The sequence below is a fragment of the Sander vitreus genome, chromosome 8, assembly GCF_031162955.1.
Source record: "Sander vitreus isolate 19-12246 chromosome 8, sanVit1, whole genome shotgun sequence".
In the NCBI taxonomy this organism is placed as follows: domain Eukaryota; kingdom Metazoa; phylum Chordata; class Actinopteri; order Perciformes; family Percidae; genus Sander; species Sander vitreus.
The window spans coordinates 11,170,951-11,243,039 of NC_135862.1; the positions used below are offsets into that span (position 1 = coordinate 11,170,951).

At 41.1% G+C, this 72,089-nt stretch overlaps 3 protein-coding genes across 5 annotated transcripts; 1 reads left to right on the forward strand and 2 right to left on the reverse strand.

Annotated features, from left to right (window-relative positions):
* Positions 1-326: 326 nt before the first annotated feature.
* On the reverse strand, positions 327-29,414 carry LOC144522025 (serine/threonine-protein kinase WNK1-like). Of its 3 annotated transcripts, none has more exons than XM_078256774.1 (28): positions 29,200-29,414; positions 26,240-27,478; positions 17,913-18,085; positions 17,331-17,551; positions 15,564-15,721; positions 14,219-14,307; positions 13,917-14,136; positions 13,641-13,742; positions 13,129-13,510; positions 12,839-13,002; positions 12,506-12,589; positions 12,079-12,114; positions 11,510-11,644; positions 9,753-9,829; positions 9,473-9,635; positions 9,265-9,381; positions 7,640-7,753; positions 7,491-7,539; positions 7,251-7,388; positions 5,899-6,911; positions 5,727-5,801; positions 5,494-5,613; positions 5,046-5,385; positions 4,638-4,815; positions 4,332-4,525; positions 3,996-4,169; positions 3,670-3,896; positions 327-3,536 (listed from the first exon to the last, which is right to left on the reverse strand). In XM_078256774.1, exons 2-28 carry the CDS (start codon positions 27,029-27,031, stop codon positions 3,150-3,152), a joined length of 5,922 nt encoding a protein of 1,973 aa, XP_078112900.1. In that variant the 5' UTR covers positions 27,032-27,478; positions 29,200-29,414; the 3' UTR covers positions 327-3,149. The 3 variants fall into 3 exon arrangements, with proteins under 3 accessions (XP_078112900.1, XP_078112902.1, XP_078112901.1); XM_078256776.1 differs by lacking the exon at positions 29,200-29,414 and adding an exon at positions 28,918-29,135; XM_078256775.1 differs by lacking the exon at positions 29,200-29,414 and adding an exon at positions 28,749-28,880.
* Positions 29,415-30,685: 1,271 nt separating this feature from the next.
* LOC144522026 (ELKS/Rab6-interacting/CAST family member 1-like) lies at positions 30,686-49,479 on the forward strand. Its single transcript, XM_078256778.1, has 20 exons — positions 30,686-30,860; positions 32,366-33,137; positions 33,266-33,454; positions 35,964-36,255; positions 37,842-37,969; positions 38,109-38,183; positions 38,273-38,428; positions 38,637-38,804; positions 39,544-39,711; positions 39,836-39,973; positions 40,126-40,266; positions 40,649-40,789; positions 40,960-41,153; positions 42,591-42,726; positions 42,845-42,976; positions 43,936-44,096; positions 44,298-44,445; positions 45,906-46,001; positions 47,367-47,552; positions 48,302-49,479. The coding sequence occupies exons 2-20, from the start codon at positions 32,592-32,594 to the stop codon at positions 48,437-48,439; spliced, it is 3,333 nt and encodes a 1,110-aa protein (XP_078112904.1). The 5' UTR covers positions 30,686-30,860; positions 32,366-32,591; the 3' UTR covers positions 48,440-49,479.
* Positions 49,480-51,942: 2,463 nt separating this feature from the next.
* Positions 51,943-54,612, reverse strand: LOC144522027 (F-box/LRR-repeat protein 14-like). Its single transcript, XM_078256779.1, has one exon. It carries the CDS (start codon positions 53,994-53,996, stop codon positions 52,785-52,787), a length of 1,212 nt encoding a protein of 403 aa, XP_078112905.1. The 5' UTR covers positions 53,997-54,612; the 3' UTR covers positions 51,943-52,784.
* Between the last annotated feature and the right edge of the window lie 17,477 nt (positions 54,613-72,089).

Sequence of the window (72,089 nt, forward strand, 5' to 3'; positions counted from 1 at the left end):
CACTGTAACAGCACTTTCTACATATTATAGTTGTGACATCACAACCGTTCTGACTGCTTATTTAAAGGCACAGTTATTGAATACGGGCTGTGAGCATTTCTCTGTGGATTGTGTGTTTTTGAAACCTTCAGTGTTTATATAGCACCTCGACCTGCTTTATAATAAATGGATGGAAATCTCACCTTTTACAATATGGGACCTTTATGTATTTATATAAAAAAAAAAAAAAAAACACCCCAGAGAAGCATTAGTGACAAATTTGTAAAATAAAATAGCACAATGTGGTCATAACTATTTTATTATAAAATTATTCCAATAAGCAAACAAATGGTTTAATTTATATTTTTATTTGTTTTTACAATTTGTACAATGTGAAAAACATACACAAAACAGACACCGAATCACAGGTCAGTAAGGAGGGATAAAAAAAAAAAAAGAGCTCAACAGATATCACTGCATGTCAGAAGCCTCAAACAGTGCTGTGAGGTCTGTGATAATTACTGGTAATAGCATCGGAGCATATGGACCTTAGAAGCTTTGTTGTGACCTTGTGCTGTACAGTAGCCAGTTTTGAGTTAGTTGTCATTTGTAAGATTAAACACTAGTGAAGCCGGCATGCAGAAATCATGTTGATGGTTTGATATTGAAGCTTTGCCTGCAATATTGGTGAATGGCAATCAAACTGATTTGTGATCACTCTTTGTGAATACTCTCAGGAAGGCAAAGAATAATAAAAAAACATTGAAGTCTGTAACAACCCTCATCAGCATGCAAATGTTTCCATTACCCCACAGTCCCTTTACAACTTTAAACATTGCATATTCTGCATTGCAGTAACTTATTTTTTCTCTAGAGAAGTTTAACTATTCATCCAATCTACGAGCAGGCGAAAGAGTCACAATGACAGCATGGCACTCGTGTGAGGCGGTGGTGAGACAAAAGTTGAGCCAGCATGACAACCTTTAAACCTTTATACAGCTCACTTGCTGCCTGAACAAGTGCATCTATGAAACGGTTTAATGATAAATCCGCAAAAACAAATGTCAGCCAAATCCATGTACGCTTGAGCCAAATATAAATACACAGCTGATTACACAACCAACACAAATGGAATTGTAGAGAGAACCGAAACGCTTCTACATTACTCAGTGTGCTCTTTGTTCTGCAGTCCTGTGTGGTGTCTCATCTAATGTTTCAGAGTATTATATCCTCTGGCAGTTATGGTGCCACCTGTTGTGTTTACGTCATGTACAGGTTTAGTTTTCTGCAGTGAAGTCACAGCTACAGGACTAGATGAATCTGGAACTTGTCATTAGTGAAGATGCAAGGCACTAAAGCGTTCCTCATGTTTACAGTTCAGAGTGCATGTAGAGTGGATCACCACAAGCATACTCTAGTGACGGAGCATTATGTGAAAGCGTTTACCTCACATTAACATAAATACAATAAAATAGAAAAGGGGGGGAGCAGGGCAGTCATAGAGAAGAGCTTAATAAACCACAGGATTACTCCTGCGTAATGAGTAGGATACCAACAACAACCACCCTGCAATTGCACTTTTTTTTATATTCCTTTAAACTACATGTTGTTTAACAACCTCTAATAACAATTACAGTGAAACATCAAAATCTGATGGCTGATACAGGTCCATAAAGAACATTTGTTTTATTAAATATATGCATACAAAAACTGACCACAGAAAGAGAGAACCCCAGACACTTGTGATTTGAGAGGTGACGGCTAAATGTTATTTAATGTGTTGACTTCATTAACAACCTGTTCATCTGTGTACTGTGCACCATATGTGTAAACAACTGGTAGAAGTCGGGAGGCTGCATCCCCTCAGAGACTGAAACCTTCAACAAATACTACAGCAATGAACCAAAATTATTTCTTGTTCTATGATAAGCATATTTTGAACTGCTTATATCAGCACTAAGTTATTTCATGTGTCAACTTGGGATCCCCTATTTCATTTTTGTGTAAAAAAAAACAAAACAAAAAACCCTACCTGCAAACACCCTCAACCAGATTGTGATTTTACAGCAGCATCACCTCTTAAGTTTCACACTGCGAATGGTGGTCAACACCAGGACAATGTTTTTTTTTTTTTATGTGGCAGATCCACTGGCTTACACATCAGACGAATAAGAAGAATAAATCTGTATAATAAATCTGTATGGATGGACAACTCAAATCACAACGTCACCAGACTCACAGGGACATAAATATGCTTAACATAGAATCATAACCCAGTGAAGAAATATCTATGTACAAAGTCAATGTTTAAATGTGTTTGGGGATTAAGGCCACAGTTACAAGGGACAATTTATCTACTCTTTGCCATTATTGCATTTTACTTAATAGGTAGCCATTGGGATGTATTCATACCGACACCCTATCCATTACACTCCTGCCTAACTTACTATTCTTTCTGCTCCCAACTCAACCAGTCACACTTTGCTATTCCATCTGGGACAAACCAACTGTCCCACTCTTATCTCCCACTTTCTGTACACTCCATCCATCGCTCTCTGAGACAACTTAACCTACCATCCCAAGTCACTCAACCAGGCTAATGTTTAGTCAGGTGTGTGTGTGTGTGTGTGTGTGTGTGTGTGTGTGTGTGTGTGTGTGTGTGTGTGTGTGCACACACTTGTGTCTATACGTGTGTCTATGTGGTGTATTAGTTCAACCGTTTTCAGTCCCAGCTCAGCTTCAAGTCAGGACCAGTAAAGATGTGAACGGTAGGATTCCTACTACCTTCTCCTCTTCAAAGGAATAGACATCTTTGGCTGCTGTTGGTTACGCCCTTGGGTCATTACATTACCAGACACAACCAACCAACTCATCACAGCTCAATTTCCACAGCTGATAGCAGGCTAGGTGCACAACTCTTGTGCTGTGGATGTGTATTGCACTCTCCCTCCAATTGCCAGACAGATTGAATTCTGCCTGAGAGGACTCGAACCACACAGGTCAACTCTATTACAGGAAAAACACATAATAATAAAAGTTGAAATAAAAATAAAAAGCACAATATCCAGCCAGCTAACCGGCCAACTGTAAATAGAGCTATTGGTTCTCGTTTGACGACTGTCTGCCCTGTGTGGCCCTCCGTCTCAGCCTGGACCAGGGCTACAACTGGGCTACGTAGGCCTTAGGTTGGACCCTCCAGGGCTGACTGCATTCTGGGGGGCTGGTGTGGTTCCCATGTGGTAGCCTTGGTGCAGGGACACTGAGGCCGTCGTAGGCGGCTGGTACTGCGTTAGTGGCTGTGTGGGGTTAAGGATGCTGACCTGGCATGTGCCTGTGGGTCCTGCCCACTGAGGAGCACTGTATGGGGCTGAGGTGTATCCAAACCCTGGCACAGCTGGTCCCAGAGAGCCTTTACGAGGCCCCAAAGGGACAGAGGGATTGGCTGGGTTGGGGAGGTGAGTGGACGTGGTGGACGTGGTGGTGGAAGGCGTGGGAAGTGTTGGACAGAGGTAGCCTGGGGCTGAGAATTTACGGCCCATGTTGGCTGGAGGGATAATCTGTAATAGTAAAAAAAAAGTTAAGTGTTATGCAGGGTTATTACATGACAGCAATGAAAACATAAGTATCACATAAGGCCATAAAATGCTCCAATGACAGTTTTTACATTTAAAGAAAGTACTGAATGCTTACATCAAGTCCCAGAGGTGCTGGAGCTCCAGTTTTAGGACCTTTCTTGCACTGGGAAAGGCTGATGTCCCTGGCCCAGTTATCCACCAGTTGGTGCAGGTCATCAGTGAAGGTACCCTTGCCCTTCTGGGTGTGAGAGGAAGGAGGACTGGGTCCAGTCGCCTGGCTCAGAGGAGTAGAGTGGTTCTGGCTGTGGCCTGAACCATTAGTGGAGCTGGTCCCACTTGATCCTGGTAAACAAGAATAGAGGTGAGATGTAAACTTGAAAATACAAAAAGGGAAATTAATTCATGTAGCTCACTGTGACTAAATGAAGTGCTTGCACATACCTGTGGAGCAACTACTGAGGCTGGGCATGGATGGAGAGGATCTAAGCTGCTTTATTGATGACCTGTTACTTTGTGATGCCTCTGTTGCCGTTTCTGAGGCCTCTGATGTTGAGGGTGAACTTTGCTTTGGAGGAGACTCTGAACAATGAAGACTCTGAGCTGACGCAAGGGATCCTGAACATACGATCACAAGACACAACAGCGTGTAAACATTTACCCAGGAACATACCGTTTCAACACATTTCAACAGCTTCAGTGATTGATCGTAGTACTGACATTAAAAATGAGTATTACATTGGACGTAAAAACCAAAACAAGCCAGTTCACTGTCCTTACCTAAGTGTGTGGGGCTGGGCTTTCCACTACTGCGAGCAGATTTGTAGGTTTTGCTTTTGAGCCTTCGTCGACCTCCAGCCATTGCCACAGCAGGGGAGAAGACAGAAGGAGGCGGAGGTTTTCCCATCCGCTTGAACAGGGCCTCTATCTCCTCTTTCTGACGAGTCTGCAATATCTGGATCTCCATCATATGTCTGTGAGCAGGACAAGACATAGTCACGTTGAAATATTTCTATTAACCTGTGAAGTTACACTCAGAGGAAAGAAATAGGTAGTGTGAAGTAGGATCGTGAACATATGACATACTTTTCCCTGAGACGGCTAATTTCTTTTTGCAAAGCTTCGTCCTCAGTCTCAGAGTCGTCGTTATTGTCACTACTGTAATGGGTGTGTGCGTTATGAGGATCAGATGTTGAGGATGAGGGCCCATTCTGCATACTGGAACCATGTGATGGACTGGAGCCTGCTGCTGGAGCTGGGGTCACTGAGGGAAATTAAACACATGAGGTGTTACAGATAGAGTAGGGTAATAAAGATTGTGCTACATTGGGGGGTTAAATAACAACGTCACACCAATTGGCCATTTAAGTGACCCACCACCACACAACTCTGCAGCGAATCGCGGGATCGCTTCTTCTAGTCTAAACCTGCCCTTACACTATCAAACATTATTCAAGTTATGCAAATTTGCTGAACCTTGAATCTGGTACATACCTGTGACGGAAAAACGTCCCACTTTAGAGCCAGTGCTTGGCCCTGATGTGGCATTTGTGCTCGTGGAGACTTGGAAGCGCCCAATAGTGGTGGGCTGACTGGCAGGACCAGCAGAGAGGGAAGAAGCTTCATTTATTGCGTCAGTTTCACAAACTCCTTTGGCCAGAGAGGATGACCGGTGGAGGGTATTTTCTGGACTTGAGGAGGAGGAGGAGGAGGAAGAGGAAGAAGAAGAAGAAGAGGAAGAAGAGGAGGTAGAGGATGACGCAAGGGAAGAAGAGGAAACAATGCTTGAGGGATCTGGAATGCTGCTGGTCACACCATCGGTAGCAACAGACACCTGGGAAAGAGAGGAGGAATTTTAATGAACTAAGCACGAGGTTTAAGAGGTTAAGCTGTTTTTTGACTCAATTAACCAGACACATTTTTAGCTGTGACTTAAACTTACTTGGAAACGTCCCAGAGTGAAACCAGCTGCTGGAGGCTGGACTCCGTTACCTCCCTGAACAGTCTCAGGGCTCAGAGCTCTCCTCAACTGGGCATCCAAATTACCCAGGGGTTTCTGTGACTGTGGAGTCACACAAACAGGACATCTAAATAGTACTTATTGTTCATTTACACTAGTTGTTAAAAACTTAAAAAGTAGAGCAGGTAGTATTACAGAAACCTAGTAGACCTCACCTGATTTGGTCCAGGAAAAGGAGGTGCAAGTTCAGATGGAGGTGTAGCAGCTTGATCAAAACCAGTAGGTAAAGTCTAAAAAGTACAGCAAAGAGGGAAGACAAGTCAAAATATTATTATAGCAATAAACAGCATTTTGGATTCATGCTTGGATGCTGCAGTTTTCACTAACCTGTGCCCTGGGCTTAGTTGGAGGCGTCTGTCCTGTTGAGGTAATACCCTGTCCTGGGGTGGTTGTGGGACCCAGGACCCCCTGCACCCCAGAGGTGAGGGGAAGGTTAGATGGGGGCACCAGGGCGGCTCCAGGTGGAGGAGAAGAAGTCCCAGTGGGAGGAGAGGAGGTGCCTGTGTTCTGATCCACTGACGCAGAGCTCTGATCTTTAAAGAGGGACCGTAGCTTCTTATCTAGAGCCTGGATATCATCTCTGCCAGCGGTCTTGTTCTGGAGCTCAGCCCCCTCGGACTCCACTGGCTGTGGCTGGACCTGGCTCTGACTGGGTAATGCGGTGGGAGGAAGGGGCTGAGCAGAAATGGGGACAGGCTGAGCCTGGGAGGTTGTGTGCTGTGGTGCAAGGGTGGACGAATTCACAGGCTGAGAGGACGAAACAGCACTATTATTAAAAGGCTGCTGCTCTGTAACAGGGGCAGTGCCAGTACTACTGGATGTAGCACTAGCAACAGGAGAGACAGAGACAGAACTACTGCTCAGTTGAGGCCCAGGTACTGCGGGGACGGAGGTCTGCACTGATGGAGGACAAACGGTGGAAGATGTAGGTGGGATGTTGGCAGCTGGTGGAAGCTGCGACGGGGCTGGTTCATGGCATGACTGAGGAGGTGGACTGGGATCACTGATGATAGGAACTGGAGTTTGGGACTGAGTGGATATAGGTGGAGGGGAAACTCTCCCAGTTGAGGGAGGTGGTGAGGATGTTGCAGTAGATGTGAGAGGCACGCCAGGAAAAGTAGTACTAGCAGTGGAAGCTACAGCTTCTGGAGGAGCCAGGATATTTTTAGAGTTTGGGCCGAGTCCAGCCTCAGTGGCCAGGGCAGTGCCTGCTTCTAGCTCAGCAGCAGGGGGATCAAGGGTGCTGCATCTCTCTACACGGGCCTGCTTCATTTTACTGAATGCCTGCTGGAGAGTCCCAGATGGAGCAGACAGAGAAAGACCCAATGGCACAGAGGGAGCTAGAAAAAAAATTTAAAAGAGGAATCATTTTATGAAAATTATTTCAGAAATTGAAAAAAATAAGCTTATGTGAACAGGTTATGTGAACTGTTGTGTAATACTACATAACCAGCAAAAACCTTGGAGTTTTTATTTTTCATTACACTTTGTTTTGTGCCTTGCCAAGGTTCAACTTCATTTGGTTCTCCCCCTTGACGATTTTCTGTACCTTTATTTGTTCTGTGTTTATTTTTAAAATGTTAAAGCTTATTTTCATGCAGTGTCAAATATATCACGTTGAGAAACCAAACAGTGGACCGGTTTAATCTCACAGGGAATAAAACAAACTTTTCTCTCACCAGGTTCATCGCCAAAGGAGGTATTGGCAGAAGGAGTGCCAAAGAACTGTTCTTTAAGACGAGACTCCGGCACTGGGCTGACTATAAACCTCCGTCCTGCCGAATGCACCACCTGAGATGTAGTGCTGGGGGAAATGCCTGAGAGAAAGGTCAAAAACAAAAAGGTAAGATGCGGAGGTGGACTTCATAAAAATCAATAACTGGACTGGAGCACTGTATTTCTGGCTAAAGTATGTTCACCTGGCAGCATGGGAACAGACAGCACAGGCTGTTGTTGGTGATCACTCATCTGCAAAGAGACAAAATAGATGTGGTTATGTCCTCAAGTTCAGCAGGTGAGGTTTAAAATGGCATTATGCCCAATAGGAGGACGTGTAGTAAAGAAATACCTGAGGAAAGCCTTCCTTCATGCCCTCTCCTTTCTCATCAGCCATTTCTATGACTTCACGGATCTGCTCGATGAAGGACTCCCGCTCATTCTCCAAGATGAATACACTCTCAACCTGAAACAGAAAGAAAAGAAGTTCAACTACTGTATCTATCTATCTCTGTGAGAACGTTCCACAGAATGGTCTAGAATGTGACTGTCATTGGTTGATGCAGCAGATATTAAAAAGGACAGCGGCATTAGCACTTTGTTTTCTGTTCAGTTACAGTGGATTGTCATTGTCAATTGCCAAACAATGGGAGTCTTGTGAATGGCAGCCATGCAAAAGTATATACCGTATGAATACATGGCATGAATTATACATGTCAGTATGTCCAAAACTGTTGTTTTTCAGGAAATGAAAAAAGGCTAATTCGAAAACATTTTATTGAGGTATTTACCTCAGATGAAGTCAGATTTAATTACTTTGTTTCTGTTGAAATAATTGTAAAAGATATAATATTTTTATATATAAAAAAAAAAAATTAAAAAAAAATGTAAATTATGAATTATGGGGGTGCCTGGGTAGCTCACCTGGTAGTGCGGGCGCCCATATATACACACACACATATACATATATATATATATATATATATATATATATATACATACATATATATATATATATATATATATATATACATATATATATACATATATATATCACACACACACACATATATATATATATATATATATATACATATATACACACACACACACACACATATATATATATATACACATATATACACACATATATATACACACATATATATACACACATATATATATACATACACATATATACATATATATACACACACATATATACATATATATACACACACATATATACATATATATACACACACATATATACATATATATACACACACATATACATATATATACACACATATATACATATATATATATACACACATACATATATATACACACACATATATATACACACATACATATACACACATACATATACACACACACATATATACATATATATACATACACACATATATATATATATATATCACACACATATATATATATATCACACATATATATATATACACACATATATATATATACACACTATATATATATATATACACACACATATATATATATATACATATATACACACATATATATATATATATACACACTATATATATATATATACACACTATATATATATATATATATATATATATATATATATATATATATATATATATATATATATATATATATATATATATACACACACACACATATATATATATATATACACACACACACACACACACACATATATACACACACACACCTCGATGCAGCCTTTGCTGCATGTCATTTCCCTTCTCTCGCCCCTTTCAAGTCTAAGCTGTCCTTTAAAAATAAAGGACAAAAAGTGCCCCCAAAAAATAATCTTTAAATGACGAATTATGGAGATAGAAGGTTTCTGCCCCACAAAAATGATATCTTTATTGTAACAAACAACCATAAGACATCTAACATTTCCTACATGTTTAGGGGCAAAAGCTACAGAACCAGTACTACCATGATCTGTGCAATCTCCTCCGGATTATCACCATCAAGGTCAAACTTGAAGGTCACCATCTTCCTGTTGTGTGTTTCCAGCTGGCACTCCGCTACTCGGTCTCCCACGTTAGAGATCTGCCAAACATTTGTTCAGGTTAAAACCGTTTCATGGCAAAGAGCTAAAAACTATAGGAATATGAGCAAACTCATCAGTTCAAATACGTACACTGAGAACATTTAGCTTGGCCTTTGCAGTTTTGTCATGGCGGGAGCGGCTGCGTACAGATCGCCGCTGGTGACGTTTCAGTGAGCGTCCCTCATGGCGACCTCCTGATGTAGAACTTCCATCATTGCCGTCACTAAGACCTGAAGCTGCATCTGACAGACAGCTGAAAGAGAAACGGGGCCCATGAGAGAGAGAGAGAGAGAGAGAGAGAGAGAGATCGGACACAAGTGTGGTGCTGGTGTTTTTTTAATATTAATTTGTTAAATAACTTCCTTCTCACCTGTCTACAGATGGTGGCACCACAGGAGAGGATCCTGGCTGCTCTGCTGGTGCTGACTGAGGAATACTCGCAGGGGCCTGAAAAACAGAAAACGTTGATAAATCAAGCACATCATGTCAAACGTTAATCACAAAATGTTCTATTGTTTGTACATTACTCTTTTGAAATGGTTTAGGGACTTACACAGTAAACCGATGATCATCTGCATGCCATTCACATTCGTTCATTCAATTTTATTTTGGTAATTCATGTTGACCAACTACTGTATTTACAGGAAAGGAATGACTTAAACCAGACCATCCACCAGATGGAGTTGTTTAGCCAGGTAAAAGTGATATATCTTGGTACAAACATGGATGTATTAAGAGAACGGGTACAACAAGCGCAATTCAGCTCTCATGCAGAATGTAAATATTGCTTGGTAACGGAGTTACCATTTCATTTCCTTCCGAATGTGGCCATTTTTCCTCTGCTGTGCATATGGATATTAAGGGGGGGGGGGGGCATCGATACAGCATAGTATCGTAATATTTTCCGTGGCAATACTGTATCGATACACAGACGCCAAGTATCGATCTATTATTATATATGTGTTGGTCAGTTTGTCTGTTCGACAATCCCATTTTGTAGCAATGAAATTGAAGTGAGGTGAACAAACAGAGAAATGTATCTTTTTAGATAAAACGGATGTTGATAAAATTTCCTTTTGGGGACATCATTTGAAATTGGGAAAAATTTGAAGTTGTAAAAAAGGTAATAAAGTGCAATATATCGCAGAATATTGCAATATGTTTAAAATCACAAAAATATCGTATCGTGACACAAGTATCGTGATGATATTGTATCGTGAGACCTTTGGTGATTCCCACCCCTAATGGATATCAGTCACAATTATACAGGGTACTGCTGTTCTACCAATTTCTAGTTCCAGCCCCGTGGGTAGTTACAAAACTGTGACTTTGACAAAATGTCTTATATTCATTACATGCACACAGATCTATTGGGGGTACTGTTTTCATGGAATATTTTAAGCTCCAAATAAAACACAAAAGCCATTTTAAGAACAGAAGGATAAGAAACTGTTACGATTGCTTTTTGATCAAAATGTAACAGTCCTGAAAAGAAACACCGTTCAATGTTCTTAGATATTTTGGTCTGAGGTCGGGTAAATGTGGGTGAACAAAAACAACAACACTCTTGCAGCTTGATAAGAACTGCTCTTGATATGTTCATTGGTGCTCTATAATACAATTTAGATAAACAATGCGTTTGATTAAATATAAATCCTCTAAAATAATATTTAAAATGTGACCTAAAAACATTTTGAATGATGAATGAACACACTTCAAGAAACAGGAAGTGTAAGGTGTGAACCAAATGCTTCACACCTGCCCTATATACACAATCTTGTTTTGTGATCTAGAGAGTACCTGCAGAATAGAGAAGCATGAGGCCTGATAGAGGAAGAATAGGTGCTCTGCGTTGAGTGGAGGTGACAGGATAGGAGGACTTGAATCATTGGCCCAAGACTAAGAGTCATGCAGAAATGAGTAGCATGCAGAGAGCAAGAGTGGAAGAAAAAAATGGGAGAGCCATGGTAACGAGAGTTATGTGTCCAGAGGGGGGGAATTTAGAAAAACGCAAAACATAAAAATGGACAGCATGAAATCCATACTATAGTAAGGTGAAGAGATATGTCTTAAAGCAAAATCAAATAAATGTGCATGTTAAGTACAAGCAGGGGTTGTGCGTGTCACCTGTAGCTGCTGAACTCCAGTCTGTGCCTGCGGTAGAGTGGAGCTCTGAAGAGTAGTGCTGCTCTCTGACTGTTGCTGCTGTTGGGAGGGAGAGGACTGAGAGGATGGAGGTATCATCACTTGCTGGGTGGGAATCTGTAAAAATAAAAAAGGGATAAAGAGGGAGAGGCAGAAACAAGAATAAAATCAGAGAGTTCTGAGGGCGAGATAAAAGCTGGCACACGTTCATAGTAGCATCTTGCTGAAAATATTTAAGAGATTTACTTTGGCTCTTTTACAAACCTACATGCACTTACCTGTTGGATAACATGGCTGTATAACTATGAGCATTTATCCATTTGACAGCAGTCAAGTTATTCATCAGTCAACAATGTCCTCTCTACAGTTTATTTTATAGATTAATTATTTCTTTCTGGATACCATAAGTTCCAATTTTTTAAAAGCCTACTATAATTAGGTAACACATTTCCAACATCTGTGAAAATGCAGACAATATGTTTATTTTGTTTCCCAGAAAGGCAGTGGGTGTATTGACAAGTGGTAACAGTAAAATGGGACATTTCATCTACCTGAGGGGGAAGCGATGGTTGGTAGTAAACTCCGTACTATAAGAAACAAAACATAACACAAGGTAAGAGTAGGAATCTTGAGAATAAAAAGAAAACTAAGGAAGATATAACAGAAGAGACTGGAAAATGGGATTCAGAAAACTGAGCTGCTTTCAAAGCAGCCGTCTGAAGCAGAGAATATAAGCGTTATAAAGTTGACTTAACACCCTATAAAAATTGTGTATTTGCTGACCTTGAGTGGTTGAAGTTCACATTTGCTGCAGTGATATAGAAGTGTACTCAGGGTGTCTTCAGTACAACCTGACATTACTATTAGGTTAGTTGTTAGGTGCAACAGATTTGAAACTTAACTAGGGGTCAGTAAAAGCTTTTCAATTGGTGTGAAGTTACTCTTTAAAGACATTTGGACATGCAGTCCAATGTATACCTGTGGGGGTGTCACTGGAGCAGACTGGCTGCTTGGCGCAACAGGAACAACTTCAGGCTGGACACCTTGCATCTGGGGTTGAACCTTAAGCACCACAGAGAGAAAACACATGTGGCGAAATAATGCTTCAAAGAAATTAAACAGATAGAGGATCAAATTCTAAGACCACAGAAATATAGCTCAAGGGGCACATGTATAGCACACACACATCAATAAAAATGTAGTCTCTAATTTTAAAAACTTGAGTTAAATATATACTTTATTCTGAGGCGCACCACAATCCAATCATCTGATTCAGATTCAATATTATGTCCTTTTTTCAACATCACTCACCACTGACAACTGCTGTTTTTGCGTGTGGTCATTTTGTGTCTGTGGGAGTGACACCTGGGGCTGAAGGTGATGACTGGGAGGAGAGCTGTAGGATATTCCAGACTGAGGAGGCTGGACCTCAGGAGGGATGGTGGAACCAGGTAGTCGGTCTCCCATGTGACTGGCTGTAAGAGGTGCACAAGAAGGTTCATTTATGAAAATACTCCAAATACACCTTCAGAAACCAAACCATTTCATTATCATAAAATGGCTGTAGGTGTATTCGACTATAAATCATCTTTGATACACACCTCCTCTAGTGTGCTGTAGTTGTTGGTGTTGGTCAGTCTCAGGCTCCTCGGACTCTAGCTGGATGGTGGCCACACTCTGACCCTGAACTGGGACTTGCCCAGTTGACTGGGGGATATAAGGGACACCCTGTGCCATGCTGGTCAGTTGCGTTGATTGAGGAGTGTTATAGTTAGAACTCTGAAGGCTCTGCTGTGATGCAGGTTGTGCAGACATCTGTGTGCTGTGTTGGTTTGGTTGTGGAGGGACATAAGCAGCAGGCTGTGGCACTGGCTGTACCTGAGGCACCTCGGTGCTTGACTGTTGGCCTGGTTGCTGTGCTGGAGGTAACTGACTCTGCTGTTGTTCTTCTTCTAGCCTTCTCTTCTCCTGATTTTCTCTGACCTTTAAAACAGTCAGCAGCAAATGTATTAAAATCCCTCAAGAGCACTGACTGACAGCATCTAAACATCACAGCACATGCAAATAAAAATCATGATTAACATTAGATGCACTATGGTGAGCATGTAAATACCTGCTGTCGCTGTGCTCTCTTGCGACTGATTAGCGACACCCTGTCCTTTATGGCCTTCGCAATGGTCTTGTGGTCACCTTCGCATACATAACCAGACTCGACCTACAGCACAAAGACATGACGTACAATTCAGCAATGATCATTTCAAAAGTCTGCAATTAAAAACAACCTTTAAAACAATTTTTTTAATTTGTCATGCAGTCTTTAATTATGACAGTGTTATTGAAGTGTTGCATTTTTAAAAAGACTGATTAAACTATTAAAAGTTAAATTCACCATTTCCTGAGCCACATCCTCTGGAACGTCTTTGTTGAGGTCAAAAGAAAACTCAATAGCTTCATTGTCTTTGTATTTTCCCTTGAGTTTCTTCACATCCTCAATTCTCAGCCACAGCTTAATATACTCCATCTCTCCATCATCTTCTTCCGCCAACTCCACACGCACCCCTGTGTCCTCCTGGAAGAAGGCATGGTTCAGAAGGTCCTTGATCGAGTACCTAAATAGAGGGAGACAAGCAGTTAGCAAATATGTGAGCTTTACTACCCTAAACTGGTTAAATGTGCTCTTAAGTTCAAGACCTCTCATCCTTGTTCTGGCGAATGCATCCCTCGATGATCTCCTTCACTTCAGGAATGGCCACCTTGTCAAAGCTGCCCGGCTTCACCCCCTACAGGAAACACAGAATCCTGAATAAGAATGGTTCTTCTTCTCATCTGACCTTTTCTTATTACCTTGTTGTCTTTTTCAGCTCAGAGGCTCTACATTCGTACCACAAAGCAACATCTTACATCCAAGATGACAGGGAACTTTACGCTAACTTCCTCTTTCAAATTGTGTATTGGAATGAATCTCAAAAAAGCCACTGGAAGGGGTTGCCTCTAAAAAAAAACTAAAAAAACACTATGTTTAAGAATGTTCAAAGATGGCATGCTTTCTACCGGGTGGCATTTAAAAATTGAAGAATGTCAAGTGATAGGAAAAAGAGGGCATAAGTCAGTAGAGGACCGCTGACAGGAGATGATTAATTTAGTTAATGGCAATGGAAAACTGCATGGTGCTACATGAAAATGGAGGACTGGCTTAACAGCTGAGCTGAATGACAAAACAGGAAGAACAGCCCATATCCCCAAGGAACAATTCAGTAAAACCAGAAACCATGTGATACTAACTAAATGTAGGCTCAACCCCACAATAGCACTTCATTTCTCAATTGAGTCAACTGCTGCAGTCTAAGCTGTTTGTAGCCCATAAAGAGAGCTAAAAAACTCAATACCTAGCAAATAGAAAAGTCCTCTGTTAAGTCATGTGGCAAAACATCAGTATTTATACTTTTCAGTTAATGATACACTAAGAGTTTAGGTATAAATTCCAAGGCCCTCTCAATTCAGGTTTAACCTCTTTATCTATGAGACTCTTATAATTGCAAGAGTATGACTCACATCAGTGACTATGTATGAATATACTAAAATATGTGGGTGTTTTCTTCCTATGACAGCCTGTCAGTCGTCATCACAAGACTGAACCATTATCCGTCAGGAAAATAGCACGCCTCTTATCAATCATCCACACCTCAGGTCTGGGTGTTTAACCAACATATACCATAATTCAAACGGAAAGACAAAAGAAAAAAAACAGTATGAGGTGACGCAAAGAGGCTTGTTCAACAACATGTTTCTCTTGGAGGTTTTCCAAGTGTGTGGGTTCTTCAAACAGGGCAATAGGGAATAATCTAGAACATACAGGAATACACTGAATTTAAGAGGTGAAATATAATAGAAGATATAAATGTAATGTAAGCTTGATAAAGAGGTGACAGCAGAAATATAAAATCATTCCAGAATGGGACACTAGCCTTCTTAGCACATAGGAAGAGGTGAAGGCAGGGCAGAGGGGTGACATGGAGGGTTGATAAAAAAGACTTACGCTGGTAACTCTGCGGTAGATCTGTGCAGCGTTCTGGCACTCTGAGTAAGGATACTCTGAGGTGGCCATCTCCAGCATGCACATTCCAAAGGCATACACATCCACTGACTCGTCGTACTTCTCTTCATACATCTCAGGCGCCATGAACTCAGGGGTACCTTAAATCAAAACAACTATTCAGAACTCTCGAACTCCCTTACTGATTGAGTGGGCTTCTCACAACCCATTGACCCTCTGCTCCTCTAACCCGTGACGGGTTGAGGAAGAGGAGGATGAGAGGAGTGACCAGCCTGCTGACATCTCCTGGAGTAGAACCTGTGAGGTGAAAGTTGGAAGAGAGAGAGAAAAAAAAGAAAAGGGGGAGGAAAGCAAAAAAGAGACAGAAAACAAAAAAGGAGGGAGAAGCTGGGCTCAGTTAGACTGTAGAGAAGAAAGCACGTGTTTGTCTGTGTAAGACCCTAACATGTTATGAGGATATAAGAATGTGACTGAGGTAGCCAATGTGCAGAACACACTTAGGCAAAATGAATGTTATTTGCAATGTTCAAAAGAATAATAGTCAGGCCAGAATACAGTGTAATTTGTCTAAAGGGACGTCAATGATCTCTGCAAGAGAATAAGGACTAGCTATGGAAAAAACTTTTGTCAAGACCTTACCTTACAACCACATTGTCTTCCATAGTACACTCACCTTTCGAAGTCTGACTTACCATCTCACCTTGACCTGCAGGAGGAAACCGTTATGGGCAAGGCTGAGAGAAGCAGATCCCATAGCTAGTTACTGTGCTTAGTAGTGTGTCTTTGCACATTGGCCTCGTTCTAATAATTGATCATTTCACATTTAATCTCAGGTCTTACACAGAAAAACTGGTTATTTGAATGTAATTGCTTTTTATATTGATGTGTGTTACAGCACACTGTCACACTTACCAGGCCCATAAAAGTTCATACTTACTCAATGACCAGCAGTACCCTATTCATTCCAAACAGCAGAATGGGGCACAGCTGAGGCTAGAGCCTACATTTTAAAAACATACCCAAGAATGTGAAAGTAAAAATAATAACAAAATAAAAAACAATGGCAAAAGGCTGACAGAGAGAAAGTGGGGAGAGTTCCCTGGACACAGAGATGGATCAAAAAGATTCTGCAGCCCTGCAATATTTATAAAAGACAGTAAGAGACAAACTACAAAAAAAAAAAAAAAAACCTGTTGAGGCAAACCCATAGAAAGAGATGTTAAATATTATAGGTATAACTGGCAAACAGACCACATATTTCCAAACCACAGAACAAAGACCAGTCTAAGACAGAAGCAAAGGCCATACCTTTAGCCATGGCCAGGTTAGCCTGCAAGAAGGCATGACAACTATTAAAATAATCATATTAAATATTTAATAGTATGAGAAACGTTAGGCGCTACTTACATTCAGTAGATGCCTGGGAAAAAAAAAAACTCTCTTTTTTTGGAGAAACACAGAAATATTCTGTACAATGACCAACTTGATAGAGTCACTGTGCAAGTGTAAAGAGAGAAAGCCTTGTGGTTATCTGCCTAAGATTACCACAGTATTTGGCCTCCTTTTGAGCTGTGGTTTGAGAGACAGCTGAAACGCTGTGGTCTGTTTTTAAACCACATTGTCAGTAAAACAAGCCAAAGGAAAATACCCTCTTTAAATACCATCATTTCAATTCAAACATAAGCAACAAAAGGTACTGCCCCACAGCAGGACAGGGATCAGAAGGTAGAAATTACTTTGGAGTCGTACCTATAACACTCTTGGCAAATGATGCACGCTTGAGTGTGGCCAGTCCCAAGTCTCCAATCTTGACAGATCCTGTTGGGCCTGTGATGAAAATATTGTCGCACTTAAGGTCCCTGTGGATGATGGGGGGAGCCCGAGTATGAAGGAAGTGGAGCCCCTTGAGGATTTGTCTACACCAGCTCCGCAGCACTTTAATTTTCATCACCTTGAACCGCTTCAGATATCTACAAGAGAATAAATCATAATTTTTACACACACAGAACTAATAAAGCTAGCAAATGTAGCATTTGTAATTTAAATGTAGTTATTCAAATTTTCTGTACACTTTTTAATAAAAGCAACAAGAGCAAATGCACTTGAATTTTATTTTAATTGTACTAAGAAATGAACATTTTATAAAATGTTGACAAATTACATTAGCAGATTATACAACGTTCAACAACTCTTGTTTTCTAAGGATGAGACAAATGTTCAGAATATTTATAATCAATTGTCAAGATGATTGTTTTTATCAAAATGGCACAGCCTTAATGTATGAGGTATGTATGAGTTCTGCATTAATGTGTGTGTTAGTTCGAGACTCACGTTTTGAGTGTTCCAGAAGTCATGAGTTCAGTGACCAATACAATGCACTTCCTGCCTTTGGAGGGTCCTTCCCAGGAGTCGTAAAAGCGGACAATGTTGGGATGCTGTAGTCCCTTTAACATTCCTGCTTCCTCCTTAAAGCGCTGCCTCTCTGTCTTTGAAAGCTTACGATCCTGCAGGAGACAAAAAGAAAATACTTAAAGATTTCATACATCATAAAAGGCCAGCAGTATTAGATATACAGATTAATTTGGACTGATGAACATTTTTTTGGACTTGATCAACAATGCATTAATGACCAACACAGTAATGTGAACATATCTGCCATGATGAAGACTATCAATACAAACACCAAGTAAAGATTTATTTTATTTCTAACCCTAACCCATGAATGTGCCCATGATCCATAAGATTTTTTTTTTTAAATCTATCGTCAACTTGATATTCAAGGTTTGAACAGTGGATAAACCTAAATAGGAATTAAACTGAATAAAATGCCTTTGAAAGTTTAACAGTAAGGTGGTGCAATTTACATTTCCGTCTACACACACAAAATTGCACATATACTCTGGCAAGTACAAATAAATCCAGTTGGGGGCAGAGGGATGTGGCCCTTTTTTCTCTGGCAAACTACTCTGAACCAAATTAAATGTGTCTAGCTTTGTCCTAGATACCAAGAAAACCAAAATGGCCAAAGCATGACTCGCATGGCCTCACTCAGATGAGGACATAGTGGACTATAATCTCAAACAAATAAATCAGGCTTGTTACACCAAATCAAATCTGTCCTCTTTGCAAACCTTTTTACTATACAATACAAGCTTAAATCCTCTCAACAGACACACATTACTCTAGCAGGTTTAAGTAGGTTTGTGGGAAAAATAAATAATCAATCACCATAACCAGAAGACAATTTCAATTGACCCTTCGCTAAGCCCCACCCTCCTTAGTTACTGTTGCTACGCCTGACAAGCTTTCGTGCCTGGCACGTCTATTACAGTACGTATGCACCGGTGTCAAGACATTCCCAAGGAGACAATTAGTAATTGGCAAACAGGTGAAATATCTGAGAGAGCAAGACAATAAGGGACTGCAGTATGCATTCGAGGGATAGATCCACGACATAATATGCAACTGATTAGAGAATAATTTCATCAAAATTGAAGCTAAAGCCTATAGGTCCCAGCACAAGCAGCAGCCGCCTCATACGCTGACCATTCAAATGGTAAACACACAAAATGAGGAACAGCTATATTCATGCACAGCAGGGTAAGTGAAATTTGAAAATAATCTAATAATTATAAATCAAACTTATCCATAAATCTTGTGGAATAAACACACGACATTAGCCTGACCACTTTGCAATGATAGCATTCTCCTGCTTATATTTTTAGCAATTAATAAAATATAAAATATATATTAAAAGTATGTCAGTGAGCCTCCGTCTTTAAAATCATCTTATTTTACGTTCAAATATATGCATTATGAACAAAGAACTGTCATTATTTCCAAGCAATGCTGTGCTGAGTTAGCTAGCTCGCTAACATTAGCGTGTTCTTGCCTTGGAGCAAACGTAGTTTTTGTTAATCCTGTCGACATTTAGTTGTGAATGGGGCTCCCACACTGCTTGATCCACGCCCGGCATTTCTCCCCTTGGGTTTTAGGTTTCGGGAAGGGAAAATTCCACTACCCCATCCAAACTTTTAGGATACTGGGTATCAGATTCGCAAAATCCATACGCACAACGCATGGGCATGTTTCCCTTGCTCGAAAGCTTGACAGAACTCCCGTGCCTAGTTACGGTTGCTAAGCCACGATTGGCCTGTGGTGGTTTTCGGGCGTGGCTTAGCGAAGGGTCAATTCAATATACATTATATCACGTTCAGTGTTAACATGTGGAAAACCACCGGTTTTGGTGTTTCAGTAAATGTTTATCACAACATTATAATGTATGTAAATTGATTATTTATTTGGAGAGTAATTCTGGATTGGTTTTTGTTAATTTAGACAAAACTGTGTATCATTATTTACAACAGAATGATAGACTATAATTAATATTATCATTGACATATTGCCCAGCCCCTTGGATATCAACTGTATCTGCTATGAGTCTAATTTTGTGTTCGGCATTGCCTGTATTCTAAACAAAGCTACAGATGAGTCAACAAATGTCTGGCAGCTGATGGGTTTGTCAATGAATCATAGCAAATTGTATGCAAAGCTGATAGCGTTGTTTGCCCAATGGGATTTAAAGGTTTTTATTTGTATTAAGGACTGGCAATAAAGCATTTTGTAGGGTCTGAGTAATAACGAACATTTTTGGAATTTGTAGAACCGCCCTTCTCAAGTTCCATTAGTAATTCCTGGTATGACCTACATTTACAGCATGCATGACTATAGATTAGCAAGCCCATGCAAGTTAGACAAGCCCAGTGAAACCCTGCAAGCAAAGACCTCCCTTAAAAGCCTGAGGGACCCCTGGCCATGGGCCAGGCAATTCAGCCCATTTGTGATTGGGGAGTAAGGATTTGACTTTGTGTTAGCAAGAGATAGAAAACCTTCCAGTGACTGACATCAAGAAAAAAACATTTGTGGGGGGGTATTTTGAAGGTTTAAGGTTGAATGTTTTCAATGTCTAGGGGCAACATAGGGCAGACAAAATGAGAAGAGAGAAACATATGTTAACAATTAGAGAGCAATGTCAGGAAACCGAATGTGAGGAAAAATGGGCGAGTAATGGAGGCTCTACTGTGCACTTGAATCAACTGACCTACTTTCCAGTTCCAGTATCTAGTTTCTATGTAGTATTCAGTATTTATCTATTGGGGCAGTGGTTCGCCTCTCTTTCTGCGTCATGCAAAAAGATCCATGGCAGCATAAACCTAAAAGTTCCTAGCTTAGGGTCTACGGCACACCAACCCCCACAAATACCTAAACTACTGTATTTGTGATAGCATTTCCACTGTAGGCACATTGCCACATTGGTAACTCATCTAAAAACAAAAATACAAGTCCAAACTAGTTGAAAAACAGCCTTCCCTGTAAGACACTCACACAAGAAACCCTACCCTTTTAACTTTTTGTCATGATTACTCAGCGTTAAGGACAAACCAATAACATAAAACTCTTACCATTTTAAGTATGCACCCAGTGACTGTAAAAATCCTGCAGGAATTTACGATCTTACAATCAGACAAACATCACACTCCCTTTGACTGACACTTGAAAGTGTTCTTTGGCCTGTGCCATGTCCTGCTGTTAATAACACTTGGAACAGTGCATGGTAGTCACCGGTAAGGTGTTTACATGTCGTTTGAGAAATCGGGGTATTGCCTTAACCCGAATATAATCGTTTTTTTAAACTGCATGTAAACGCACTGACTGTGAATCACATCTAATGCCAGTTAACGACAGTATTACCAAAGCTGAACAAAAAATACTGCTTCTAGGCAAAGGCCATCATAAATTACCCAACAATCCTAAAAATAGACTGGTTATAGGTCTGTGATTATGCCAAGGGATGGCTCTGTCAGGTCCCTGCCCTGAGGCCTGCTCTGAGGTTGACAGAGGGCTCGATGAAGCCCTCTGGGTAAAATTTGTTGAGATCTGGGAATTGGCGGATGGGCCTGAAAGCCAAGAAGTCATGTTAAACAGTTCCACCCTTAATGTTACTTTGCATTAAGTGCAGCATGCCACTGCTGAAAGAGGTTTTTGGTGTTCTTATGACACTGTGACACATGCCTATTAGGTCAAAGATCACCATGACTGTCCGTTAAACTGTCAGCAGAAGACAACATGATACATCCATTTCATAGTATGCCAGCATGACTATTCATCTAACTTTAATGTGGTAGAAAACTAGGTATCCGGTTCAAATACAATAAAAAAAATAAAATTAAAAAATTAAATAAGGGTCCAAAAATCCACAAAGAGAACCACCATAATAATAAACGGTGAAGGCACATTGCTTAAAATCTGCATTGTTAGATGACAGCCACTAAATGTTCATCTTTTGTTCTGTGTGATTTTGTTGATTTGTGTGAATCAGAGGCTTCAATAAATACATGATTTCCTTTTTCAAGCAAGAAGCTTCCAACTGTCTATCTGAAAAAAGTCTACACACACACACACAGTATATGTAGACATACATATAGTGCATTACACCACTATAGTCTATATAATTTTGCGCCACTTCTTATGGTTAATAAAAAACATCTAAGCTTATTGGCTGATGAAGCCCTAAAGCCGGGCTTAGACTACGAGAGTTTGATAAGGTTTTATAATGTATTGCAGCGCTGATTATTTTTCCCAACATAAGAAAACACTTGCTTGACAGTAAGAGGTTAGCTACTGCTCAATTATTTACTGGTTTCATTGAGAAATGCTGGAAATGAAATTAGTAATTTCACTTTACAAAATGTGATGTTTCTTGCTAAATTTGTTGTAACAGAAATAAGCAATACATATTTAAAATGTTATGGTAAACATAAAGACTACCAATCATGAAGACGAGTCACTATGTTTAACTATTTCTGTAAAGCGTGTCACTCCCAGCGGATGCCATCAGCCAGCTGGACATATCTTCTAAAGGATGCCTGGGGCTTTCAATGTTTGGCTTCAGCCAGTACTGGAGAGGAAGGACATGGGGAGGCAGTGAGTGAAAGATGAAATATTAGAAGATGGATGAGTGAGCAAGAAAGGGAAGGCTCCTAACTGCATTCCTTTTCTTTCCCTCGACTTCCTCTCTGTGGTGACCTACTTATTGTTCAGACATGCCTGCAACGTGAGATCCGAAACAAATGTGTGGATTCATGAGTGGGTAAAAATGGTGGGACGCCTAGAAATTCTTAGACGATTATGGACAGATGGCCTTCCAGACTGAATAAGCCAGGGCCATTTTATTTAAACTTTACACACTAAAGTGTCTAGCCTTGATTGAGGCACAGCTTGAGGAAAGCTAAAGCGAATTGGTTGGTCCATCAGTCAAGAGTGAAATATCTCTGAAGAACTTGTCATGACATTTGGTACCAAATTTCCACTTGTGTAACACTTCAGGGTATGACAGCACACCTCTAAAAACAACCCTCAGGTTGAACTTTAAGATTAAAGAGTAATTTCAGTTTAAAATAAAAAAGTCATCAAATATGCAGGTCGCACATGCGCAAATAGTTAAAAACATACAATTAGCAAGGCTGATTACTTCCTGCATCACTGATTCTGACATCAACAGGAAACAAAACGTTAATTAACTGGATGAGCCCTTACTCCTTTCTCAAAACAGTGCAATCATAACATTTGTTCTGAAAGAATTTGCTTTTTAGGAGGATAATTGCATTTTGCATGCAATCAAAGTAGAAAAGGGTCAATATACTTCTACTCCTGTCAAAAGCACCTAAGAGGAAATGCCTGTAATTATATGAATGTTTATAAAGGCACTGAACAATTCAAACTAAACTGAAGGAGCATACAGAAAATAATGTATTTTAACATTATATTCCACTAAAAATGCCCTTGAGGTGTATGGGGAACGTAACACTAACACTTAAGTGATCATGGGACAGCTTTAACAACCATGTGAGGGGGGATTTCAGCTTCTCATGTGTAGCTGAACCATTTCTAGCACTGCAACTCTTGCGTTGACAGAGGAATGAAGGGGAATGAGAGTATCAGGTTGCATGTTCATATTTCAGAACTGACCACCTGCATAAAAGCAAAGCCGTTTTCTCATTCAACTGTAAAATATTTCTATAAAAATCACCTCTTTGCACTGAAACAGTCTCCCAATAGTGTTAACCGGCAAAGACCTGGCTAGATTCTACACCAAGTTTAGGCGATTCTCAAAAGAGAGACAGTTAGCCTACAACTTGTCAATATGGGTGAATCGTTTCCTACAAACCACACAAACAAGACGGGTATATTTTGGTTTCACCGGAAGTCACAGGAGACCACAGAAACCTTTTTTTTGTCCTATAACATACAGATAAGACCCCCAATGTTTCACCAATTAATTACTCAATCAACAGAAATCCATTTTTCTCTTTAGTAACCTGGCTCTCGTAATGTGTTCATTTATCATTAGTTGTCGCCCTAATTCTAAATCAATAGCATCAAGGTGCAGCGTTAATCTCATATCTACCTTACATATCACAATATAGCATCTTGCCATAGATGAAGTCAAACGTATAATAAAGTAAAGAAACTATGTGCAATGTAAAATATCACATAGCTTTCTATGCCTCTACAATATTTCGCAAAGAAGATGATATTGTAGAATAAAGTTTAGACAAAATAAGTTCAAGTATACCGACATAGTATAATCTTAACAAATAGAGATAGGAAGGCATAGTTATATTTGAGTTTTAATGGGATTAAAAAAACAGAAATTTGGGAAAATGTAAGAAAGTTAAGAAGGCGGAGGTTGGACTGATAGTTTAGAAGCAGGCCTTGGCAGGCCAGCCTTCTGCTATTCACACAGGAGATTCCTCTGTTAGGAATGTGACCCATTTTACATTGACACAAGCATTCAGAGAAGGAAAGCACAGAGCATGTGCATGATTCGGTCTGTGTGAGGGGGGAGGGGCATGTGTCTGCAATCTTCACATTGTTCTGAAACCAGTGTGCATGTGTATTTATGGTTGTATATGCTGCCGTGTGAGGCCTATCCCTCTCATGACAGGGTGAAAGCGTGACAATAAAAGCAAATGTTCATGTGGTGAATGAGGTCAAACTTTGCTTTGGGCCATGTTGCTGCTTTAACTGGACACACGGCAGAACTACAATTTTTTCACAAGCATTTTTAAGAAAATCACTAACTAGTGGTCAGAAGCTAATTGAAAGTAAAATGGATTATTTAATACAGGAAAACTGTATTAGATAATAACATGTTGAATAATTAACTTAAGTATATAAAGGCTTAAAAAAAAAACCTGGTCGTGTTTTTATGAAGTGCAAGTCAATTATTACTACTGTGGCCGCATTTGGCCCTGGAAATTGCAAGAATTAAATAATTACCAATGGCATTTTACCGTAATGGAGTTTTACTTTGATGGCAGTTTAGATATGCTACATCTTCAAAAGGTGTTATACTAACCTAAATAATAGATCTCACCTTTTGCTGACGAGAATTTGCTCAGTTATAACTTTTAATGTATTGTTATAATTCTGCACATCTGGAGGACGGTCCTCAGAATTTATTTTTAAATGGTATATAATGACCTCTGCCAGTGTAAAAACTAATAAGGAAAATCATTATCATAATATCAATTCTGCAAACTACGTGTGCAATGAAACAAAGTCTAACCCTGAATTAGGGCTGGGCGAAATTTAAATATCACTATATTTTTGAGCAAATACCTCGATATCGACACCGCAACGATATTGTAGTGTTGACTATTGGTGCTTTCACAAAATATTTACACAATGAGATTTTTGATAAATAATCATCAGTAATGTGGATATTATGACTAAGTGGGTAAGAGAAAATGGAACAGTTACAACAGTCTGGTAAGTTCAGAAAATGACATCACTTTACTGTAATGCAGCCTTTAAAACCAGGAAAAGACAACACTTATGCCATATTACGATATCCAAAATCTAAGACGATATCTTGTCTCATATCACGATATCGATATAATATCAATATATTGCCCAGCTCTACCCTGAATATAGTCAAAGGCAATGTCCTGTGTCTGAAGTGTTGCGTATCCACTAGTCATCGTGCTAAAAACATTTATTGTACAAGCCTTGCTAAGTTCTGGTAATTTGCCAATGTCTTGTGGTGAAGTAGACACTTTTCCTTAAGACATTCAGTCTTAAAAATATATTTTGCCGATTTAATTCCAGCTCTGTGTCATAGCAGTATGGGAAGTCATCGGGTGGATCTTGGCAGACGTCCACTGCTCCGGTCTTTGGGGAGTGACTAGCGCCATGGAGGGAAGCCAAACACAGTTCATCAAGACACCGCGCCAACACAAAGATGACACAGAGCTGATTTAAAATTGGCAAAGTATCTCTTTAAGTGCGGTTATGCCAACCTGTATGGACTGCTGCGCACAAAAAAAAAAAAAAAAAAGTCAAACGCTGACAAATGCAATGCAAGACGATCAAGAGGGAAATGCTAGCCATGTTTCTCTGCTTTAACTCTACTCCACCATGCTTAGGCTCAATAAAAGCAAACAGCCTGAACAAAAGGAGAAGATGACACCTGCAGTAGGAATGAAACCATAAAAGTGACTCAATTAAAAGAACATTTATGACTGACAGCGAGTGATAGCAATAGCAACGATGGAAGGTAAGTAATAAGAATAATGGTTATACAAATTTCATACCTGCAGCTCACACCAAGCTACCTCCACTGTGGTCTCCGTGTCCAAGCCCTTGTACACAGTCTTGAAGGAGCCACGTCCAATTTCTATATCAAACTTTAGGAAACGCCCATCTGGTGATGTTCCCACTGCTTTGGTCTCTGCCTCTTCGATGTCGTCCTGCACTTTTTTCTCAGCTTCTCTCTGCTCTGCCTCTGCTCGTGCCTTGGCAGAGTCCTTATCTTCTTCCTCCTCCTCCTCTTCTTCTTCTTCTTCATGATGATGAACTTTCACCTCAGAGGTGCTTTCAGGTTCTGTTTGAATTGGCAATTCTGTTCCTAAGCCTGGTGCGGAGCGGGCTACTAACACCACCTCTCCATCACAGGTATCTTGTAAAATGGCAGGCTCCTTTTCTGAAGGCACTACATCCACCTTGGCTATTCCTTTTCCTTCTACTCCTCCTCCACTATCAGTAGACTCCGCATTTTGAGCTAAAATTGGTTCAGCCCGCTGCAGATGACCAGTAGCCAGTTGCTGCTCGGGGGCGGCTTCTCGTAGGTGAACCCGTTGAGGTGCGGGGATGGGGATCTTGCTGGGTAAAGGGAGGGCCAATGCAGTAGCATTGGAATCACTAATGACACTGCGGCGCAAGAAACGGTGTTCAGGGTTACATCGATCCCGCTCCATGGTGTGATGCCGGCGTCTCACCTCTGTTGGCCGGCACTCACTCACCATCGAATCTGAACTGGGTCCATTTCCACTCTTTTGAGGGGGAGCCAGGAACTTCACCATTTTGTTGTCTGGCTTTTCCGACATCCCACCACCCACACTAAGAGTAAGGGTGTACAATAACTAATTAAAATAAGTATGCTTCCATGTCCGTCATATAGGCTTATGTAAGCAGTATCGATCTGTGTTTGAAAAGAAAAAAAGTAACAACTTCTACCTTCAGCTCTCTTTTTTACTGCTCAAAGACAGTCTTTATATATATATAGTGCAGCGATTGGAGGTGTAGAATGGGAGGTGTTCTCTTGTAAATGGTAAAAGATTGAACACCACAGCAGAACACAGAGTGCTGATGTTGATACACAAGTCTCTTTAAGTCCACACCATCCATCCTGCAAGACACAGGGTGCAGCTTCTATCAAGCATAAGGAATCACTGATGAGAAAAAAAATGCCCACAGCCCACAACAGTCAAACGTCCTACTGTAGGCAAAGGCAGGAAGGCCAGACACTTGGAATATGCTCCAGTCAAGGTTCACTGCAAGAGAGAGAAAAAAAAAAAGAAAAGCTGCCTGAGATGTTTCAAAAAGAAACCAACATTGTCAAATGTCAACAAGATCTGTAAGAGACAAGCCTAAGTGTTCCCAAGTAGAATTTACAGTATGCATACATTTTGATAGCACTGCTTTCATAATTTTGTGATTCACTTTTGATGTGAAGTAGAAAGTCTTTAAGGTAACCCCCTTTGATAAAATGTGCTGTCTTGCCAAAATATATATGAAATAAGGCACATGCATGCATTTACAGAGGCTTATTTGAAGGTCATATTTTCAAAATGTAACTGTATTTCAAAGCTGTGCCCAATTGGTATAACATGCAACTAATTTGTTTAGTAAGCATTAAGTGTTTATATTTAAGTATATAATACATAAGTATTTATAAGCATGTAATGTGACACAAATCCCAAATGCATTCCACAGCCCTTCAGAATGACACACTAAAGTCTCATTATTCTCAAGTTCGTTTGAGATCATAAGTAACTAATTGAACACAGGAAATCACAAACACCTATCTATACTCATGTTAGTGATATTGTCTGAATAACTAGTAATAAGTCAATTGTTAAAACCGCTTCTGTCCAAAGTTAAAGCCACACAAAGATATAACCCTGCCAAGAAATATCGATAACTGTAGATGCAAAGACTGGTGCAACGCGCATGACTATTTTTGCAATGTATTTATATAGCAAGTCTTAAATACCCAGGCTTGCAATGACAATCGTATTGCTTTTTAGTCATCTAACGTTATAAAGTGCTATGGTTGCAGCCATTACCAGCGTAGGCTACCACAATGTCAAAACAAAATCCGGTCATGTTAGCAGCAATAACATCCCGATACATTTGAAAAACAACGATGCGACCTAATTCAATTAGTAGCTATATTAATTAACGTAAGCCTTGCCTTACGTTAATTAATCTCTACCGCCTTATAAGTGACACCACTGCCATTTGAAATGGCAACATCGACCATACAAAGCAAGGAGGAGCAACGGCTCTTTGTTAGCTTGCTAACAAGCATAGCTAGCACAGAGCTAGTTAGCTGGCAAAAGCTAATCTTTAACCAGTAAAACGTTAACCGACGATGAATGATTTCCACGTCACGTCGTCTTAAAATATAGTCCGCCTCGTAGTTAGCAATTCAGTTTAACGTTTAAGGTAACTTCACATAGCTAGCTATTGTTGCCATGTTAAGGTATCTGTAAGCGTTAGCAATTAACACTAGCGTGTACTCCATATGGACAACTTTACCGTATCCAGGGCCAGTCCCCATCCCGGAGTGATTAACATTACAAGCCGTGCTATAATACACCGGATACGTATGACGCCGGTTGGAAATCGACCAGCCTTTTCCACTGCTACCTAGCTAGCTAACGTCAGCTAGCCTGGCCTTTCTGATGGCCTAAAAAGCTAGACCCACCTCCTGGCTGTGCCAATTTAAAGCAATGGCATCTGACGCGTTAATAACGCTAACAGTTCGTTTGTTGTTATTACGCACTTTAAAAATGAGATTCTCACTAGCTAGCTGGTTCACAGCGACTTTTCGTAGCCGAGTGGTAAACACATTTAAATGACGCTTGTTTCGGTTTAATAACGTTGTGCTAGCTGCTGTTCGTTGAGTTGGCGATTCTGGCTTCATGTCTGGCTTTGCTAGCTAACAGTTAGCAACATTTAAGCGGTGCCGGGTGGCAGATAGACCTACCTCTATATCGTAACGTTATCCACAATACAGCTGACAAGCATCGGCGTTTAAATTGTCCTTACAGCGTTAATCCGTCTTCGCATTTATAAAGGGGAATACGTGTACACTATCCTTAAGTGTCAGGCAGACACGTCATCTAATTAATGAACATCAAAGTTGCGATTTGTGGGCTCAAACAAGCGGCGCTGTGGCTACAGACGAAGAAAACGGGTTTTTCCGGAAAGCGCCTGCGCCAATGAAGAATGATCTCATAACCATAACACACATACATAAATCACTTTGAAGCGCCATTGTTGTATCGATTTTGTATCTGATTTCCTTATGACAATTGAGTATACGTAAATCAAAAGCCATGTGAATTCAAACCATTTATAGGTCACATATCACTAATTACAAATGATATGATAAGCATATTCTAAATTAATTAATATTAATGAAGAAAAATCCTTTTGGGATACGTTAATGTAAGCTAATTGGGATAAAATTATCATATTATCATAAATTATGCATACGCCTCTAAAAGGGTTTGATATGTTTAAAATCTTGCATAATTTGGTCCGAGTTTAGGTGTCAACACAAGTTAGAGCTGTCAAAAATATGTAACAATATTTTTTGAATATAAAGACCCTTATGATTTTTTTTTAAATTCACAAATGCCTTTTCTTCTGAAAAAAAAAATGTATACGTTAAATAATATACAATTAAATGTTATCATATCATTCCATTTATACGGTTTAACACTTCTGTTGTGAAAATTGAAAACTTTTTTTTAATTGATACATGTTTGGACAAAATGTATTACTTTGATACTTTATTAGCTGAAGCCTTGTTAACAAATGATAAGATTTTTATCAAAATACAGGATGTTGTTGGTAAGCCTTGAGGTCTGCTTCTTTCTAGTCTCGCTTTGCCAGACCCTCCTCCCAAAGCGCGCTGAAGGAGCTTCTTTTAGACTGCAAAAGGAAAAAAAGACATTTATTCTGTCATGAGTGTTAAATATACTATCTCGGCATACTGTTATACATACATGTAACTCAATTTTGTTATTGCATTTTGTGGAAAAAAAGAAAGCAATCAGACAAACCATTATATTTTTTGTAGCAACCATTCTGGAGATACAAATTGTCCAAGTAAGCACTGCCCCCTGCTGGTATTTGTTAACTAAACATTCCATTTGTATCTCCTTTCATATTATTTTACACAAAATGAAAAGTCACCTCATTCACAATGTCTAATTAATATTTTATTGGTAATATCCGAGATAGTTACTCAAATTTTGGCAAACTACATTTGGATCGGTGCCTGCTTACTGAATGCACTCCAGAGTTTACCACAATCTTTACTTATATCACCATATTTATTCAAAGCTATGTATTTCTGTCTGTTTTCTGTTGTTGTCTTCATTTACCACCATAAAGCTCGTGACCGCGCATTTAAAATTCAAGCGTGGCGAGGAAGACTGTCGTGAACGCGCATAAGAGGCTTGACGTCACTGAGGCGCCCTGGCTCTCCTGAGCCGCTGGTACTGCTGGCAAAAGATGGGAAAAAAGATAGATATCTATCGAGTAAGCAACATAAAATGACGGGTTTTGCAGCCGTAGTCCGATTGACAGAGGATTCAGTATTGACACTGATTTGAACTCTACCAGACAACAAGAAAGGTAACGTTAGCTTGTTTGAAGAGGTTTTCACCACTGGTGTTAGCGAGAGAGAAAAAAAAAATAGAGGTTTTGGTTGACCACATAGATTGGATGGACTAGCCTCCGTATGTCACGGCGAGCTAGCGTTAAACGTATGTCTGTGCATTTGATAGTTTAGCTCTTTTCTTGAAATTTACTAGACTCACAGCTCTGAAGAAGAAAATCGTAGCTTAAAATGAAGCCGTTCAGTAGAGGTGAAGGAAATGGATATGGTTTGATGTGGGTGTCTCCAAAGCAGACCCTGTAACGTTACCGTGTCGTTAGGATTGCGCAAAATGCTTTAATTGTGGCTTAATGTATCACATTTAACATCGCTTCTAATGAGCTATCACGCCAGGTATCTAGCTATATCTGTTTGACCGAATATTATTTCTGTTTGCATTCAGTTTTACGAGCAGGACGATTTTTCTTACAAATGTCCACCATGGACAATCCCCTTTTCCCTCCCTTGCTGGTTTTAATCCATAGCGTCAGCACATTGGAAAAAATACTCGGAGCTTCAAGCTTCATTCCGCAGACAACATTTAACGAACCAATTTACACATGTCAAGCAAACTACAACAATAACGGGATAACGCGTAAGTTAAAGGTAGAAATATCAGCATGTACTGTTAGCCGGTATGTTAACGTAACGTTAGCTGCTAGCAAGGCCACGCAGACTAATGTTAACCCAGTTAAATGGCTGTGGTGGAAATTCAGTTGAAAACTAAAAATATGAAAGTGAGCACAAACCAGCATACATTTCCGTACACAAATCCGCTTAAAGTCTTGTAATGTTATATACCAGCATTTTGACTCAACTTGTCCGACAAGGCTGACAAAAGGAGTTATGATGACTTACCAACATTTTGTAAAATGATAACGTTACATCTTTCAACTTACTTTTTTTAGTGTAAAAGTGGCTCCTACATCCTCAAGTAGATATGTGTAATATGGCGATTAGCAAGGACTTTGTTCTAAAGGAAACCACTTGAGAAGAATTTTGTACTTAGACATGATTTTAAACAGTTACATAACTGTCTGTGCTTAGATTGCTTCTTATCTGGATCCCCTCCTGCAGTACAGAGTGGACAGCCTTACTCACTCTTACTGTGCTGAATGTTAAAAAGTGAACCAAACATTAAATGTAGTTTTCCCCATTTTGATTGTGATGGATATATACCCCTTTAATGACTCCCGGTGAACTATAGACTGTATGTTAGACACCACTGGCTTGTTTTCATATGGGGTGCCCATAGTTTGATGCTGATTCAGTTTTGATACTGAATTTAATTTAATTTGACAGGGAAGATGCAATTTAACATAGTTCCAATACAGAGCATGAAATGTGCTGCACAGCATTTAAGCTATTGCTAATTTTCAACTACTTTGTCAATTTTACAAACATTTGATTGTATTTTTAATTGATAACACTTTGTGAATGCTATTGTCATGCAAGTTATAGGGAACAACTGTTTTCTTTGCAGATTGGTGTCATAATTTGTAACACTGGATTGCTCCTGTTAGAAGAGGAAAGTCTGTCAGCATTGTCTGTCCCTGAAAGTGGAGAGCCTCAGATCTCTATTTTATCACCCACCATCTCCACTTGAAGCAGGATCACCACCACATATTCACACAATTAGTGAAAGTCACAATCACAAAATCATCTAGATTATATACAGATACCTGAACTCATACTTATTATAGCAGAAGATGTACGGTAGTGCCCGCTCTGTTGGCAGAGGGGATGCCAACCATAGTGGTGGAAGAGATGGAGGTGGTACTGGTAATCAGGGATCTGGCCGTTCCCCTCGCCTTCCTCGTTCTCCTCGGATGGGACACCGTCGCACCAACAGCACCGGAGGCAGTGGAGGAGGTCCTGGAGGAGCAGGAGGCAAGACGCTTTCCATGGAGAACATCCAGTCCCTCAATGCTGCGTATGCAACCTCAGGACCAATGTACCTGAGTGACAATGAGGTTGCCATGACAGGTGACCACCTTCCCAAAAGTGGTGGGACAGTGACGACCATGGGGAGACACAGGGTGACATATGGGTCAAGGGGCAACAGCAGTGGAGTTGTGGCCGCGAGCACCCCCAACATCTCCACCTCAGTGGCTGCCAATGCTGTGCTGCCAGCAGGCATGATGGCAGGTGATGCTCTAGCTTTTGGGGACCACCACATGGCCTCCACTGTTCCCCATTCTCTAAGGCAGGCCAGAGACAACACCATACTTGACCTGCAGGCCCAACTGAAAGAGGTATTTTGCTAATTTCTTTCCAAGTTTGCAGATTCTAACAAGGATTTGGAATTTTTGATAGGAGGTTGAGTTGCTGGGTTCAACATTAGAGTACATTTACAGTATTTGTGCTACTCCTGCTTCCTCAGATTCTGCGTGAGAATGAGATGCTGCGGCGAGAAGTGGAAGTAAAGGAGAGCAAGCTAAGCTCCTCTATGAATTCTATCAAGACCTTCTGGAGCCCAGAATTAAAAAAGGAGCGAGCTCTCAGGAAAGATGAGGTTTCTAAGATCACTGTCTGGAAGGAACAATACCGTGTGATTCAAGATGAAGCGCAGGTGAGTGTTCCCTTGTATTTATTTGAATAGATAGACTAGCTGTTTTTGCCTCAACATTCCTGTTTCTGATTTGACTGTCATTTTTTTATCTATCTAAACAAAATCATCAATCTGCCTGTTCGAACATGTTTGACTGGAAAAATGCATTTCACCCAGTGTGTCAGTTTTAGCACAAGTGTGTTTCTCTCTTTATTTTCTCTTTGCATAGGCTAGATGCAGGTTTTTAACATCCAGTTAATCCTCTTATATGCAGCTATATGCTCATGCTTAATAGATGAAAGAGATTGTAAGTCTAATGGCTGCATTAGCATTTCTGTATGTTTTTAGAAATTGGTGGATGTGGTAAACATGATGAAAATGTGGAGAACGTGCACATTTAAAACTGTTTATATGCATTGTAGTTTAAACACTGCAGAAAATAAGAAACCATGTTGTCACGGGTAGCAGTAATAAAGGAGCTGTTGTGAATAACACTTTTGTATTTTGGTTATGTGCTATTCAAGAACAATTGTTATTATTCTCTTTTGGTTGATCACATGTTTTGGGCACAGGTGAATTGTCAAAAACAGGATAAATATGTTATACATTTGTCTTTCAAAGGAAATCCATACCAAAACTGCAGAATTCACTTTTAACACTTTTGTTATATTTTCCAAATGTCAAAATGAAGTATACAACAGTCTACTGGACTTATTATTGTAGAGTTGAATGTGTGTTGCCATTCATCCAAATAGCTTCATTTCTCATTTTAGGTGCAGAAACCTATCATTTTCATATGCCCTTCATTCCCTGTTACTACATCTGTGTACATTTTCACTTGTTTTCCCCTTGCTTGGCTCTGAATCTACAGAATAGAGACACTGACTTTTCAACATTTGAGGCCAGCTCCTTTTTTCATCAGTCTGTCAGCCTGCACACGTGTATACATACTGTATGCACACATGTTTAACAATTTTAAAATAAGTGAGTAAACATAGACACAGGCTCGATTTTTAAATCCTACAGTTTGTTGTGGGAATTGCGCAAATTAAGTGTCATTAATGAAGAGAAATAGTCTTTGTTTCACTGTGATTCTTAATGGATGGGCAGATGTGTATAATTTGCTGTTTTCACTCCTGCTGAGTCACAGATTCACACTGTGGACTAATGAATGCCTGAGTAGCGCAGGACTAATCGGTGGGTGCTGTAATTTAAAGATCTCTGCTTTTATATGTCAGCCTCCAACGCCCACGCTGGCACACATGCATCGGAAAGCATAGACGCACACTCACAGGCATTTAGCTAATTACAGCTTCAGTTAAACTGCATGCCGTTATTGAATGTAGGTCCAACTGACAGTGCATATGTGTGCAATTGTATGTTTATGTGTGTCCTTTCTGTTCCTATGCTCGCTCTGCTGACATGTGTGCTGGTCACAGCTCTTCCAAAATCCCTACGACAAGGCAATACATCATTCTCTGTGATAAGTGACCGCTATAATCTAGTCTATAATAGTGTGAAATGGCTGTCATCTACCATTTCCCATTTCAAACAAAAGGTCAGATACTCGCCTGATGATGATGATAATAATAATCAGTTATTTCTTGTTAAATATCAGTTTAGTTAGTGCATTACATCTCCTATTCTTTGTGCTCTCTCACGCCTAACTGTTGTCTCTCCTCAGGCAGAGAGAGTGAGAATATGGGAGCCGAGGAAGTTGTGTGTGTGTGTTTGTTTCCGTGCTTGTCCGTGCATGCATCTGCCTGTGTGTATGTGGGGGGGGTAGGTGCAGTCACAGCAGTGAGTCAGCCTTTAGTCACAGGGTGGAGAGGGTGATGGACAGGGAGGGTTATTCAGAGGAGAGGTGAGAATATTGGAGGGAAGAGAGAGGGTGAGAAGCAAGGTAGATGAATAGCATGTGAGGAGGAGAATAGTGTGTGCCAATGGAGGGAGAGAATGACAAAGGAAGGAAAGGGAGGGGGGCTGGAGGAGGACGGAGAGAAACGAAGGCAGACACTGACTTGTCTCTTTGTTCCTTCGTCTGAAAACGCTCACAGCTGGTTCAGACCGGGGTGTAACACAGCCTTGTGTCCCTGTCTCACATCAGCTCTGCCAAGTGTCCGTGGCATCAGATGCCACAAACAATGCAATACTATACTGGGCTGATTGTGTTTCGCCACTTGTATTTCTCTGGGCATGAAACGTAACGCTGTCCACAAAGCCCAGCTGTTAGGTTAGGGGTGCATCTGTCAGGGCACTGCTGAATTGATTAGAGGCTGATTTAAACACAGAAGGTCCAGGGTTTGAGTCCGACCTGTGACGGTTTCCTGCATGTCTTCCCCTCTCTCTCTCCCCCTTTCATATCTTCGCTGTCCTATCCATTTAAAGGTAGAAATGCCCCCCCAAAAAAATTAAAATCTTAATCTACCCTTGTGTAAATCATTTTGTAATAAAGCAAGTAAGTCCAAAAAATGGACACAAGAACAGATGAACGTTAACAAATGCGTGTGTTTCCCTTGTTTGTTTCTAGCATCTCCAGATGACTGTTCAGGCTCTTCAGGATGAGCTGAGGATCCAGAGGGACCTGAACCAGCTGCTCCAGCAAGACCCCAGCATCCAAGGCCGGGACCTGGCCCTGACATCTGAACCTACAGAGGAGAACTACCGGCGGCTACAGGCCGAGCACGAGAGGCAGGCCAAAGAGCTCTTTCTTCTTAGGAAGACCCTGGAGGAGATGGAGCTGAGGATTGACACACAGAAGCAAACCCTGGGAGCCAGAGATGAGTCCATCAAGAAACTTCTTGAGATGCTGCAGAGCAAAGGTGGGTTTGAGTCACGGGAGAAAAGTTTAATACTATATGAGGGGCAATTAGCTTTAAAGTATCAACACCTTGACTGAATGTTGAAGCCAGTGCAAAACTGGGCGACAGACAGACAGACACTCCTTCCTTCCTTCCTTCCTTTGGGTGCCACAACTGTAGGTGCATTAAAGATAGTAAACAAGATACACAATAAATAGCTAAAAACAAGAATAATTGAAGACATAAACACAAAACGACTGGACAGGAGAAATATTTCACATGGTGTATGATTATTGTAATATTATTGCGGTATGATAAAGGCCTGTCATTGGTTTGCATGTGTGTTAAGTGTTCTGATGGCCCATGGAAAGAAACTGGATTTTATGCTCCTGTACCTCCGCCGAGAGGAAAGCAGGCTGGGCAGGTAATGTCCAGGGTGAAGGTGGTCATTGATAATCTTATTGGATCTGGAGAGGCAACGAGAGCTGGCAATGGCATCAAGGCATATTGTTGGCCAATATATCCTGATTCTTTTACAAAACAGTATGTAAGTCAACAGGAAGTCAATACGTTTCTCCACAATCATTTCGGGTCTCGAAAGGTTTTGGTCTCAGGCTTTCACTTCAAGCTGCAATGGTTCCAACTTACTTGTTTCCCCTCAGCTCCGCCCAAGCTCTCTCCCCCGCTGGCCAAATATGTGTTTCTGCGCTTTATAAAGTAACCAAGATTCATGCTTTAATCCCACGCGTGCTTCTGAGGCTAGGAATATCTGAGGGATTCATGCAGAGACCTTTTGCATAGGTGTTTCCAAAAAATAATTTCTTCATAGGTTCTTGGTGTCACAAAATATATAGATATCACATTTGACAAAGTAGATGCAGAAAACTAAGAGGAAACCCCAAACTCATTTAAACCCTAGAGGATATCTTTGATACTTTTAGATATCCCTTCCTGCTGAACAGAGCTCAGTTTGAAGCGTAAAACACAATCTCAGCTCCTGTGTTAGCCTGTGCAGGTTAACCACGTGGCTTATGATGCTCAGGTTGGCTGTTACAAAGACTTTGACGTAATAAATGTCTTTCAACCTACTTCATCTATGGCAGGGGTGTCAAACTCAACTTCACTAAGGGCCACACTGGAAAATGAGAATCGCATCAAGGGACATGCTTAGTTTATTGACGTGCTTTTATTTAGTCGAAAGTGTCAAATATTTTTGACTGTATTATTGCATGTCTCATATAGCCTATTTGGTCGTCATAAAGCCCCTAAAAAGTCAGCAAAAAAGTTCCTTTGCCATCATAGAATTGAGCAAATCAAGCAAAACACCACACAGCCGACTCACAATAACCTGTTTCACAGCCTAAATATGCAGATTTCTGAGTCTCAAAGTCGGCAAATCTGCCAAAATTCTGCTTGGAGTCTCGCGTAATTACAGTTTGAAAAGTTTCTTGTCTTTTTAGTTTGGTGCACAACTAGTCGGGCCAAAATTGATTGTGAACCTAAATTGATAAGCAGGCCGGATCAAAATTTGTGAGGGGCCGGATTTGGCCCACAGGCCTTATGTATGACACATGTGATCTATGGTAACCAAGGTGTTGTGTACTCAGGGCCGTCTGCCAAGGCATCAGAGGAGGACCAGGAGCGGACCAGGAGACTGGCTGACGCAGAGATGCACAGGCATCACCTTGAGAGTTTACTGGACCAGAGAGACCGAGAGATTAATGCACTAAGAGAGGTAATGTCCAGTCCAACCATGGGAGATATAACATTACATTTTATCAGTCTAGTGATGTTGTTTTCGCTCATTTATACTTTTAATATAAAACTGCACATGGATATTTTATACATACGTTCTTCTTCATCTGAACCAAAAGGAGCTGCACCGTCGATACGAGGGAACCCCCGAGTCCACCAAAACTAAGGCTCTACAGACTGTCATCGACATGAAGGTGAGTATTTAAATAAAGCAGTGTGTCTGAGTATGTTTGGTCACACTTGTTCATTTGAATGCGTGTGAGCTCCTCTTTATCAACCCCAGGATGCAAAAATCAATTCAATGGAGCGGGGCCTGAGAGACATGGAGGAAGAGCTGCTAATGCTGAAATCCAATGGACTTCTGAGCTGTGAGGAGCGTCAGGAGGAGATGAAGCAGATGGAGGTCTACCGCAGCCACACGAAATTCATGAAGAACAAGGTATGAGACAACATGAGATGGAGTTGACTCAGTTGAGTCAGTTGACTGACCTGTTGTAGTGAATCTTAAATTCAGAAGCAGGACTCAGACTCCAGATATCCTGATACTTTTCCTCGGCAGCTGTCCATCTTGAATTCACTAGAAACTTCAATTTGCTAAGTTTCATTTTCATCTCTCCTTCTTTCCCCCATGACCTCATCTTTTTCAGATGGAGCAGGTGAAGCAGGACCTTTCCAGGAAGGACACTGAGCTGCTTGGTTTGCAGACCAAGCTGGAGACGCTCACCAACCAGTTCTCAGACAGCAAGCAGCACATAGAAGTCCTCAAGGAGTCCCTCACTGCCAAGGAGCAGCGAGCTGCCATCCTACAGACAGAGGTACAGCAGATATATACACTCTTGCCCAGGGGACTTAGGGAATAGGTGTAAAGCAAGAGCATTTTAAAGGTACATATGTTATATAGTGAGGGGAAAGACTTGTTCCTCCTACTTCTGACCGATAAAATTGCAAACAACAAAGCACAGAAGTCACCATATGTTAAAGTGCTCATTTTCTGGTTCATAATTGTATTTAGAGGTTGTACCAGAAGAGGTTAAAGGTTTAATTTTCAGAAAACACAATCTATTTGTTGTACTGCACATTGCTGCAGCTCCTCTTTTCACCCTGTGTGTTGAGCTCTCTGTTTTAGCTACAGAGTGAGACATCTTACTTCTGTTCCATCTTTGTTGGGAGTCGCACATGCGCATTAAGTACTGCTAGCTTATCAGTTGCAGAGTATGAAGGAGTGCCATGCTAGCAGCTAGGCAAGCATTATAACATGTGTTAAAAAGTGACACACGTTCGTCACGGAAATAAAGGCTGGACTACAATAGAGCTGTTTGGAGCAGTTTGGGAACAGTGTTTTCTGTTGGAGATGGTAAGTCCCTTTGGGGTGGACTTTGGGCTTTTTCACTTTGTAAACCTATAACGTGCAGAAAAAGATATAAAGGAAAGGGGAAAAGCCAAAAAGCACAATATGAGCACTTTAAGGAAATGTTGTTGCTTTTGACCACTTTTGTGATCGTGACACAGTTATGGTCAGCGACTGTTGTAAGTTGTCCACCTCTACCTGACCAGGTGGATGCCTTGCGCCTGCGCTTGGAAGAGAAGGAGACGACGCTGAATAAGAAGAGCAAGCAGATACAAGAGATATCAGAAGAGAAGGGCACGCTCAATGGGGAGATCCACGACCTCAAGGACATGCTGGAGGTTAAGGAGCGCAAAGTGAATGTGCTACAGAAGAAGGTGATTTGGACTAAGCGCTGTTTCAGAGTTGTCTGAAATGACCACATGCATTCCATCATGCTACAATGTGTGTCCTGTGGCTGATGTTCATTAAGATTGATGGTTGCTTGTGTTTGCTCTGCAGATTGAGAACCTGCAAGAGCAGCTGAGGGACAAGGAGAAGCAGATGAGCAGTCTGAAGGAAAGGGTAAAGTCTTTGCAGGCAGACACTTCCAACACTGACACTGCTCTCACCACACTGGAGGAGTCTCTTGCAGAAAAGGTGAGTTTACGTCTGCACGTACCATGTTACTTCTGACTACAAACTGTAGAAGATTGTAAATATTTTCTGCATGTTCATTTGTAGCGATGTATGTGTGTTGATTGGTTATGTCCGTCAAATTATCATTTTCTTTCTCTACCTCCTCCTCCTAGGAGCGCATCATTGAGCGTCTAAAAGAGCAGCGAGACAGAGACGACAGAGAGAAGACGGAAGAGATCGAGAGTAACAAAAAGGAACTAAAAGAGTTGAAGGAGAGACTGAGCTTATTGCAGGGAGACCTGTCAGACAGAGAGGTGAGAAACGGATACAGGAACACAAGCTCACAGAACGACATGCAAACTGTTGTTTACTGTGATTCTATTAATACAGTAAAACATTAGTCAGTTTTTTTTCCATTAGTCTTACTTTGTGATGATGCCAGCATAAGCTCTAATGCATTTTCAGTCTCCTCAGTCCCATGCTCTGTTAGTTTGATAAGCTGAAACAGGGTCGTGTGTGTGTGTGTGTGTGTGTGTGTGTGTGTGTGATGTGATGTGTGTGTGTGTGTGTGTGTGTGTGTGTGTGTGTGTGTGTGTGTGTGTGTGTGTGTGTGTGTGTGTGTGTGTGTGTGTGTGTGTGTGTGTGTGTGTGTGTGTGTGTGTGTGTGTGTGTGTGTGTGTGTGTGTGTGTGTGTAGACGTCTCTGTTGGACCTGAAAGAGCATGCATCATCCCTGGCCTCGTCTGGGCTGAAGAAAGACTCCAAACTCAAGAGTATGGAGATTGCGTTGGAGCAGAAGAGGGAGGAGCTCTTCAAAGTGGAGAACCAGCTTAAGAGAGTGAGAACCTCAAATAAAGAAATCAGGCAGCTCATGTGTTGGTTCAGCGCTACATCATGCTCCTAAATGTTGTATTTTATATGATTGACACAAGTCCGTTATCTAACCCCTTCCTGCGGAGTCGAAAGTGAATACAACTGCTTTCTAACTGGCGTCCTGTCCTTTGTCAGGCTCAAAATGCAGCCCTGGAGGCTCAGGCCAACACTGAGGTGGCTGAGCGCATTAAGAACCTCGAACAGGAAGTGGCCCGCCACAAAGAGGATTCTGGGAAGGCCCAGGCTGAGGTGGACCGCCTGCTGGAGATCCTTCGGGAAATGGAGAATGAGAAGAATGACAAGGACAAAAAGATCAATGAGCTGGAGAGGTGGGTGGAAACATGCATGTTTCAGTTACACTCAGAAATCTTCTGTAAGGATGACTGTTCATGGTGGTAAACTTGACCACTGCACCATGTGTTCAAGCTTTGCCCTTGTCACTATACAGTAGTTAATGAATGTGTGTCAGTTTTATGTGCAGCTAGTTTCTAATTGTTAGCCCTGGAATAAGCAGTGTGTTTAATGTGTAAAGATTTTGTTGTGACTTTGTGTCAACAGAAGTTTGGAATGATTGAGTCTTGATTTTACGTGCTGTTTTTTTGTGGTGTTAGGCAGCTACACTGTGCTTTCTGCTGTCTGTTTTCATCCCAGGATTTGTGACCACTGTCCCTCATGAGACACTGATACAAATGTTCCTTCAATGACATCATGTCACTGTGGAGATGGTTGCCCCCAGCACATTAAATGGTGGATTATAGTGTAATTTGTCATTTTTGCATCTTTGCAGTATTGCTTTGAAAGCTGATGTGGTGAATGTTATTAGCAGACCTGTTATAAGCTGGTAGGTAGTTGGCATAGGCAAGCATGTATGTCATGAACTATGAGATCCTCTTAATCCTAGAGCTGATGTGTATTAGCCCCCCCACCTCCTTTTTTTTTAAATTTATTTTTTTATTCTCTTCTTCATATTGACTCATCTTCCTGGTCTGTTTTTCTCTTTACTGCTTTCTTGTCTTTATACCGGAAATCTTTCACGGCACCAGTTTGGCCTCCAGGTTAGTATTTGCTATTTTTCTTTCTTTCCCAGCCCAGGCATCCTTATTATTTTTGTTCTCTTCTCACATTTCTCTCCCTTGTTTCTCTCCACCTCACCTCTCCATAGGATGTGGTGTCGCAAGCAACTGCCTTGTCCTGACTTCTGTTCATGCCCAGTTTTCCTCTTTTCCCTTCTTATTGTTTTGTCTTTCACCCTGAGTCAAATCTGAGATTGACTCTTTGCAGAGCTGTCTAAAATCTTGCCAAAGCAAGTCTGTAAGGGTATGGTTTTAACTGTCATTTCAGCGTGTTTGAAGAAGGGGAGCTTTTCATCAGATCATATCTCTTTATGTCTGCATTCGATTTGAAAATGCTTTTTTTTTGCTGCCTCACACTGTATTTACTTACAATTGGCTACAATCTTAACTGGCTCCTAACATTCTACATGGATGATGAAAATGAAAATATGAAATATGCTTCCTGTACTTTATGTGCAATTCTTGGTAGTAAAGGGGGCTTCCTTTTGGAATCAGACCAACATTTATTTGGTGCATATCTGTACTACTAAACATAACTTATTTAAACTTTTTTTCACAATGTACAATCTCTTTTCAATTGGAATTATAAATGCAGTAACAACAATTACATGTGAAGTGGGACAATAATACAATTTAACTTATACATGTACATAACATGTAACTTCTGCCATGTATCCCATGGTGTCCCTGTAGGCAGATGAAGGACCAGTCGAAGAAGGTGGCGTCTCTGAAGCACAAGGAGCAGGTGGAGAAAAGCAGGAATGCTCGACTCATGGATGAGGCCAGGAAGAGGGAGGACAACATGTCTGAGAGCTCCCAGCAGGTGAAGGTAAGTCATGGGTGCGGTTCGCTTGTATGAACCTTGCATTACAACTTTGCTGGCACAGACTTACTAGTTCAGCATCAAACAAACCATAGTTTGACCACTTCCTACTCCTGTTCTGAAGGACACTCTGCGTCAGAAGTCGGAGCGCATAGAAGAGCTGGAGGAGGCCCTGAGAGAGAGCGTTCAGATCACTGCTGAGCGAGAGATGGTGCTGGCACAGGAGGAGGCTGCCAGGTCACTCCAGGAGAAACAGGTACACAGCTCCCCCTAAACAAACGCACACAAAGCAATATTATTCAACCCAAACGATCACACATACAGAGCATGTGTATCTAAACACATCTATATACAGATAAAAGAAACCCCTTCATATACTGAGATTCTTTCTTCCTCATCTTTTTGCTGCCCTTGTGGCGTTTCTCATCCTTTCTTCACCTCCTTCCTCTCCTCTGGCCTCCGTCTCTTTATCAGTTCTTTTATCTTTTGCTTGTCATGTTCTCTTTGTTTTCTCTCTGCTACACACCGCCTCTCAGAAGCACTCACTCAAACCAATGCATGAGTCCAACCTCGCCCACTTTAAGTGGTCTAAGGTATGAGCCCAGTATGTGTGACCTCCCTTCAGTTAGCAACAACACGCAGGGGGAAACAATAACGGCAACACCTCTACAATGTATGCAATAACACAACAACCCTGCAGTACATGCATTTGTGAAGTTAGATTATTTTTGGGGAATTTGCATTTGAGGTTGTTGGATTGCATTGTTTTGTAAGATGTTGCTGTTTCCAGTCCTTGTAAATTTCATGTTATTTTGTTTACCTGCTGTAACATTGCAATGCTTGAATTAGGTGGCACGGACGTCAAGTAGCCAATAGAATTGATCATTTGGGGATGAATTAATTATTCTTTCATTCAGTCAATTGTAATTTTAAAGATGTACTGATACGAAACAATAGTACTCCTGTGCCCTTTTTAAATGAATAACAGGTAAATGAAATTTTGTGCTGTAGTTTAATGGTATCTGTGTTATAGTCCTCCCCAAACGCCAACATGAATTCTGTTGCCCCTGTCTCTCATTAGAGCACTGCATACTGATAAGTCATCAAAAGTGTCTTTCCATGAAAAAAGCCCTGATCCTCACTGATGGATTTAGGTAATCTGTTTTACTCTATTTATGATTTGAATTGTTGTTGTATATGTGTTTTGTGTCCCAGATGGAGGAGCTGCTGGGAGCCATGGAGAAAGTTAAGCAGGAGCTGGAGTCCATGAGGGCCAAGCTGGCCTCTACCCAGCAGTCTCTGTGTGAGAAAGAGGCACACCTCTCAACCCTGCGAGCTGAGCGCAGGAAACACTTGGAGGAGGTGCTGGAGATGAAGTAAGAAACAAGCTCACGTGTGCACACACAGTAGGGTGGAGAAGACTCTGGAGTATCAATTGCTGCCTTCATCTTGTAAAATGTCATCCCATTCTGTCCTTGCCCAGCTGGTGGCATGATTTTCGGCGATGAATAATAAATGATAATTGAGCTATTTACTTGTGTGGTTAAATGCCATGTTGTTTCATCCCCACCTAACAGGCAGGAGGCGCTGCTGGCTGCTATCAGCGAGAAGGATGCTAACATTGCCCTGCTGGAGTTGTCCTCCTCTAAGAAGAAGAAGACCCAGGACGAGGTGGCTCTGCTGAAACGGGAGAAGGACAGACTGGTGCAACAGCTCAAACAGCAGGTGGGGAGGGGGCTGCTGGTATCCATGAAGGGGAATACATGATTGCGGTGTTCCAGTAGTTCAGGGATCCTCGCTGTGATTTCACACACTCGTGTTATTTCCATTTATTTTTCCTACACGTCTCTCACACAGAATATGCTCACCAGTAGGGAATAGAGTGCAGGAACTCTGTGTTTTACCAGAAAACAAAATTGGAAAGATTGGACACTGTAAGTCAGTGGCAGTTTTTTTTAGTAACAATAGTTTGTGTTATTCTGCAAGGATACATCACAAATGCCAGTGAATTATGTCTCATAAGGTATCTGTCGCTCTGTGGAGTAACTTTTCCACAAACCCTATTTTTTTTCTCTCTCTCTCTCTGAGCCAAATAAAAAAGTAAATTTAAAACTGGCTCAATATCAAACTGGTTCAAAATATATAAAATATCAAAGGTTTTAGCCATAGGCAATGTTTTTCTCCTGGGGTAATCTTATGTAAAAGATAAAACAATTTAATTAAATAAATTGATTTAAATCGAAACCATGAATCACTTCACTCAGTTCCTAATTCTGAGCACAAAACAGATCTGAAACCAGGTAAGGGGCATACTTCTCTGAAACATGTACATTAAATGTTTTGACCAGCATGATATTTGATTCATGGCAATTGATCTCTGTTTAGCAGAGGAGGCTGAAGATTACAGAAACATTCAAGTTTTTATCAAGCCAGGGGCATCTATTGTAGCTTCATGTTTCCTTATGCTTGGAACAGTTTAGTTCTGCTGACTTATGTTTTTATTAGTTGTTTTTTTTGAAGAGCTGGGCTATATTATCACGATATTGTTGGCCAAATACCTCAATGTTGATATTATAGGGTTGACAATTGGTGCTTACAAAAAAATATTTACACAAGGAGATTTTTGATAAATAATCATCAGTAATGTGTATATAATAACTAGGTGGGTAAAGAACAGTCTGGTAAATTACATCACTTTACTGTAATCCAGCCATTAAAACCAGGGACAGATACAGTCATGTGAAAAAATTAGGACACCGATGCTAAAGTTGACTAAAAATCATCTTTAGGAAATTGATCTTAATGCCTTAATTTAAAGAAATGAGGAAAAATCCAATCTTTAAGGACACCAATTATCTTTGTGAATGAATAATGTATTGTAAATAAATAAATGTTCTTCCTTAAAATACAGGGGGCATAAGTACACCCCTATGTTAACTTCCCATAGAGGCAGGCAGATGTTTATTTTTATAAAGTTCCCTTGGCCTTTGGAATTAAAATGGCCCCACATCATCACATCCCCTTCACCATACCTAGAGATCGGCATGGGGTACTTTCCATAAAATCATCTCTCAATGCAAATCAAACCAGCTATTAGGCTAACTGAAATAAAACTGTCTGTCTACTGCTTTTCATCGTGTCCCTGTGTACAGTGTTTTATTATTCTTACCATTTTTGATTTACAGACTCAGAACAGAATGAAACTGATGGCAGACAACTACGAGGATGACCATCTGAAGACTGCTTCGGACCAGACAAATCACAAACCCTCTCCAGATCAGGTAGCTTACCGAACCACCAATTATTCAGGTTTCCATTTCATCCTGAACAGCTTCTCGAAAAATGCCTGTAATTGATTTAACAATGTAAAGTCTGTTGTCAAGAAGGTTGAACTGATGCCTACTATCTGAAGGGAATTATGATTTTGAAATGGTTTTCTTCTGTCTTTTTAACTTGTCTGTCTATATACACACTAACCAAATGTTCCTTTTGTAATGCTGCGATCGGCTTAACTTGTGGCTAACAGGATGATGAGGAGGGTATTTGGGCGTAGCTGACCTTTTGCCCTCCCCCTCTCTCTCTCGCAGCCATTAGGTTCAAAAGGGTGAGCTCTAATGGAAAGCCAAACCTGTCACACCTTTCTTCGTCGTTGCTCTGTGGCATGTTTACGTGACTTCCATTCATTGTTTTAAAAATTTTTTTTTTTTGCCATATACCATTCCTCTCTCCTTTTTTAATATTGATTGGTCTTTCTGTGATCTTACCGCTCATCCATGCCTGCCTTTAACACTGCTCATGTATTGCTTTTTAGTAGCTTATGAGAAAGGGATTGGGGGGGGGGTGTGTGTGTGAGTTTGCATGCACAAGCTAAGAGGATGAGATAATTTTGATCCTGGCTCAGTCTCATCGCCCCAAACTAAAGCATCTTAGCTCTGCATGCCACTGCTCTGACACTGACATTTAGCTCCTCACATTTTGACCCACACAAACGGGTGTTGCACTGAATAACGTCCTCGACGTAGTCTGGCTCAACAGATGTACATTGCTGTGATAAAGCCTGACATCCAGTGCATCTCTCCCCTTCATCTATCTATTTTGCAAGGGCACCGTCGCTGCATCTGGGGCTTAGTGCAGCACAGGACGGCTGTGATTGGTTCAAAGAAATGCAAACAAGCCAGAGTATTTATATCCCAGAATAGATAAGCTGTGTAGCCACACCATACTCCAGCAATGACGCAGCACTGTGGAGATAGGTCTGGCTGTGCAAGACTGCCCTTGATGTAATCAGTGGTTGGGTAAGTCCCTTTAGACACTTTGTTGAGCTGCACATACACAAATGGCAATCCATGGGTATTCTCATAATGCACCTGAGAAGGTTGTGTCTAATGTGAGATGGTGATGGCTTCATAAGCATGCATGCAGAAGATGTCTCTTTCTCTCATTTTGTGTTTTCATACAAGTGGGGTCTTGTGCTTGGGTCTTTCATTATGTTCAATCATTGAAATGGGACCATGGCTCTTCCTTCGTTAAACGTCTGTGTAGTCTGAAGAACTTATTATTTTATTATACATAATTTTCTTCCCCTTGTTTCGCCTCTTATTTTCCACACTGCCTCACACTCTATTCCCTTTTGTCCCACGCTGCAGATGATAACCCCTCTTCTAAGCCTGTCCCAGAACCGCAGTAAGCTCAAGCTCTACATCGCCCACCTGACAGACCTCTGCCACGACCGGGACCCCAGCATCCTCAGCCAGCTCACAGCGCCCTCTCACTACCACCACAGTGACCCTGAAGACTGGGAGGAGGAGCTCCAGAAGATGAGTGTGGAACAGGTAGAATATATGTTACAAGTATATCGGCATAAATAATAACTTTTAAAAAGTAAGACTTTGGTTTGCTTCTGAATTGATTATAATTCAAATGAATAGGCCTACATCAACACAAACCGAGAGAAAGTAATTGACAAAAACATACAATTCACAGTGCGTTAATGGAAACCAAGGAAATAAAAGTACCGTAGGGAAAATGTATCAATTAAAGGCACACAAGAACAAAGTTTTTCAAAGTTTGATTTGAAAGTGGACACATTTACGGAACATTTTAAGATAACAAAGTTGATTTCAATTAGTTTTACTCGTTTTTATATATTCCTGATGTAATAATCCTTCAATTAGTGCGTCTTGTCTGTTATATATGTTGCTGTGGAGAGCAATTGTGGTTTCCATGAATGCTGAGTGTGTACTAGGGTAGTGACAAAGTATCTTGGATTTAGTTGTTGTATCTGTGTATTAAAAAGAACAGTCAAGTCAGTCACTTTGGGAGTCATAGCAGGCTCCAACCCTGTGTTTTAACTTGCATGATGATGCAGTCCTTTAGTTATTAATTATATCAGGGATAGTGCCTTTAAGGGAACTTAAATAAATGGAGAATTCCCTCACCATTGCTAGATTCAAATTACATGCCACATTCAGGAAGGCTTTTTTTTTTTTTTTACTTCAAAAATTGCATTTTTTAAATGCAGAGTTTTGTTGATTTAAAAGTCTGTTAAAAAAACAATTTTTTTTCTTTTTTTTTTCTCCAGTTGGAGCGAGAGCTGCAGGTGTGTGAGAAGGAGAGCGGAGAGCTGCAGGAGTACGCCAACTCTGTTCTCCAGCAGATCGCAGACTACTGCCCCGATATCCTGGAGCAGGTTGTCAATGCCCTGGAGGAGTCATGCTGACACTCTGACATCAGACACAACCCGGAACGAAAGCTAGGGCATTATCTCAACCCCATTGAGCTTTTCTTCCTCGCTCCCCTCGTCCACCCTGGAACAAACTTTCACGACTCCTAAGTGCTTTCCTGTCTCATGTGTCTCTCTAATGTCAGGCCTGTAATATGGAATTAGGGATGTTCACAAAGTGTCGAAATGTTGTCCGTTAGGGCACAAATATCAGATTACACACTGCAAACTGAAATGACATTTAATGACAGCTGTGGTAGATGGTTTAGTCACAGTGGGAAGAGAAGAACTAAAGTACAAATCTAATCCTATTTCAGGCACGCATTTATGAACTCACCAGAATTAGATTTTTACTTGTGGTATACTTAAGTATTGCACAACCGTAAGTCTGGTACAGGTGCGTTGGGAGAGAAAAAAGGATATCGGATGAAAGAAGCAAAGTCTTGGAGTATACTGCCAACCTTCCTCTCTCTAGACGTCTTCATTTAACAGCTAGATAAAGCACAGTTACCTCACCCACTTTGATCTCAGTCTTTTACCCCTTAGATTCCTCTTACGTATTTTCAAGTTAAAAGGGGTAAATGTATTCCTTACACGGGGCAGGAAAGCACTTTCTGTCTTAGAGAACTGGGGAGCTGCTACATCCAGAGGGGAGCAGAGAGGAGCTCAGTTCAGTGGGTAAATCATGGAGCCATGAAGATGCTTATTTTGTATTGTAGTCGGTGTTCCCTAACTAGTAAGTTGGAATCACTAGTTAGAAATACAACTACTGGTAGCCAACCATCTGAACACATAGGAAATGCCACTATTTAACCAAATATAAATGCAGCATGTTCTCCAAATGTTTCCTCTCCTAGCTTGGAGCTGTGGATCTGCCATTGTAGCCAGGGTTAAGTTGTAGGTACGTTTTTAACTGTGTGGTCTGTGGCTGAATCACTGGCATGAGAGGGGATCAAGGCCTGACCTTTTAACGCAGGTCAAAGGCCAGCTTTTAGTTACACTATGTCCTCAAATACAAATGAGAGAGAGAGAGAGGGGGGGGGAAAAAAGCTTTTATTCTCTGTGACGTATTCATTTTAGATGGTTTTGCACTCAATGTCCACTTGTTTATGAGGTATGTAATGTTTCTTTTCAGAACGTTCTAGTGGCCTTGGAGCATGCACAGAGATCAGTACTGGACCTAATGCAGGGATATTTATTCCTCTGTAATATTGGTGCTAAGGCATGATGTAAGAACTTATGTGATTCCACTGATCATTCAGTCTCATCCAAAGTTTCTATAGATATTACTTAAAGCCCACCTGATCTTTAGTTTGTTGACTGAATCACTGAAGAATACAAGCGACACCCCTTTTTCTTGTATTTTTCAGATCACTTACAAATGCAAGTGATGCCTCCTTTTATTGTATTTTTTTTTTTTTTTTTTAAATCTTCAGGGCTGAGGTTTTTAATTGCATAAGTGTGTCTACATTTACGGGAAATTAGTCACTTTTCAGCAGATTTTGACTTTTTAGATCAGTTTGTAAATAACGTGATATTTAACACGTACAGTGACTGAATAAAGGTAACTAAGTGGAAGGTGTTGTGCATTCTTTAAAAAACCTCAAAAGTTAAAAGCAGTGTAGTTGTCTTTTGTGTCTAATTTTGTCTTCATGACAAAGTGTGTGTGTGTGTGTGTGTGACAGTACTGCCATAACTTGCGGAAAGTCATGTTCTCTAGAGCTATATATAAATATAATACATATATATATAAAAATGTTTACTGTATGGATATGCATTGAATGTTTGCACAGAATCTTAAAGAGCGAGCTGCTCTGAACAAAATGGCCGTCGAGTTAGTGTCTTCAGCAGAAACTGAGGAAAGAAGTGTCAAAAAAAATCTTGTGTCAAAATAATGTATAAACTACAAATGTTTTCAAACCGTGACTGTGTGATGGGAGAGTACTTTTCTTGCATTTATTTCTAATAGTCATTTTTATATACTTTCACCAAATGGTGATGCAAATGTATTACCCTGAGATTCCAGTGTTGTCTTTTCTTCTTCCCTGTTATGTCAACGTTTTTTTTGTTGGTTGATGTCCAAGGCAGACTGGGCCTGATGGATATAAAGTCAGTCTCCAATCATAATGGCGCTTCTGCTGTTATAACAGGAACATAATGTTACAAAACAAAACTGCATCAGGAAGTTTTCTAACAAACTTCCTATGTATGGTTGATTTACAGATAAATTTGGAGGATGTTATTTGGGATGCTTGTTTTTGTACTTGTCTGTCAAACCTCTCGGAGTGGACATCTATTTCCCTCCGTCCCTTTTTTAACCCCTCACCTTTCACCACTGGGTTCAGAGAAAGCATTTTGTAATGTGTTTAATTCCCCTTACTTTGGCCTGTGTGTCCCTGCCCTTGCCTTAATGTCTTGTCATCTTTTTCTTGACTCTTTATTGAGGAACACAGAGCTGATTAAGGGGCTTCTGTCAAGTTCATGGTATATATTTTTTTCCTTTTCTTTTGCATTTGTATAAGAAATGTACTGCCTTCTGTCTGTTCGTGTTAAAAATCAAACTGTGTAAAAAAGAAAGCAAAACAGACACGTTTGAGTTATTTGGATTTTGTATGTATGTAAATAAATAAATTATAAGCCTTGGTTTCTTGCAAAAAAAAAATATTCAAACAAGTCACAGACATTACTGTTTGCTTAACTTATACCGTAAACGCCACCCAAATGCATGAATATTCTTTGAGGTTGAAGATGAGTGCTCCAACTGATTTCAACTTTGCAGCTGTTATGTTGATTTAAAGGTTAAAGAAAACGTGTTGCATCTGGTAGTTTTATACTGTAGCACCTTTTATTATTGAAAACCAAATTGTAGATTAGGACTTAGTGGAGTTGGTATAGTTAGAGCCCAGAGTCGTCACAAACATATTGAGAACATGCAGTGCGTTCTGACACAGATCTCACTCAAGGTTGGAAACTTGCTGAATGGGGCTTTAAACCCAGGTGCTGGGACACAGCTATGTAGTATTTTATGTTTTTCCTAGAGCCAGTGGGATCCAATAGGAACTGCACTTAGTTCTCCAAGTTTAAATACATTTCTCCACAGCAGACCTTTTTTTTTCCATTTAACATAAATGCTCAAACATTATCTAATGTTTAATTGCCAGTTTGTTAAAAGGTTTGAGGTGTGACTGAATTCCCTTCAGCTGCACACATTGAATTGGTATTCTGCTGTGGAATTAAGATATCTAAATCATATAAATCACTCTAGATTTGATTTAGTGGTAGACTGTGATACTGTGATACAAAGGATCAAAAAGGCATTCTTCTGATTATCTTGTGCAGCGTATACCTAAAAAAAAAAACTTTGGTATTAAGACTTGTTTTACAGATGAAAGATGTTGGATGCAGATGGTGCCCCAAGTGGTGCCCTAACTGCACAACCCTTAACATACATTTAAATAGTTGGTAAAACTGTTACAAATTCTACAGGTAAAACACAAAGCTGAAACATATTTGCCATCTTTATTCATAAATATCACTACTGTATGAATATAAAACAATCTTAAATTACTGCTTTTTTTTTTTTAAACAAATACTCTGACACTATCGATGGAAGCTCCTCAGGAGAAAAACCACTGATAAAACAGTTTTAAGGTATTGCATATAGCCTTGGCAGCTGTTAATTACTACACCTTACTGTAGTTGTGTTGATGAACCTTTGACAGAGTAGCATACTGGAACATCTGATACATACTTATTTCCTCAGGAATATGAAACATAGCCAACTATACACAGGTAAACAAAAACAGACAGACGGACAGGAGAGATCCACCCACTTCAATTTGAAGTACAATTTTGTCAACAGTCACTCCATACAAAACATATTGGTTACACAAGTTAAAAATCCATCAGCCAAAAAAAGACTATCAAAATTTGCCTTTCTGTTAAGAGTTAAAATGCCTACTAGCTATTATTCTGCAATGAGATTATTTATTTTTTTAAATATCGAAATCTCCATTGGTACGTGAGTCATAAAAATATGCAATGTAATCTAGTATTCAGCGATTGTAGGCACTCCTGTGTTTGATGGGTGAGGTAGCTAGATAGTAAGAACTGTACACAGGCTGAGATTAAACAATGCACATCAAAAGAGAGCATAAGACTGAAACTTAGAGTGGAGTATTGCAGCGGAGGTGAACAATATTCCAGTGATCAATGCTGAGTCCATCTCCTTGTTTTTAGTCACAGTATAGAATGTAAGATTAAGAGTGGATACAGGCAGTCCCTTTCAGTACACAACTGAGCACTATACACAGTGAAGCACATGTATACTAAATAAGAGATTTCACCTCACTCTCTCACTCTCAGTCATCTGCCACAGTCCCAGGTTTAACACTTTAAGGCACGGGAGTTGTGTTATCCTCTCCAGACCCCTCTTGGTGATCTTAGTACAACCGTACAGATCAATCCCTGTCAGCTGGGTGAGGTGATCAGCTATCAACTCCAACCCTTTGTCTGTGATCCTCACACACTGTCCAATGTTGAGAGTCTTGAGCTCGTGCATCTGGCGTACCATCCTGTTAATGCCATCATCACTGATATGGCAGGAGCAAAGAGAGAGGGACTTGAGCTGGTACAACCCCTGGGCGATGTAAGCCAGGCTCTGGTCTCCGATCTTGTCACAGAAGGAGACATCGAGTCCAGACAGCCGGAGGGAGCCCATGGCCAGATGCATTATCCCTGTATCACTGATGTTATCACACGACCGCAGGTTCAGGCTGCACAGATGGGTCATATGCGACAGGTGGATCATCCCTGCATCTGATATCCCTCCACAGAAGCTGAGGTTGAGCACTTTGAGCTTGTTTAGGCCCTTTGAGACATGTTTGAGAGAAAGGTCAGTCAGCTTCTGGCAGTCCTGCAAGGTTAACTTCTCCAGAGACAGGCAGCCTTCTGCTGCGCTGCGGGTCATGCCAGACAGGTGTCCAATGCCCACATCGGACACATGCCTGCAGCTGCGCAGGTTAAGGCTCTTAAGTCTGTGCAGTCCCCAGGCAATGAGCAACAGGCCGGTGTTTGTGATGTTGCTGCATCCCCCAAGTTCAAGCACCTCTAGGTTTTTAAGGTACTGGGCAATCCTGCCCAGGCTGGAGTCAGTGATCTGTTTACAAAGACTGAGGTTCAGCACCCGCAGGGATGGGATGTCCTGCACAAAGGCATGTCCGAGTCCGTTGTCTGTGAGGTTGAAACATCCACACAAGTTCAGGCTTTCGATGTGCGGCATCCCTTGAATCACGTAGCTCAGACTTCGTCTTAAGCTGAGAATCTGAACTTTTTTGATTCCTCTGGTCTGCAGACTGGGGAAAAGAGACGGGTTTGCTCGCCGCAGATGTAGCTTGGCTTCCACCCCCCTCCACACCGACTTGTGGTAGGACGCGTCTCTCCAGGCCGCGCACACTTGGGCTACTCTTCCTTTGTCTTTAACGTCCAGATAACTGAAAATAATGGCCAGGATCTCCGGGAAAAGGCACGATATGTGTGTCTCCATTTCAAACATCACTGCAGGTTGACTGCTTTCAGCAGCAGAGGTTGATTGTGGGCGACAGTACTGTCGTGGTTAGCTCGCCGAAACTCTACTGCCGAAGTTGCTGGCTGGCTCGGCAACGTTAGCTAATGTCCGCTATCATACGTACAGGCTAACTATAGCCAGTTAGCTTTGTGTGTAACGTAACAAAAACCCACCCATCTCGTAGGAGCGAAGCTTAATATTTCATTCAATACAATTATGGTACAAAAGGAGCACTAACGCCACGGGTCTTATGTTGACAACGTGGACGCAGATATAGGAAACTCCGAAGGCAGTCGTAATATTTACCTAGCAGGGTAGGCTAACGCTGTTACGCTAACGTTAGCAAACCTCGGCGTAGCGTTTTAGCTAGCTAGCTGTCTAAACTTGTGAAAAGCCGAACAAGATCCCCGTCCAAGCTGTCCAAAACAACCTATCAGTTACTCCAGCTCATCGCAAAGCGTATCCAAGAACTTGCAGAAACTTTCCTCAACAAAGCTGTTTGTTCGTACAAAGGTAACTGCCAAGCTTCTTTACTAACCGAGGCATTCCAGCAGCGTCGGAGGAGCATCCCGTCCCGGATCGCTACAGATGAATAAACCAGCTCTATTGGCTTAGCGTGAGCTAAGCCATTGGCCAGCGGCTCATAGTGGAAGAAATAAGTATCGTTGTGTTTGTTTGTAGGTACTGAAACCAGGCGCAATTACATTGTAGGTTAGGTTTTGTAAAGAAAAGAACAACAACAAATAGGTAGGCTATTAGTTATAAGTACAAGGAAAGGTTACACAGTTTTTGGCTAACTGTATGCTGACACTTAACATTATATATACACACACACACAGTCTACAGAAAACAAATCCACATAGGCATAAAGCTTAAAAACATATTTGTGAAACAACATCTGGACAAACAAACATCAGGTCAAATTTGAATATTGGAATACAGCCTACTGTGTATAGTATGAGAGGTAGGCTACTTTAAGTTACTATACAGGAGCAAAGTACTAAAGAGCCATAGCTGCTCATGTGATTTCCTAAATCCTAAAAAATCATCAGTAAATTAACGTTAATTTATTGTTAGAACATGCATTATTAACATATAATCAGCCTTTAACCACTCAGTTGACCAAATGTTCTCAGACCATTACATTATCAAAAAGTATTCTTATCCCTAGTGTCAACCAACCAACCAGTTTGTATTTCTTGATGTTTTACCCCAAGTTTCTTATTTTTCTTAACAATAATTTTGGCAGCAAATTATTTAAATGGAACCCAAACAACGGCAAAAAAAATAGGTGTTGGATGTATTCTACTGGTAATACATGACAAGTAGGATAACATATAAAAGTTGACATACACACAAAGAACATCTTAGAAATGTATTTGAGCAATTCGGGATGAAAATCCAAAAGGACTTTCTTTCTACATCAGTTGTGTGCTTTTCCACAAATTATGAAATTATTTAAGGTTAAATATTCTGTTAAATATATATATATATATACAGTGTTGAGAATATCTAGGCCTACACCAAATTTGACTAGATTAAAATACGTGATTATAACATATATTTTAGTTGATACATCATTAATTGACACTGATGTGTATTCCCTTGATATAAGATATAAGATATATTCTCCTTGAAATCAGGAGCCATGTAACCTTATTTATTGTTGGAAGCTTTTCAAGGACCAGAGAGGCTGCCTCATCCTCCAGATGCAAGCTGAACACACAGTTTCTATGAGTCCTCATCCTAAATATTGTACAACCTTTTACAATTAGTCACACATCCAGCATCAACCTGTGTCACCTGTCTCCCTCTTCTGGTAATTTGGTGTAAATGTCTTTGACCTGGCAGGAAGCTTGGAGTTACTGCAGCGAGGCATTCACTGACCTGGTCACCTCTGGCTGCTAGGAGGACACACAGCCGGTGCTTTACAATGATTGTTGGTGGTTCAGTGTGTACAGTTCAAGAGAGGCAGGATGTCTTAGAGATACCTGGGTCCTGAAAGTTCACACTAAGCATTTAACTGGTTTACAAATGAACAGTAACAGAGATGAAGAAAAGGTGAACACAATTGTGCACAATAAATGCTATCTAATGCAATGGAGCCTATTTGACATGTCACAGTAGGAAATGCACATGTGCGAATAATGAAATGAATGATGGTTGAATTCCATTTAGCTGCTTCAGTTTCAGGGTCCTGGTATTGTGCATGCTGCCTCACTGTCACACTTTCACGACTTACTGGGACACTTTAAAAGAACATAACCTTTGTTAATGTTATCAGTAACACCTGTGATTTTTCTTCAATAACAAGTCTGCTGTGAAAAAGGCCTATTTTACTCCTACCATATTTTGTATTTTGAATGAACTAATTTGAACTATTTCTTTTGTGTTTCATTGTTGTATAGACCATTATATATGTGTATGTATGTATATACATATATAAATATTTATGTCTTAATATAATAATATCCCTCTTTTGTTTTTGTTTTGTTTGACCAATATGCATTTCTGACAAGTAGATGTTGATTTTATTGTCTGCACTTGTTGTTTTGTTGTGCTGTTTTATCTTGTGGCTTAATATGTGTTTTACTTATGGTCCACAATGGAAATAAGCCTTTGGACTTTATTGTGTTTTTTATCCTCGGTAATTCTTAATGTCAGCCTATGTAATGACTTCTGGTTAGTGTTGTGGTTCCTTTTTTAAATCATAAAATAAATAAAGTAAAAAATAATAATAATAAAAAAACTGTGGCATGCGTTTTTTTTTACCTTGGGATGGTGTGGAGACAACATTAGATCTTCATTTGTCTAAAAACATAATACAATTTACGTGAACATAACTCTCAGTCTCATGACCAGTTTGTATTGTATATTTGATTGCGTAAACTTCCACACTGTGTCTGTGTAGCAGTACAAGCAATGATAGTTCCAATCAATCTGACCTTAGAATCACCTTTGATCTTTAGGGGCACTGCTAGAAATCCTGGGCCCCCCCCTGACGACAGCTCACTTGGGGCCCTGAAACAATAAATACCTACAATTCCTGGCATGTTTCAGGGCTCCTGAATCCTTCAACACCACGTAGGTCTCTAAAGCTTTTTAGTTCAGAGCTTTTGCAAGGAGCCAGAGACTGCTCAAAACAAAAGGAATCACAAAGCCAGAAAGAATCCCAAATTTTAATAGAAACACCAATCAGAATAATCATGTATAAATGTTCTCTTGTATAGAGAAGAGGTTATCATTCGTCAGTACACATTGGAGCTGTATAGTTTAATCGATTTGTTGTCAACCATTAAAATAATCGGTAACTATTTTGATAATCGATAAATCGGTTTGATTTATTGTTTATGAAAAAAAGTTCTCTGATTCCAGCTTCTTAAATGTGAATATTTTCTAGTTTCTTTACTCCTCTATGACAGTAAACTAAATATCTTTGAGTTGTCGAGAAATTTGAACATTTCAGGATGTTATCTTGGGCTTTGGGAAACAGTGATTGTCATTTTTTTTTTTTTAAGATTATTTTTTGGGCATTTTTAGGCCTTTATTGACAGGACAGATGAAGAAATGAAAGGGGAGAGAGAGAGGGGGAATGACATGCAGCAAAGGGCCGCAGGTCAGAGTCGAACCCGGGCCCGCTGCATCGAGGAGTAAACCTCTATATATGGGCACCCGTTCTACCAACTGAGCTTTCTGGGTGCCCCTGATTGTCATTTTTTACATGTTATAGACCAAACAACTAATCAGTTAATCAAAAAAAATAATCAACAGATTGACTATGCAAATAATCGCTAGTTACAGTATAGTACACATGTAGATTATCAAAAGATGCTGAGAATGAGAATATAATCATATTTTACCTGCTTTATGCAGTATTAATGTTGTGGATTTAAGTGCTCATATTATGCTTTTTCGGCTTTTTCCCCTTCCTTTATTGTGTTTTATATCTTTTTTGTGCATGTTATAAGTTTACAAAGTGAAAAATCCCAAAGGCCCCCCCAAAGGCACTTACCATCTCCAACAGAAAACACTGTTCCCAAACTGCTCCAAACAGCTCTATTGTAGTCCAGCCTTTACTTCAGTGACAAACGTGCGTCACTTTGTAACACGTTATAATGCTCGCCTAGCTGCTAGCGTGGCACGCCCTCATACTCTGCTTCTGATTAGCTAGTAGTCCTTACCTAGCTACTGCGCATGTGCAACTCCCAACAAAGATGGAACAGAAGTGAGATGCCTCACTCTGTAGCTAAAACAGAGAGCTCAACACACAGGGGGAAAAGAGGAGCTGCAGCAATGTGCAGTACAACAAATATATGGTGTTCTAAATACAATTATGAACCTGAAAATGAGCATAATATGAGCACTTTAAGGTATTGACCATTGGCAGACAAATCAGATCAGATTTTAATTGTAGTTATTTTGAACATTAGAACTTATATTGTTTTACAATTGTCAACCATGAAATTTGCAACATTTTATAAACATATTTTTGTTGCATTGGATTTATGCAGTTTAGTGTGTGAAGCCAAAATCCCCATACACTCATAAATGTTAATGCTTCTGATAAACATAAAGTACTGCAGAGTTGGTGAGTACAAGATGTGGATATAAAATATGAAAGATCCCGTGCAACAGACACAAAAAACTAAACAATTTTTGATTTATAACAGTAAGCAGGACCATACTTTCAAACCCCTGTGCTGTTTTTCACTTTAGAGTTGGATTCCTCTTGAGAAGAATCTGGTGCCTTTGAATGAAAACTTTTAAAATTCACAAAGGCAAAAATTTATGACAAATATTGTACAAAAATATCTGTCAAGCACAATGGAGAAAATTCTTTGAGTTGTAGCCTGATTGATTCAAACTGATTGATTGATTAATTGATTGATTGAGTATTTTACTGGTGTGGCATGTACACTGGGCTAGTTATGGTATACAAGACCACATAAAGATGGAGAGGGGCCTAGACTGGTCTGCTGACTGCCTGCTCTGGGAGAAACGAAGGCAAATATCACGTCTGTGTAAGAAGGATCAATTAAATGGTCAGAATAAAAACAGCCAATTTTGAACATTTGTCTTTCAAATTTAAAGTTTTCTCAGCGCTGTGATCTCAGGCACACATCTGGCCAGCAGAGGGCAGCGCTGATCTGACAAAATAGTGAATAAAAAGAAAAAGAGCTCTCTCACGGATAACTCTACACCCAAGTACATAGATCATCACCGCTTCAAGCAATATTTTGCATATAAGCAGAATCAGTATGTCAAACAAAGAATGAAAAAAAAATGTTTTCTTAAGTCTGTGCACTGCAAATTTAGACAACAGGATCTGAAAAATGTGATGAAGGAGGATCAAACAGACATGAAGACAGAGAGATGGAGCCAAGAGACGACTTGGTCGACAGGAAGGAAAAGGAAAACTAAAGACAGAGGGAGAGAAAGTGAGGGATGGTGATTCCCCTCTCGGCCTCCCCTGTGGCTGGACTTGTCTCTGCTAATGACCCTGTCTGCTGGCTCACACAGACAGATGGTGAATTAACTCCAATTAGCCCACTCTCACCAGATCTCTTCTGACAGCTCACCACACACACACACACACACACACACACACACACACACACACACACACACACACACACACACACACACACACACACACACACACACAGAAGAGCACAGTAATCTGGAAACCCTGCAGCCGTTTACTTGTGTAATTTCAACATCAACAAATCGTTTTTTCAGAATATGGCTTTGTGGATTGCGTTTATATCCTTACAAGTAAAATCTTTGGGTGCAGATATTTGTTTGAAATTGTTTGAACAATAGGCACGGTTAAGTTACATATTGTCATTGTGGTTAACACATGCACTGTTTTATACACTTATTCAGACACACACAAAAACCATACACAAAAACCACACACACACACACACACACACACACACACACACACACACACACACACACACACACACACACACACACACACACACACACACACACACACACACACACACACACACACACACACACACACACACACACACACACACACACACACACACACACACACACAAAAGCCACACACACACACACACACACACACACACACACACACAAAAAAGCCACACACACACACACACACACACACACACACACACACACACACACACACACACACACACACACACACACACACACACTCTGGAGACAGTTACTACTGTGTGACTGTGACCTCCTGTCATTGTATTCAGAGTTAGTGAGGTGTGACCGGTCATCGTTCTTTCGGTGCACATTCTCTGACTGACTGAACTCTCATGACAAGTCAAACAGAGCGTAGTGTTGTGTGTGTGTGTGTGTGTGTGTGTGTGTGTGTGTGAGAGAGGGGGCATGTCAGTATGATTGTCACTCATGGGACACCTATGCTCATAAATGTATCACACTGAGGAGAAAATGTCTCTTACATGACACAATCTTGGTGTGTATGTGTTTAACAGGTGTTCATGCTGCTAAAAGGGCTCCATCTGGGCGTGTGACTGGGAGGTCACCGGTGACCTCTGATCTCATCTACAAACTGGGTCGGCAGGTGCTGAGCACAGGGCAAAGGTCATGTGGTCAGCCACTATACACAATAATAGGATCGACACCGCTGCAAAAATAATCACTCTCTCATAACGCAGGAACATGGCAGTTCATAAGCTTTTCTATCTATATGAAGCATGTAGGTCTGTGCCAGTGCATGTTTGTGAGTAAGGGTGTGTGTGTGTGTGTTTGAGCAGAGTGGAGTAATCTCTTTAAATCTCTTTAGCTGTTCTGATCCATAGTTCAGAGCATGGAGGCGGTATGGACAGCAGCTGTTTGTGAAGGAAGTGTGACCCTGGCAGCACCGAGGGTGCAGAGTGAGTCATAACACCGACTGACCTCTGACCTCAGCTCAGAGGATGTCACACACACTCTTTACTGGGGCATGGACTAAAGTAGACCTCCTATTTATCTGTACAATCCTTCCAACTCGCTTCTGTGTATGTGTGTAAGTGTTTGCGTGTACTCCCTTTTGTCGGCATGACACTGAAGAAAAAAGACAAGTGTCACTGAATCATTATGTCAAGAGAGAGCGAGCCAGAGAGAGAGAGAAAGAGAGAGGGAGAGAAAGTGTTGGATAGAGACAAACGAGACAAATGAGTAGTGATGAGCGGGATGTGGTGTAGAGGTGTGTGTGTGTTTGTGTGTGTGTGTATGTGCGCGTGTGCGCGCAAGTGACAGAGCAAAAAAAAAAGGAGAGAGGGAAAATGAAGATAAAGGCACAAAGGACGGAGGAGGGGTGATTAAAGGAGATATGCAAGGGAGTGAAAATGAGACATTCTGAGTTAAGATGAAGGTTTTGAATTTAAGGATAATTCAGGTGGATTACAAATTGGGTTTTTCATAGTTTTGGCTGTCATTTCTGTCAGCGGTCAAATCATTTTACTTCCAAATAAATTTCCTGAGATGTGCGAACATGGCAAGATCGATAGCTATTTGAATGGGCAAGAAAACAGTAGCAGTCAAATGTAACCAAGCCTACAGTTTATCTAGATTATTTAAACCAGAGGTTCCCAACTTTTTTATATTGACTCCTTTATATTGAATGTTGTTGTGGACTGGAGAGAGAGAGACAGACAGAGAGAGAAAGAAAGAGAAAGAGAAATGAGAGCACACAAAAGAATGAGTGGTTGAGCATAAAAATGAACTAAACAGAAACAACTTCCTTTACTTTGTTTGTATTTAATTGCGGTTTCTATTTAATAAAAATAAATAAAAATATGTCTCTCAGCAACACTCCAGTAGTGGCCTCAGACAGATTTCATGCACTACTGAATGCTGAAAGGTGATACCAGACTGGTTACCTTACGCAGACTATGTCAAGTGTAAAGTAATTACTGCAAAAATAGCCCATAGTAAGCTGTAACATAATATAATTATTATATGACCTAAGCACTTTGTTTGAATACGTCTGAAATATGTGTTCCCACATTTAGGATTTATTTATCAGGACAATGCACATTAATAAATTTTTCTGTAAATGCGCCAGTGTTAGCCAGTAGGCTAATTTTCAACTGTAGTCCTAGTTACCTAGAATGCATGTCTTTATTAGCAGAGGACAGCTGTCTTTGGGAAAAACTATGGCAAGTAAGTCAAAGTTGATCCAGAAAGTCTGTGATACATTATGTAAATGTAGTTTTACCCAGGAGATTTATTTCAGACCTGTAAGCTCATTTGAATGCTTATGTTTCTTGCCCTGTCTGACTTCTTTTAAGTGAGTCGTGTAGCTAGATCTCACTCAGCAGTGAACTTGGTGAGTACATTGTCATTGTTACTGACAGCAGTGACGGGCAAAACTATGAAAATAAGACCCAAGTTGTAATAAGACTTATTAGAATTATCCTTTCAAATAGGCCTACGTGCACATGTGTGTATTTGTGTGTGTTAGTTAAATACCTACAACTGGGGTTAGTGTCTCCCAGTGTGTTGTGGATCAATGGCTGTCAGCGCTTCATTAAGTGCTTTTTCATGTCCTTATTGCAGCTCAGTAAAGTGCTGCTGTACTCCAAACATACAGAAAACAGGCCTGAAGACATGCAGTGACACATATGCAAATACTACCACACAAACACACACACACACACACTCTCAGTCTTCATGTCTCATTTTCTCTCCTCCCTCAGTGTGTTGCTCAGTGTGTGAACTCTCAGTTACAACAGAGGCTTGTTTTTATGCTGCACAAATTGATGCATTCCCCCCCCCCCCCATATAGCTCTGCTCTACTTGTGCGTATTTTACCAGCACTGCACTGTTGTTGTTGTTGTTGTTGTGTGCCATTTAACTGCTAAGCCTTTCCCCTCTCCTCTTCATTTGCTTCCCTCCAGGGCTGATGTGATTTAAGGCTGTGCTTGAAGACTGAGGACTGGGCCGTTATCTGACGGTTATTGATGCGAGCTGTAACTCTCACTGTCCTCACTCTACAGGCAGTGGGAAAGAGAGACCGCGGACCCAGCTGCTCTAGAAGGATGGGTGGATGGAAGAAAAGAAACAGTAGAAAGATAATGCCAGCAGATTGATGGCTTTCCCTGAAATGTTCAGACTTCAGACTGTGTGGGTTTATTCATGGATTTATGTAAAACAACAGAGTGCATGTTATAGAAATGTAGAGATTTCACAGCATTTCCTCCACCTTGCAGCTCTATCCTCTCTTTTTCTTCCAACCCTCCTTCCTCTTTCTTTCCTATTTCCTTTGCTTCCCCCCCCCCCCCACTTTCCATCTGTACATTATGTAGATGTCAATAATTTATCACAAGATTCAAGAATTCAGTGCTTAACAACAGGTTACGATCTTTGCTATAAAAGCCATAAAATATGCGTTTGTGAATAAAATATGATTCTGTCTCTTTCAAAGCAGCTGAAACCTGTCAAGATTTGCCATTTGTTTTCTGACAGTATCGCAGTGAAGTGACAGTTCAAAAGCGGGGGTTTGTCTTTATCTTGGCAGGTTTTCAATCTTTGCTCTATTTCTGCACACCGCAGAGCATTATTTGGTATCCATTGTTTTGTAGACCGTCTTTCATCTCCAGGGCTTTCTTGTTTTTCTCACTCTCTCGCTGTCTCTCGCTCTCTCCCCCTCTTGCATCGTCACTTCTTTTTTTCCTACTCTTTTACAGTTTCATCTTGTGTTGTACAGTAGCACTAGGCTCAAGGCACATGAACAGCTAACACATCCTACTCTAACTGCCCCTCCAACCTCCAATCACCTGCCTCATACAAGCCACCTAGCTCTAAAAGCACTGACACTTCCTTCTCCCTTTTCCTATTATCCTTCCTCCCTTTGCTTTCCTCCCCTCCTTCTCCGATCACCCCTCTCTTCATCCTCCTCCCCCCTTTACCCCACAGGCCTGGAGATCGTTCCTTTGTTCCTGACATCTGTTTTGTTGGGTGATTAATTGAGATGAGCATGTGGGGTGAAGGCCTGTGGAGGAGGAGCTCAGACCCCCCAGGTAATGTGGATGTATATGTGTCTGTGGACATGTGTGTGTGTGTGTGTGTGTGTGTGTGTGTGTGTGTGTGTGTGTGTGTGTGTGTGTGTGTGTGTGTGTGTGTGTGTGTTGGCAGTGAAGCTATAACAATCCTTGATCTGGTTAGTTAATGCAGACTGCCAGGATTTCCCTCAAGAGCCATGAAATATAAAAAATATGAATATCGGTTATCTTCATAAAATGTTTTTTAGAAATGCTTTCCCTCAATAGAAAATCTCCTCAGTCTTTCCTCCGCGTTTATTTCAGAAGTGCAAAATATTACTTTAAGTGACAGCTGCCTGACAAGTGACAGCACTGGTTACGTACACCAGCATGTCAGATATCCCAGAAGGCAGAGCTGTGATTTGCAGAAAATCATGATATACAGTATGACGACCATAATGCATCTGTCGGAAATTTTCAGTAAATTAAATGCATGCTGGTGAGTACAGTGACCTTCGAAGTGAATTCTCAGCAAATGACTGATCTACAGACACACTGGAGATGGACATGTCTTCACAATGATGAATGAAACATACGTTAAAAATAATGCAATAAAAAAACATCAGTAATCACAGTAATCATCATCAATGATGACATATTTTGGCACAGATAACAATTACTTGCTAGTTACTGTGTTTACTTCTATTCTATTTATGATGCAATATTAACAGGAATACATTATTTTCTACTACAGTAGTGATAAACTATAATTTAAAGCAGGTATGAACGGTGAGAAATTACTGTTTTGTGTTCCTAAAGTAGCGATTTAAAGATTTTTTTTTTGGGAGGGGGGCTTTTCCCTTTATATGATAGTGACATTGGATAGACAGTAAAGGTGGGAGAGAGATGGGGGATGACATGCAGCAAAGGGCCATAGGTTGGACTTGAACCCGGACTGCTGCAAAGGACTCAGCCTACATGGGGCGCACGCGCTTACTCGGTGAGCTAGAGTTGGCCCACAAAGTCTTGATTCAAACTCTCATATTGTCAACATGGATGTTAGGTTCGGTTAGGGGAGTACTCAGGAAAATCACTGGGAAACAGATGGAGGTTACAATCTCCCTCCCATAGACGACCACTTGAAATGAGTAGGTCTGAAACTTACGACTTGATTATTGTTGATTCATTTGCTCATTATTTTCACAATTAATCAATTAACTTTTTGATCAGAAAGCAGTGACAAATGCCCACAGCCAAAGATCAATCATCAAAATAGTAGCTGATTAATTTTATATTGATTGACTAATTGAATAATCAACTAATCGTTGCAGCTCTAGTAATTACATGACTTATGGCTTCAGGATGCAGTCGAAAGCTCTGGAAAAAGATAATAAAATGAACCTTGAGTTTTGAATATTTATTCCCTGCAATAATTATGCAGGAAACTGTCACAGGTCAGACTCAAACCCTGGACCTCTGCATTGAGGGATAAACCTCTATGTATATGTGCACTTGCTCTACCAACTGAGCCAAACCGGCCACGAACTCTTATATCTTTATGAGTAATACAACACACATTCCTCAAATTTGTTTCTGTGTTAAATGATACAAAATGCATAGCACCTTTATCCTGTTAGTTATGATGCATAACTTACTGTTCACATTAACTAATGTGAGTACAAAGTATCAAACATTAAATTAATTAAAGACAAATGCTGCAGTTTTGCAACAGGAGCATGTTGCTCCCTCCTATAGTTACAGTACAAATATCTAGAGATTCTGATTGAAAAGGCTTGAGACTCAGTCTGTGTCTGAGGTAGTGATTTATGATCTTTTAAGGTCAGAAAGAATCAGAAGGGACAGACGCAGATTTAGAGGTTTAGAGACCAGGTCAGAGGTCAGAGGTCACCCTGGTGGTCAGGCCAGGGCAGGGAAATGTGCGGAGAGAAGTTCAAAACTCTCTTGTGGAGCTCTGCTCATGTGATCCTAGTTGTGGGGGCGTATTTTGTTTCCCGGAGGAGAGTAATCGATGTGGCACCACGGATGGTGGCACGGCAAGGGTGGGACCTATTTGACCCAGAATGGCTGCAGGATGGAGGAGGAGATACATACAGAGATAATCACTATCACCATCTGGGTAGACAGAGCGGGGCCATACAAAGGCACACACGCCAACACATATCTCTCTCACGCTCACACTACACACACACACACACACACACACACACACACACACACACACACACACACACACACACACACACACACACAGAGCATACAGGGTTCCTGCTGCGTTCAGTGACAGGTCTGAGTGTGTGTGTATCAGTGTGTCTGTCATACTTGCAAATGGACAGATGGACGGGATAGACGAGTACATAGATGGATAGATAGACAGATAGATAGATAGATAGATAGATAGATTTTTACTGTAAATCCCTCTCTTGTGAATTACCCAATTTAATGGAAGTGCATTGTGAAAAACCAGTGTGGGATATTGACTCATTTGTCGTCACCTGTGTGTAGATAGACAGACAGACAGACTATTATTATTTAAAAACATTCAGTTCAACCTAGAGGGCATATTATGTCACTGTAATTTGTTCCTATGAAGCGAAACATCAAGCATAAAAAATCTGATGTACACACTGTATGTGTACATACATTCATACTGCTTTATGCACATGTACATGAACAATAACAGAAACACTCACAAGACTGAATGTAACAGCAGCAGCCTAATTCCCATTCAGTATGTGTGTTACTGGGCTCTTCTCATACTTGCAAACAGACAGATGGACAGGAGAGAGGCAGAGAGAGGCAGAGAGAGAGAGAAAGAGAGAAAGAGACAGAGAGAGAGTTTGATTTGAAGGGGTGGAGAAGTACGGTGAAGCTCTGTGGCTCAGGCTCATTAACAGTCTAGATTTATTTTGCTCTGCATCCCGTGGTGGGACATCAGCTTTTGCATGTGTGTGTGTGTGTGTGTGTGTGTGTGTGTGTGTACTGATTCAGGGCTTCAGCAGGCCACACTCTGATAATACATGTCTATGTGAGCATGCATGAATGGTGTGTTTAGGATAGTTTCGTGGCCAGACAGGCACCAGACAGCCTGAGTCCAGAGTTTAGCTTGGGGGCTGAGATTAGTTTTATTTTGGGGAGGAAGAGGGAGGCTAGAGAAACACAGCATACCTCCCTCCCATATCATCCTCATTTGCTTGCACACATATGGCGGCTGACACCATCACACATATACAGTGTGCACCACACAGACAAAGACACACAGACCAATCCAAGTCCGCCATAGCAATCCAAACCTCAATAAGACTGCAGTTTAGGGTGTTATTACCGAATGTCTGAGGAGGCTGTGTCTTAAGATCTTTAGGGGGGACAGGCATGTGATTGTGCTGCCTTTTGGATCATTTGTAAGTGTTTTTATAACAGACTAAAGCTGGTGGTGGTGTGGATTCGGTTTCATGCCCCAACAATTCCTGTCCTACAATTTTAACTTATTTTTTTTTCTCTCTCTCTCTCTCTCTCTCTCTCTCTCTCTCTCTCTCTCTCTCTCTCTCTCTTTTTCTCTCAGTATCCAATTAAATCCCTGATGGTATGGAAGACACCGAGAGACTGATGATGTGGAGAGGAGAAATGATGAGAGGGATCGGTTAAAAGAAGCGTCCTCGGGTTTCTCTATACAATATGTATGTAATGACTTCCGCCGACAATTATCTTTGATCCAACACAAGCCACCCCCTACCCCTCCACCCTCTCCACTTCCACCACCCATCCCCTCCTCTCCCCGTCACTTTATCCTCCGCTCTACCATCTTTTAATCTTTTCGTGCCTCTCTGGCAATGACGCCAGTCTTCTGTCATCTCTTTTAACGTCTATTCTGAAATTGCCTGAGTGACTTCAGGAATGACAAATATATTTACTATTCGTCTCGTCAACACAGGCTCATGTACACCCCCCCTCCCCCCTCCCTCATATGTGAGTGGATACAGAGTGACTGGGTAATGAGGCTCACTCACTCGGGGTCAGTGACCTCACCAAGGCTGAGATGAGGTGGGGAGGGGGTGTAGAGAAACCAACAAGGGAAGGGGAAAGCAGGAATAATAGCAAGATGAAGGAGGGCTTTCTCAGTTTTTTCCCCCATAATTTCTCTCCTTTTATTTGTCATCTTCTCTGTGTTCCTTGTCAGCAGCTAGAGTGCTGCATGGATGCAGGGGAGAGAAGGGGGAAGTAGCAGAGAGAGAAAATGTTTAAGTGCTGATGGCAGCCCCTGGTTGCTGCTGAGAGCAGGGTGTCAGCTCTTATTCTGCCACAGCATGCATCTGACAGGCAAATGATAGAGAATGAGCCAGGCAGGAGAGGAAAAGAGAAGAGAAGAGGAGAGAAAGGGGGGAGTTCTTCTTGTGACTGTGATGGCGTCTATTTTGGAGACACAACAAGAGCCCCAGTAAGGAAAAGGAGGACTGTGGGATGGGTGAGGCTGGTATTTTCATTGACCACATCTCTTCTTCTTTTCCCCCTCCGTCACTGTTCGGTGATAGATTGAGTTATACCGCTCCCTCGGTGACAGGCATTCCGTCATGTTTCCACGACGATGAGGTCAGAGGTGGACGCTCGTTATTGGCTCTTGTCTGTAATCATCGCACATCGTGCTGTGTGTTTGTTGGCCCTCCTCCTCTCTTGACCCCAACAACCCGGCTCTGTGCAGCAGAGCGTGACCCCCGGGGGCCAAAGGGTCTCGACCCCAGAGGTCAGGAGTGTTTATAGAGTGTGGGCGGACGGACACACACACACACACACACACACACACACACACACACACACACACACACACACACACACACCCACAACTTGGGCTGATCAGACAAAAAGGAGACATTATAATAATTTGATGATTTACATTTAGAATCGGGTGCAAGAAACTAACAACCATCCTCTCCATCACACCCACAACACACAAACACACACACATACACACACACACACACACACACACACACACACACACACACACACACACACACACACACTCACCCACTTCAACCCCCCCCCCTCTCCGACACCACCACGTCTCCATCCTCTTTGCTGTTTCCTTAGTATTCTTTATCTCTTCTCTCCAGTCTGCCCCCACTGTCAGTTTGAGGTTCGCTGATGTTTCACAACTGCTCCCACAGCTGTTGCTCAGTGTGTGTGTGTGTGTGTGTGTGTGTGTGTGTGTGTGTGTGCACGTGCAGCGTGTGTGTGTGTGTGCGCGTGCGGTGTGTGTGTGTGTGTGTGTATTGTACAGTCTGTCCTGCAGCAGTCTCTCTTCATTGATTCAGCGATGACAGACAGGGTTATAGATAGCTCTTTGAGACCCTCACAATCAATCTTATCATGAGCAACCTTCCTCCTCACAACTCAGAGAGAAGAGGGAGAGAGGTAAAGAGAAGAGAAGAAATGTAAAGAAGGTAGATAAAAGAAATGAGGGAGAGCAGAAATAGAGAGGAAATGGGAAGATAGGGAACTGAGACAGAAAAAAATGATCTCAATTTGAAAAGCATTTCTGTGTCCACATGTGTGCACATGCAATGTAACAGACACTGTGTGGCTATGTGGCTGCATGCACCATATGTGTGAGAGGAAGTGACAGAGAGAAATGAGGGCCACTGTGTGGAGATGGAGACAGTGATAGAGCGGCCAGGTTCCTCCAGGCTGCCACGGACACAGAGACAGAAACCAGCAGGAAAAAGACTATCCAAAACGGCTCCGTTGACTTTATACAACCTACGAGCTGAACACCACAGAACCACCTCAAATAATTGCTCCTAATGGCATATCATTTCCCTGTGATGCAGTTTGGTTTTGATGTTGTGTGCATGTCTATGTGTGTGTGGGCAGTGGTTTCTGGCTTCAGCACTAACGTGTATGTGATAGAATTGGGTCTCAGTGACAGTAGATGTGATGTTAGCTCGCCAAGAGTGGACAGTAATTGATGGAAAGCACAGCTAACGTGATGTGTCAGACATTTGAGGCCTGTCTAATCAATGGGAGCGTGTGACCGGTTTTGGGGCTATGTGTGTGTGTGGATGATACAGTTATGCTGGTCACATCACAGTATTCACCATCGTGTCTGCGAACCAAAGCAGCAGACTGTTGATTTTCAGAACTGGAGGCTGAAAAAGAGGAGAGAACGAAAAAGAGAGGAGAAGAGCTGAATGAAGCAGATGCTTAAGGGCATGTTTTAACCCCCCTTTCCTCCTCGTTTCATACACACACACACACACACACACACACACACACACACACACACACACACACGCACTTTTTTCTCCCCTTCACTCTCCCTTCCTCTCTCTCCCATGATGAATCAGCTGTCACTCAGGCACCAGTCCAATCTACTGATAATGAGAACTGCATCAACACCCTCTCGCTTTCCTTCTCTTCCTCCCTCTTTCTCTTTCTCTCAATCTCTTTTTACTCTCTTTTTCACACACACACACACACACACACACACACACACACACACACACACACACACACACACACACACACACACACACACACACACACACACACACACACACACACACACACGTCAACTAAATCATCCTTCCTCCTCTCTCCATATATTTCACACAAACACGCACACACTCACACAGACACACTCACATAAACTCATTCATCTCTCCCTCACTCATCCGTCTTATGATTCTCCTCCCCTCATTTTCCCTTCCTTCCTCTATTCCTCTCTCTTCTCTCCCTCCTCCTCCTCCTCCTCCTCCTCCTCTGTGCTCGCTGAGCTGAGCAGTCAGTGGTGGGACTGAGGCAAAGGAGGGAGGATAAAGCAAGAATAGAGAAAGAAAAGAGAACAGAGGCACAGAAAACAGATCATTATACAGCAAACGAGCAGGAGGCCGCTGAATGAATAACAAGGAAGGGATTACAAAGCGAAGGACTAAAAAAAGGAGAGGACGCCGGCTGAAGACTCTCTCTCGCTCTCTCTTTCTCTAACTCCCTCCCCCCTCTTCATATCATCCCTGTCACCCTCCCAACTCTCTCAGAGGCTCTCCCTCTCAGGCAAGCTCCTCAGTAAAAGATGGCATGAGCACACTGTCACCCATCCTCAGCTTGTGGAGCTTTTTTTTCCTCCTCATTTTCTCTCTTTCCATCACTCCGTGTCTTCTTCCTCTCTGTTTTCCTCTGATCCCTCCACCTCTTTGCTCTACACGGGTTCACTTCAGAGGGTGAAGAGAAGGGGAGCGAGGTAGACAGAGGCTGACCTCTCCCCTTCTCCCTCCTCGTACCCGCAGGGCCCAGAGAGAGCCGGTGCAGGGTGCCGTCTGATGACTTACACCAACAACAAGCTCCTTAACCCGGCGGACCACAGCCCAATCCCCCTCCCTGCTTCCTGTAACCCAGACTCTTCTTCTCTGAGTCACTGGAGGAGTGATCCAGGACTATGTTTGGATTAAAGACTCCACACTTCTACCTCCCAGGCAAGACCACTTTTATTCAGTATTTCATTTTCTGTGGGCCCTCTGTGCTGGTATTCCTTGTGCTGTCAAACTGTATAAAACTGTATGCTGGTGACATTGCTGCAGAGAGTAAATTTCCCTTTCATTCAATCATTCTTTCAAGGCATAATTAATAGCCTGAGTGATGTCACAGCGATTTACAGTCTTCTTCCAGGTAAGGAGAGTTACCCTGTGCTTCTGTCACAGTCACAGATACTGCAGCCAGTGTGTTTAAGTGTTTTTGTTATTAAATTCATTATTTAAATCATTCTGAAACAGAAACACTATAAGCACCAATATTTCTCAGCAACTGTTATTGCTAATATTTGTTGCTAAACAATTTATTATAATATCTCAATATGAGTTTTCTGACATCTATATATTATGGACCAAACTGTTAATTGATTCATTAAGAAAATAATCTACCATTTAATCAATCATTTTAAAAAAGTGGCATGCAGCCCTTAAATGACATAGGGTGTATTGAGGAAGGTTGATCTGTAACACTGGGGTTGATCTCTCTTCTGCTGTGGAGCTTTTGCTGCTTCCTATTAGCCAGCCTGAACATCTATTGTCTGTAGTATTTCAGGCAG

Bases quoted from the DNA above. Each gene is read 5' to 3' on its own strand.
- LOC144522025 (XM_078256774.1), bottom strand. From the start codon at position 27,031: ATGTCGGAAAAGCCAGACAACAAAATGGTGAAGTTCCTGGCTCCCCCT. The intron at 13,003-13,128 runs GTGTGTATCAAA...CACCTCTTACAG, and splicing joins ACTACAGCACACTAGAGGAG to CCAGTCACATGGGAGACCGA. The intron at 3,537-3,669 runs GTAAGCATTCAG...TTACTATTACAG, and splicing joins CAGCACCTCTGGGACTTGAT to ATTATCCCTCCAGCCAACAT.
- LOC144522026 (XM_078256778.1), top strand. From the start codon at position 32,592: ATGTACGGTAGTGCCCGCTCTGTTGGCAGAGGGGATGCCAACCATAGT. The intron at 40,267-40,648 runs GTGAGAAACGGA...GTGTGTGTGTAG, and splicing joins GAGACCTGTCAGACAGAGAG to ACGTCTCTGTTGGACCTGAA. The intron at 44,446-45,905 runs GTGGGGAGGGGG...TTTGATTTACAG, and splicing joins TGCAACAGCTCAAACAGCAG to ACTCAGAACAGAATGAAACT.
- LOC144522027 (XM_078256779.1), bottom strand. From the start codon at position 53,996: ATGTTTGAAATGGAGACACACATATCGTGCCTTTTCCCGGAGATCCTG.